The following is a 72,089-nucleotide window of genomic DNA, read 5'->3' as shown; positions in this document are numbered from 1 at the left end:
GTAAATAAATAAAAAAACTTTTTTTATTTATTTACCATATTGCCCCTCTTTTGTGAGAGGAAACATGTTAAACTGGGAGCAGATGATCTTTTTCCTATTACAATCCCCACCATGATTTAAAACGTCTCATTCTTTATATCACCTCTCTCACCAAAATGTACTTTCTAACTATACATACACAAAAATATTATTATATATTATTAAATATTGTAAATATTAACATTTTAAGTGACAAATATGTTAGGCAAGATCATGAGTTTGATTTATATTTAAATATATTATTTGTAGTTTAAATATTATTAAAGAATTAGTTAAAAATATAGTTATATATATATTATGTGTTCTTAATTAAAGATAATTAATTGATCTTTTTCAAAAAATAAAATAAAAATAAAAGATAATTAATAATGGTTAAATAAAAAATAGTTAAATTATTATTTTACAAAAATATTATTAAATAAAAAAGTTTAATAAAAGTAAATTAAAAAGAATTATTAAACTGAAAATTTAAATAATATTTAAATAAAAAGTATATTTAACTTGTTTACTTTTTCAAAGTGAGTGATGTTTATTAAGATTTATTTATTAATAAACTATTCCAAAATAGACACTATCTTATTTAAAAAAAAAATCTAATAATTGACCTTAACTTAATAAAAACAAATTTAAGTTATTGTTTTAGTTATTCTTATAACTTTAAAATATTATTAAAAAGAGAATAGTTAGGTAAGTTGAAATAACAAATACCTAAACATTTTAATAATGATTTAATTTATTTAATAACCAATTAATTAATACTTGATTACTAAATAAATTAAATAATTACTTGGTTACCAAATTATTTAAATCATCCATATATATATATATATATATATATATATATATATTGTATTTTTTCAATATAGTTGTGTGATTTATTAAATTTATCCACCATCTAAAAATATAGTAAATTAGGATGATTGGATAATAGATAGAATGATCATGTAAATTTAATTAAGTTTTAAATTTTCTAAATTTTTTTAACTATACATATATTTTTGTTTGAAATTTATTCTTATATATTTGATTTTGTTAGAAATAATTATGTTTTTTCAATTAGTACAAAATTAAGAGCTTAACTTTAACTTTAAGTATGAATAACTTTTATTCTATGGTCAGAATTTGTACACTCTTGTATCTAATTTAAAATTATTAATTATCTAAAATTTCAACTATGACAACTTTTATTTTATAATCGAAATTTGGACATTTTTGATATCTAATTTAAAACCATTCATCACCTAAAATTTCGACTAGGGTGTGTTTCTAAAATTTGGATTAGAACTTATTTTAAATAATAAATTAATTTTGACTTTAAATAAAATTATATTTATTCTTACTTTCAATCATTTTTCATTAAAGTGATAACTGTCATTTTGTTGCAAATCTTATATAGTATATGATTATGCCACAAATTTATATAAAACTCAATAGTCTCAAACAACCTGAAACGATATTTTTAAGATAAATATTTCATGTTTCTAAATTGTCCGATTATAATTAAATAAGGTCAAATAAATTCATATTCTAACACACCTCTCCCTCTCTCAATATATATAACTCTAAAAATATAAAATAATAACTTATTATATATATATATTATAAATATAAAATCCTAAAAGATATAAAGTTAGATAAAACTCTAAATGTAATTTATTAATTAGTCAAATTAATATTGATTTGTATGTATTGGAATAATCAAAAGAAGTTGGCCAACGATAGATAATAACTCCACCCGAACACAACTTACAACTTTTATTGTACGGACTCTAACTAGGGTTCGCGGTGGTGGAGGAACTGGATCGGATTTTTCAACAAGGCTTAGAAGGACTTCTCGGAACTCTAAATAGTTTTTTTAACAACAGAGTTACATTTACGTCTATCAATTATTGTTGATTTTTATTTTTCCCTCAATTAACTTGACTTTTGTAATTTTTCTCCGCTCTTTATATTGTAAAATTGTTTTCTTGCTTACAATCAAAGGGATCATGTGTTGAGTTATGAAACTTACACTTATAATAAATTCTACAGTGTTAATTAGAGTTTATTGAGTTTTCTTTTTGGTTTTGGGCTTGGGCCTGACCAAAATTATTTAGGTTTATTACCTGAATGTTTACCCTATAAATATGTAATTATTAAGGGTTTACATTGAAAAGACAGAATTCTAGAGAGATAAAGTGTGAGGCAAAAACTCTGTATTCCTTCTTCATAGTGAAATCTGGTGGTGGCTGAAGTGGATGTAGCTCAATTTGAATGAACCACTATAAATCTGTGTCTTCTTGTGTTCTTCTTTCTTGTATTTTTACAGATTGTTTTAAGCTGGTCAGATTTGAGAGATACAAATCCTAACAACTAGTATCAGAGCAGCTAGGCTAGATCTGAGCATTGGAAACAATGGCAAATGAGAACAGTATAGGACATGGGATTGGAAGATTTGATGAGACAAATTATGCCTTCTAGAGAATGCAAATTGAAGATTATCTCTATGTAAATAAGCTTCATGTTCCTTTGAGTGAGAAACCAGAGAAGATGGATGAAGCTGAATGGAAACTCCTTGATAGACATGTTTTGGGAGTTGTCCGATTGACGCTAGCCAAGACAGTTGCTCACAATGTAGCAAAGGAGAAGACCACCATGGGTCTGATGAAAGCTCTTTCTGATATGTATGAGAAACCATCTGCTAACAACAATGTACACTTAATGAAAAGACTCTTTTACTTAAGAATGGTTGATGGTACTTCTATCACTACTCATTTGAATGAATTCAATACAATTGTGAAACAATTGCTATCTATTGAGATTGATTTTGGGTATGAAGTTAGTGCCCTGATTTTGTTAGCATTTCTACCAAATAGCTGGGAACCTATGAGGGCATCAATTAGTAATTCAGTTGGAAATGCTAAACTGAAATTTGTTGAAGTTAGAGATCGTATTCTTGCTGAAGAAGTTCGTAAAATTGATTCTGGTGAAACGTTCAAAGGTTTTACTCTGAATGTGGAAACATGGGCAGAGGTAATGATAGAAATTTCAACCGAGGTAAGAGCAGATCTATGTCGAGGAGCAAGAGGAGTCAGTCCAAGTCTGGACGGACATTTGAGTGCTGAAATTGTGGTAAATAGGGTCATTTGAATAGGAACTACAAAGCACCGAAGAGAAACAATGATGATAAAAATGATGCAGCCAACGTTGTTACAGAAACTGTCACTAATGCGTTACTTCTTTCTATTGATAGCCCGATAGATTAATGGATTTTGGACTCGGGAGCGTCTTTCCACACCACTGCCCACAAAGAATTAATGGAAAATTATGTGGCTAAAAACTGTGTAAAAATTTATCTCGCAGATGGTGAGCCACTGGATATTGTTGGTACGGGAGACATCAAATTGAAGATGGCAAATGGTTATGTTTGGAAGATTAATAAGGTGAGACACATTCTAGGTTTAATGCGCAATCTGATTTCTGTTACACAACTTGATGAAGAAGGTCACAATTTCAGTTGTGGAAATGGTGCATGGAAGGTGACTAAAGGAGCAATAGTTATTGCTCGAGGTCACAAAACTGGAACATTATACACGACTTCAACTTGCAGAGAAACAGTTGCTGCTGTAGTTGATGACTCGAAGAACAGTGAGCTATGGCATTGTAGGTTGGGCCATATGAGCGAAAAAAGGATGAAAATTCTTTTGAAAAATGGACAGATTCCAGAACTGAAGTCTATTGAACATCAGTTATGTGAAAACTGCATTCTTGGAAAATAGAAACGGGTGAGTTTCTTAAAGATTGGGAAGGAGCTCAAGAAAGAAAGGCTAGAGTTGGTACACACTGATGTGTGGGAACCTGCACCTGTTTCTTCTATTGGCGGATCACAATACTACGTGACATTTATAGATGATTCGACAAGAAATGTATGAGTATATTTTATGAAGCACAAGTCTGAAGTATTTGATATTTTCAAGAAATGGAAGGCTTTGGTTGAAAATGAAAGAAATCATAAAGTTAAGTGCTTGAAATTCGACAACGGAGGTGAATATATCAATTCAGATTTCAAAGAGTATTATGATGTGAATGGAATCAGTATGGTGAAGACTATTCCCTGAACGCCTCAAGAGAATGGAGTAGCTAGACGAATGAATCGAACATTGAACGAGCGTGCTAGAAGCATGAGATTGCATGAAGGGCTGCCTAAAACCTTCTGGGTAGAAGCTATAAATACTGCTACCTACTTAATAAACAGGGGACCCTCTGTTTCTCTTGAATTTAGAATTCCTAAAGAAGCCTGGAGCAATAAAAAGGTAAACCTTTCTTATTTGAAAGTGTTTGATCGTTTATCATATGTTCATATTAATGAATATGATAGGAGCAAACTTGATCCAAAATCTAATAAATATTTTTTCATTGGTTATGGTGATATCGAGTTTTGTTATCGTTTCTGGGATAATCAAAATCGGAAGATCATTCGTAGCAGAAATGTTATTTTCAATGAACAGGTTCTCTACAAAGATTGTGTTGGGAAGACATCAGATGGTGATTCCAAGTTGGAAGAGACTAGTACAATCGATTTGAGAGAATTTTCAGCTGAATATATACCGACTATCGAAGAAGAATAATGTGTTGTTGAAGATGAAATCGTTAAGAACGTGACCCCAGAGGTAAATCAACAAACACCGGTTATATAGTTGAGAAGATCATCAAGGAATCGAAAACTAGTTGAGAGGTGGTCTCCATCTCTGAACTATATTTTGTTGACAGATAAAGGTGAACCTGAATGTTATGAGGAAGCAATACAATCTGATGAATCGATTAAGTGGGAGTCTGCTATGAAAGATGAGAGGGACTCTTTGATGTTGAATCAGACTTGGGAGCTCACTGAGCTACCAAAGGGAAAGAAAGCACTTCACAACAAATGGATCTTCAGGATTAAAGAAGAACATGATACAAGGCAACATTGGTTGTGAAAGAATTTAAACAGAAAGAAGGTATTGACTACAATGAGATCTCCTCTCTAGTAGTTAAATTGATGAAAATCAAAACTATTTTGAGTTTGATTGTGAAAGATGTCAACAAATGGATGTCAAAACTGCTTTTCTTCATGGTGATTTAGATGAAGAGATTTATATGCGACAACCAGAAGGATTTGAAATCAAAGGAAAAGATGAGCTTGTGTGTAAGCTTCAGAAGAGTCTGTATGGTTTGAAACAGTCTCCAAGGCAATGGTACAAGAAGTTCGATAACTTCATGAAAAGTAACAATTTTTTAAGGTGTGAAGCTGATCATTGCTGTTATATCAAGAGATTTGATAAATCGTACATTATTCTACTCCTCTACGTTGATGACATGTTGATTGCTGGAGAAAGCTTGTATGAGATTAACAAGCTCAAGAAAGAGTTGTCTGAAAAGTTTGCAATGAAGGATTTGGGTGCTGCAAAACAAATCCTTGGGATGAGAATTTTCAAGGATGAAGAAGTTCTCAAGCTTTCACAAGAAGAATATGTGAAGAAAGTTCTTAGCAGGTTCAACTTGTATGATGCAAAACCAGTTACTACCCCCTTAGTTAGTCACTTCAGACTATCTAAAGATCAGTCGCCTTCAACAGAGGATAAGAAAATTTACATGACAATTGTTCCGTATACCTTTGCCATTGGTTGTATTATGTATACGATGGTTTGCACAAGACCAGACATAGCACATGCAGTGGGAGTTGTTATCAGATTCATGAACGATTTGGGTAGACAACATTGGGAAGTAGTAAAGTGGATACTACGACACTTAAAAGGAAGTACGGGTCTTGCTTTGTGTTTTCGAAAGTCTAATATGGGTTTGGAAGGATATGGTGATGCTGACAATGAGGGTGATGTTGATAGTAGGAAGAGCACAACATAGTACATTTATACTCTGGGAGGTACTGGAATCAATTGGGTTTCAAAATTGTAGAAGATTGTTGCTCTTTCTAGTTGTGAGGCAGAGTATGTTACTGTGACAGAGGCTGCTAAAGAGATGATGTGGTTACAACCCTTTTTACAAGAATTGGGTCAAGACTACGAGGGAAGTGTGTGGAGATGCGACAGTCAGAGTGCCATTCATTTGACAAAGAATCCTGTTTATCATGGCAGGACGAAGCATATACAAGTTCGTTATCATTTCATCCGGTCAGCTTTAGAAGATAGAGTATTAGCTTTTGAGAAGATTCTCAGGAATGAGAATTTAGCTGATATGTTGACGAAAGCTGTGACAAATGAGAAACTGAAGTTGTGTGCAACTTCAGTTGGTCTTCTTCGTTAAGACACCAAATGGAAAGCCACTACCGATCGAGAGATGATGAAGTTAGTCTCCAAGTGGGAGATTATTGAGTTATGGAGCCTACACTTATAATAAACTCTACATTGTTAATTAGAGTTTATTGAGTTTTCTTTTTGGTTTTGGGCTAGGGCCTGACCAAAGTTATTTAGGTTTATTACCTGAATGTTTACCCTATAAATATGTGATTATTAAGAGTTTACATTGAAAAGACAGAATTTTAGAGAGATAAAGTGTGAGGCAAAAATTTTGTATTTTTTCTTTTTCTTCATAGTGAAATCTGGTGATGGCTGAAGTGGATGTAGCTCAATTTGAGTGAACCACTATAAATCTGTGTCTTCTTGTGTTCTTCTTTCTTGCATTTTCACAGATTGTTTCAAGTTGGTCGGATTTGAGAGATACAAATCCTAACATCATGTTGCACTTTTATAGGTGGGAAAAGCCCGGTGACACATGTATTTATTACTGGATTTTTTTTCTCAACCATTAATAATAAGATGGAATTTAACGTTTTAGGTTTTGTATCTCTCTTTTCAATATTAATCAGTCATGTCTTAATAATATTATAAGTTGATGCTGGAAATGATCACTAATTAACTTAAGTTTGTCCAAATTATTTAACTTTGTTTATGATCAATCCCTTAAAATGTAAACATTAATTAATTTTTAACTTCAATTAAGTTTATTTTATTTGCAATGTTCTCAAATATATGAATTAATTAACTAAATTATTCTATCATTTCAAAAATTAGGTTTATGTTCACATGGTACACAATTACTCTGTGTACAATTCTTTTATTTTGCGATATAGTTATAATAATAAGATTTGTCATTAGGAATACTTTATTTAAAAATTATAAGCTCAATGCATGTCCAATGCATGTCACTAATAATATGGTGTTCTATCATTAATAATCAATTTACTCAACATTACTATAAACAAGAAATTCTCAACCAAAATCTATTATTTGAAATACTATTTATGCAAATATTTTAATGGGGATATGTGTATGAATAATACCCTTGTCAATAAATAACTCACAAAAATACCCTTCACATTACAAAATACTCCATCTAGATTGAATTGAAATGGAACAATCTAAGTAGATAATTTTTTTGCAAATTGTGACGATATCAAAAGGAATATTCCACCTTTGGCATAGTCTCCAATTGTCTTCATTTTTTAGAAATCCTCTCCAAGTGTATATGAGTGCATTGTCATCTGCAACTATATCTTTCCAGATCTTTTCCTCCATTCTACGAATTGTGCTAATTGTGCTATAGATTCTTGCATTTCGCTCCATCAAGATATTGTAAATCAGGGCTCCAAAAAAGCATTTGAAAACATTTGCATAGAAGTTGTCGCTCTTAGCCTTTATCATTACTATGTCTATAATGTCATTCCACGTTCCTGGAAAATTAGAGATATTCATATTCTTTGCAAATTTGTACCATAGCCGAGAGACAACCAATCATTCCCCAAATATGTGGTTAATACTTTCTTCATTCACTGCACAAATTGGACAGTTAACATCTGCGATGCTTATGCATTTCATAATTATGTCTCTTATCGTCAATCTTTTCCTATATGTCAGCCAAATGATGAATTGATGTCAAAAGATAATCTTTGTAGACTAGACCACTTTGTGCCAAACAACCACTTGCTCCTTTGTTCTTATGATTTCCTCAATTTCCCAACTTTTAATGTCATTTCTTTCATTGAACTGCATATTATTGATCAGGTTCCGAATTCTTTCTCCTTATGGTAATCGCCTTAGAATTGAATCATATTTTCCTTTGTATACATCTCTGGGCATTCTCTTCTAATTTTGCTTGTTTGGAATTCATCTTTAAGAATGATGAGATTATTCTATACCCAAAGATCATGCCAAAATAATACTCCCCTTTCATTTCCGATATTGAATTTCATCATCTTATAAGCCTCATTTCTTGATCTTATAATTTTCTTCAATGACCATGCCATTTCATCCCTAGTTTTGCATGTCTAGATGTTTGATTCTCCTTTCTTAAATCTCGAGTGAATTCATTTTACCCAAATAGAGTTCACTTTCTTTTCAAGTGTCCATATATGTCGAATTGTGAGTGCTCTGTTCCAATCCGTTCATTTTTTATTCCAAGACCTCCTTCTTCTTTAGGCGTGCATACATTTTCCCATTTGAATTTTTCCCACCTCTGCCTTGGGTGTCCCATATGTAGTCTCTCGTGATTCGGTCTAATTCTTTCATAACTTTATTTGGCATAACTATTTGTTGTGCCTAATAGTCAATTATTCACATAATAACTCTTTTCACGAGTTCTTTTTTTCCTGCATATGATAGTTTTTTAGTTGTCCATCCCAGGATAGAGTTTCTAATCTTTTCAATTAGTGGTCTGAAATGTGAGAATTGGAGTTGCTTCGAAGATAGGGTGACTCCGAGATATTTCACTAGCAGAGTGCTTTCTTTGAGTCCCATGATATTGAAGATGTTTTGCTCCATTTCCTCCTTACTCCATAAAATGTTTGGCTTTTATCATCGTTGATGTATAAACCTGTAATACTGAAGAATATTGTTAGAGATTCGTTGATTGTACTAACAGATTCAACATCCGCATGAGCCACTTAAAAAGGTCATCAGCGAAACAAATATATGCGATTGTTTCTTCTTTGCAGTAAGGGTGAAATTTGAATGTGTAATTCCCGAGGAGCATTTTAAAAGTGCAATCTAGTATCTCCATAGTCATGAAAAAAAGATATGGTGAGAGGGGGTTTCCTTGCCTAACTCCCCCTTTCACCTTTAAAAAATCCGGATACCATTCACACTTACTACAAATTGAGGTGTTGATACACATTGCATAATCCACTCAATAAAAATGATAGAAAATCCAACAACATAAAAGAATTATTGGATGAATTCCTATCTAATCAAGTCAAAAGATTTTCAAATGTCAATTTTGAAAGCCACCCATAGTGATATGGATTTCTTCCCATAATCTTTTAATAAATTATGCATAAAGAAAATGTTATGGGAGATATAGTGATTAGGAATAAATGATGATTGCCATAAACTTATCATTTTAGAAATAACGATTTTGAACCTTTGAGAAAGAATTTTAGAAATGATTTTATAGATAACATTACAACATGTAATAGGACGAAAGAATTTTTTTGGGAGTGATTTTAGGGAATCAAATTCAATAGCGTCATGTTCCATTACTTAAGCATCTTACGATTTTAGAAGAATTCCAAGACCCCATCAAAAACATCCTTTCTTACAATTTCCCAATTTTATTTGAAGAAAGCTACGTTGTACCCATCCGGTCCTAGACTTTTATCACCTTTCATTGAAAACAATATCTTTTTCACTTCTTCATTGTTAACCCTTACTATCAACTCATTGCAGTTTTCTGTGCCGATTCTTCTCTAGACAATTTATTGGAGCAACCCGAGACTATCCTCTAACCCTTCATTACTCAACTTGGTTCCAATTAGCTCCTTATAATTGCTTATAACTTTATTCTGTACTGTTTCTTTCCCTTAAACCACTTTCCCATTGCTATTTTTCCGTCTAAGTACATGGTTCCTAAAATTTCTAGAAGAGCATTTCTTGTAGAAGAACGAAGTGTTCTTGTCTCTCAATGAGAGTTAGTTCTCTCTGGATTTTTGTTTCTTAAAACTCTCTTCTTTTAAGCAGATCTCCCTGAATCTTGTTAATGCCTCTTTCTCCTCTATTTTGCATTCTCAGGTTTTTTCTCTATATATTTTCCAGTTTCGATCTTGCTTCCTCCACCCTCTTGCAGATTTTGCTATAATTCTTGCAGTCGAAGCTGTTGAGTTTTTCTTTAAGGAGTCTGAGCTTTTCAATAATTTTGTACATCTTCATCCCATTAATTATGGTAATCCAGGTTTCCTACAAAATTCATTTAAATCCTTCATCTTTCATCTAAAAATTGAAGAATTTGAAATGTCTTTTCTATCTATTTTTTTCTTTTTCCCCAAAAAAAGTTCAATGGGCAATAATCAAAGATTCCCGACTGCTGTACTTGTATCTGGCTTTTTGGATAGAGTTCCGCCAATTTCTCGTTAATTAGTTCACGATCAATGCGACTTTTTCTCATATCCTCTAATCCTCTAATAGAAGGCGTGGAGAACATATTACTAGAGCTCTAATATTCACCTTTGTTTTAAATGCTCCAAAGAAGATCTATCCCCTTTATGAAATTTTGCTTAGGATACGTTTGAATGAATGGAATTGGAATTGGTATTGGAATTCCATTTTCAATTCTATGAGAATTGACAGTGAACTACAATTTAATTCCTATGTTTAGAAAACTGAAAAATTGTAATTCAATCTCAATTCCTATTTTTGTAAAAAAGAATATAATAAAAATAATTTTAATATATATTATTTATTTTATTAAAATATTAGTTTGACACCACCAATTACACTACATTGAATTCTATTAAAATTTTAATTTCAATTCAAATTCTTAATATTAATGGGTTTACTAAACTTAAGAATTGAAATTAGACTATTCAATTCCAATACCAATTACATGTTTTTTAATTAATGAACTTGATTTACCTTTTATAAAATATAATTAAAGTTTTATTATAAAATACATATATATAACTCAAAAAGAGTAAAAATATATATCAAATCAAATCTAAAACCTACTATCAAAATACCAATATCAACATGAAAAATCAAATCCAAACATCAACATGAAATCACAACCTTTAAAACACATTACCTCTTTGTCTGGGATTGGGTGCTTTGATCGAAGGAGGCTCCACGACTTTGTTCTAGACAATTTTGAAATATATATTTTAGCAAGTGAATTGAGTGAAATGAATTTTTGGTAAAAAAATAGCTAACAAAACAAACTTCATTCCTAAAAGCATTGTAGAACAGGGAAATAAATTAAGCCAGAGTCGAAACTCAAAATTTCTCGTTTACTAAACAAATGTTCTAACCGATCGAGAAAACTTTTGTCTGAAATGCATGACAATAAACTTTGATGTGAACATTGATTTTGTAATGTTTTTTTTTATTAACTATTGATCTGCAATTTTCCTGTAAGATTAAATAATGAAATTTTGTATTTTCAAAAACAATACTTATTAAAATATAAAATATCAAAATATTCACTTTCTCCCCTTTCCATTTTATCATGTGATGCATGGTCATAAGTATCCTCTTAACTCATTATTATCAACATAAAACCTAAGAAATAAACTATAAAAATCAAAAAGCTCTTAACTCATTATTATCAACATAAAACCTAAGAAATAAACTATAAAAATCAAAAAGAAAAACCCAAAAATAAATGCTCTTGTTGAGAGTCGAACTCAAGACCTCCCGCTTACTAAACGGGTGCTCTAACCAACTGAGCTACAAGAGCTTTGACTTACATTTTGTTTTTGGACATTTTTATCAATTGTTATATTATTAACTTTAGAAATTGTTTGTTATGATTAAATAACAAATCCATTACAAATTTAATAAAATATCCTATAAAATCTCATTTTTTTCCTTATAATGAATTTATCAAGATATGAATCTTTCATATATTATTTTCCAACATAAACCTTAGATAATGCAAAAGTTATTAGTAGATTAAACCTTGAGTTTGGCATGATATTAGAATGAAATGTAAAACAAACAGTTGAGAATTATATCTCAAATCAATCAAAAAATGTCGATATAACATGAAACTCAAAATCAAATATAAGGCTTAAATCTTTGTTAGTGTTTTGGAAAGAATGAGACGAAGACTTCTTTGAGTATTTTCAACACGTACAAAAATTGAGTTTGGCACAGTAAACAAATCTTTTATAACTTTTTAGAATATAAATAAACTAAAAATGTTCTTGTTTAGGTTCAGAGACAAAGACTAATGTTTAAACCAATCTAGCAATAAAAGCTATGTTTTATTATTATTTTTATGAGATCAATATTTGTTAAATTATTTCTTTAAATACCATATCCACTATAAATCTAATAAAATCCTAGGATAATCACCAATAGAGTGACTTATCAAATGAGTGACTTCTTAACATATTTTAACAACATTTATCACTAAAACAGATTATTTAAAACTAAAATCAAATATTCATGCAAAATTAAATCTACATCAAAATGGAAACTCAAATTCACGTCTCAAGCTTAAATTGAAAACCCATTAACATTTTGCTTTTGTTGGGGTGGAGTGTTCTAAAAGAATTAGGTCGAGATGAGATTAAATTGTTATGAACTTTTTCCTTGTTACTGAGATATGGTGTCGATTTTTTGGATAAATTTAAATTCGGCTCTTCTACATCGGTTCTACATATTTACATTTGATCATATATACAATGGATTTGATGTATTAGATATTGTATCAGTTTGATAATTGTTTGATATCGGATCCTACTTATAAAATATTTCAATATTCTACCTATTTAAAAAATTAAGTTGTTATTTTAGTAAATTTTCCTTCTTAATCATATAATTAATTAAATATTTCGAGTGTAGATCGGATAGGTCGGGTTGTTTCAATAAACTTTAATGAACGTTTGAATGAGTGAAATTAGAATTGGAATTGGAATTTATATTTCGAGTGTAGATCAGATAGGTCGGGTTGTTTCAATAAACTTTAAGGGACGTTTGAATGAGTGAAATTAGAATTGGAATTGGAATTTATATTTCGAGTGTAGATCGGATAGGTCGGGTTGTTTCAATAAACTTTAAGGGACGTTTGAATGAGTGAAATTAGAATTTGAATTGGAATTTCAATTCCAATTCCAATTCCAATTTCATGAGAATTGAGATTGAATTACAATATAATTTCTATGATTGAGAAAACTATATAATTGTAATTCAATCCCAATTTTTATATAAAAAATAATTTAAATATATATTATTTATTTTATTAAAATATTAGTTTGATATAACCAATTGGATTCAAAAGAATTTTTTAAATTTTGACTTTTAAAAAAAAAAATATTGCTTTGACATGTTAACTTCATATATTAAAATATAAATATCGGTTCAACATTTTAATTTTCTAAATTCAAAAACAAAATATCAGTTTAAAATTTTAACTTTTATATATATAAAGAATCGATGTTTTTTTTATTTAGTAAGTTAACATTTTGAACTATTATATATATATATATATAATAGTTCAAAATGTTAACTTATTAAATAAAAAAAAACACAGGTTCTATATTTTAATATCTTAAATTAAAAAAAAATATCGATTAAAAACTTTAATCATGTTTTTAATGATAAAATATTAGGTTATTTTGTCTGAAAAACCATATAAAGAAATTTGGAATTACAATTCCGACATACTAACAGTGGAATTGTATGTCGGAATTGAGAAGTATAAAATTACACTAGATTGAATTACATTGAAATTTTAATTTCAATTCAAATTCTTAATATTAGAGGGTCTACCAAAATTAAGAATTGAAATTAAACTCTCCAATTCCAATTCTAGGGTTACCAAACACACCTTACACAATTTTCTATTCTGCTTATTGTTTTTCACGTTTTGTTTCCGTGTTCCGCGCTTTGTTTCTGCTCTGTACTTTTTTCCAAACTTGATTTACCTTCCAATTTGGATTTCTTTTAAGAGTATAGACCCTAGGTTCGGTGCATTTTGCTAGCTCTCCATCGTGCCGACTGACCAGCTAATAATTTTATTGTATTCCTTTTCTTAAGGAGATTTCAATCCTGAAGGTAATTTTAATCCTGAAGGTAATGGAGGTTGAGTTGAACATTAAATTGTTAGAGTTTTTTCTCTGCTAAGAATCTAAGATAACATTATTTTAATTAATTGATTTCTCAACCCCTTAAAATTTTTCTTTTTCCGTTAAACTCACTTTCCATTTCCCATCAGTGTTGACCCCTGTTTTACAAATTTTCCCCAATTTTTTTTCTGTCCCGAGCCTTCTTCCATGCTGCTTCTTTCTCTATTTCAGATTTTTCTTTCTCTTTACCCTTTTCTGTTAACTTTTACAACTATGAATGTGCATCTCAGTTAATAATTACCAATCAAATAAAATCGCCCACCTTATAGCATCGGTAATTTGACATGTGTAAATTCCTTTATTTGTAAACACCATTGTCATACTAACTTTGATCACTAAAACGCATTTATCAAATTACAATAACATATAAATTTTAATAACATTAGTATTTTTAAATTAAAATTAGACCACCTAACTGATTTTGGTTGGCTTTTCAAATTAATGATTTTTTTAAGCTTGAATATTCAATTAATCAATTAATTCTTTATAGCGTATTCTATTTTTTTTTTACAAATAAATTAGGAGGCAATTTATTCTTTCCTTAAATTAAAATAGAGAATTTTGAATTAATTAAAAAATTATATTCCCGCCGTAGGAGATTATTTTTTTTTTGTGAGATTTTAGTTTGAGAAGAGAGACTTTTGAATTAATCAAAACTAAAATTAAAAAAAAATAAGAAATAAAAAACCACTGAGAATATTTTAAGTGAGTTTGATTAGGAGTGTTCATTCCAAAATCCAATTTTCATAATCAAAATTTATTACTATTTAAAAAATGGTAATATGATTTAGTTAAATTTTAAAATTAGTTAAACTTGTAAAATTATTAAATTTATTATCTTAAGATTTAAAAGTTTATAATTTTTTTTCGATTCACAATATTATACATTTTAAAATATAATAAATTAAATTTATATTTTTAAATTTTAAAAATAACCCATTTAAATAAATGATGTTTTTTAAATTAATTTTATAACTATAACTTCTATTGAATGTAATTTGTTTATTAATGATTTTAAGAGTTTAAAAATAATTAACGATTTAAATTTTTTTTTTATATGTTTGTCTGAGAACAACACTAACAATTTTCAACATATTTATAATTTTTGCAATCACCATGCTTTTTTATTTTGATCTTTGTCCCAAGGATTAAAAGTTCACATGTTTAGGAAATTTGAATATGAATCCATTTTCTACTTATTCATACTCATTCTCTTCAATCAATCATAAAACTTTGTGATTATTCAAAACATCCCTCTAAATCATTAAATATTGTAACTGGAAAAATTTTTGTCCTGAAAAAAGTTTGAAGTCAAGAAATTTTAACTTAGGTTTGTATTTTGTAGGTCAAGAATCTATTTTAGTAAAATATTTTTTTTTAAAGATTTATAAAAATATGTCCTAACATTTTAAAATTAATTAAAGTAATAATTAATGTTGATCAAATTTCAAATAAATTTTGATCAAATTTCAAATAAATTTTAAATTTTAAATATTCAAATTAAAATTTGATTAAAGAAATTGTATTTAAATAAATTAAAAATAATTAATTTAAAAGATTATTTATTTAATAATAGTCGCCAATTAATTTTTAAAATTAATAAAATTATACGTTTACAAACAGACTTTTATCAAATTATTCTTCACGAAAATATTTTTAAAATATTTTGAAATCATTTTTTATTTTTTCGGATTTGTAGAAAATGATTTTGGGTTCCAAAATTATAAAAATAATTTTGAAATTATAAAAATGAAACCAAACAGGCCCTGGAACTAGCCCTCTAGATCCTAGGTGTGATTTCCCTCGGTCTTGGTCTTGGGGCTAAAACCTTCGGCCTTGGGTCGGGATCCCTTAGTCGGGGTGCAGGAGTCCTCAATCGGGTGCACAAAATTCCTTGGTTGGGGCTCAAGGAATTCTTCGGTCCTAGGCTAGCCCCAGGCTAGATTTTCTCAATCTTGATGCGAAGAACTCACAGTCTCGGGTTAGCCTTGGGGCTAAATTTCCTCGGTCCTGGGTTAGCCTTGGATGACCTTCCTCGGTAGTCAAGAACATCAAACTGTAGGTTTAAATTTTTTTGACTAGGGCCTTGATACGTTGATTCAAGGGCTCTAGAAGCTTCATATGGTTACACTGATCATAACATCATCCCGAATCATGATGTGTCATTTGATCAGGATGATGTCCCATTTAACTCACACAATTTTGAGGTAAAAAAATGAATTTTTGTTTTTTTATGTTTTATGAAGCGTAAGGAGATTGACTCTCTCGTTTTAACCAATTTAAGAATTGTAATTTTTATTTTTGTAAAAAAATTAGTTTTTGATCAAAGATGATTAGGATGACTTGTAATTGGTTGAAATATATCCTCAACATCCTTATAAACATGTTGGAAAGCTTTTGGGGTTGTTGTTTTTTAGTAATAACTCAAGACAGAAACCCAATTTTGAAAAAAATCATAATCAAAATTGAGTATTTTTCTGATTTAGGTTAATTGATTCAGTTTTGTTTTGCTACAAAGCTTACAAATGATCCTATGATCGTTTTCCAATCAAGAAATTAAACAATCATACATTATATAAAACTAGTCAAACTGAAATGTAATAATTTCTATTAAAACTTGTAAATTGAATTATAGTATGATTAGAAATTTATTGTGAGTTGGAGAACACTCCTTAACTCTTTTATAAGCTCCGTGAATGCATGGATCAGAGCCTTCCAACCTTACACGAAATTTTCAAAATTTCAGAAAAGCTTGAAGATCATTAATGATAGATTCTTCTTCGGGCTTGATTTAGAGATTGAGGTGGATCTATTGTCTTCGGTTTTCCCAGAGAATACTATTTATATCATCCCAAGGTCGGTTCATCGACCAAGTGGATTGGATTTAGTGAAAAGACCATTAATATTCTTTTGTTTGATCTCCGGCTAGTTGCCCGTATAGGTAATGATGTTCCCTCAAATTATAGAGGAAATGATCACCGGAGTAGGGTGATCATTTCACATTTTGAACAAAGTCAAAAGGTGGAAAACGACAAAGTTATATCTTTAAAAAATCAAAGATGGAAGTCTGTCCTTATCTAGTTCATCATTGTAAAGAAGAAGAAGACAAACCAAGCAAAACGACGTCATTTCAGGCGAAAAATTGGACACGGGATGCTCCATCCGCGTTCCGTTGGCGATAGGCAATCCGCGCGCGTCTATGCTATCAATGTTTAGGCGCTCGTTTGCTGATACGTTGCCTCGCGAACACGCGTCTCTTTCTTTGTAGCGGGCGACACGACTGACTGTTGCATGTTGGATGACAATTCATCGCTCATTCGATGACCGTGAAGCTTGCTGCACATATTTATTCTGATTTCACCTACAACAAATTCCGGCCCTTTCAAGTCTTGGAGCTTGTTTGAAATTGATTTTTTTCATTATCTTTTTTCTCCATTTTTAATCTACAAAATATTCTTAATAAATATGATATTTATCCTAAATTACTTATTTTTAATTTCCTTTAATTTTCTTAAAATTAAATTAAGATATAATGAGTATAGCATTTATCTCAAATCATTTTATTTATTTTTTATTAGTCATTATCTTAATTAATTGGAATTTAATTATAATAATAATTAATTCACTTAATTAATAATATTTTGCCCTTAATTTTAATTTTAATTATTCAAACATGTCTATTATGACTGTATTCGTATCATTTAAATTACACTCATTAAATATTGATGAACATAATTTGTATAAAATCTTTAAACACGATAACAAACTAGATCATGATATCATTTTATTTTATTAAGTAAGCTGATTGAAGGGGTGTGCATGCACACAATATTCAAAACACATTTATTAATTATACTTGACTTTCCTCTATATTCATTTATTTTTATAACGAGCTAGGTTTTCTTTGCAACGAGACAACGTTTTAAGATGACCCCGCTTTGAAAGGAAGCTTGTGTGACGTTAGGATGGAAGGCGGGTTGAAAGCCAACGTAAGTGAGGAGACCTTCATGACATGTCTTTCCGAGTTGTAACACCACTTTGCAACATGTGCCATTTGTGAGGGCACCATCTTTGAAGAACATCTCTCGGAATATTATCTCACCGCATTCTTGTCGTGATTTTGTCATGCATCCTTTCAATTGAGGAGGTAAGTTAGAAAAATCTGGTATTGGCACTGCATTGGTTGCGGGAAAAGTTGTGGCAACAACTAACATCAATATTATGTTTCCGAGAAAAAGAAATAAGGTAGTGGTCATTTTCATTTGTCCCTTTGTCAATTTATAAATTCTAATAGTTTCTTTATTCGATTCTATTTGTTGTGAAATTGTTATCTTGGCGATTAAATAGATGGTGTCTTGTTTTTATAGATGTGGAAGAGACGGTTTCATATGTGTATTTATTAATGTCATTAATATAGTGAATGTTTTTTTCTCGAACAATTAATAAGATGAAGTTAATGTTTTACTATGCATTAAAGCATCACATCCTTTGCATCTCTCTTCAATATTAAGTAGCCATGACTTAATGGTTGATTTTTATTACATTATGTTGTATATGATCACTAATTAACCTTTAACTTAATTTTTTCCTAATTATTTTACTTTATGATTACATACCTTAAATATAAAATTTATAAAGTTACTTAATTTTTAACTTAAACTATATTATATACACTTAGTGCAGTACTATTAAATTGATCATGTATATTAAATCAACCATCAACTTAAACATCAATTGCAAATTCAATTTAAAAGTTCTTTTTGAAAATAAATGATAATCTCTCCCATTTGAATTGTCTTAGATATCAGTAGATTATGAATTGATGTATACATGTTTTTGGTTTATTCTCATCAAATTTTGACCACCAGTTAATTCGATTCAAGGTTAAAATATATTATATTATAAGATTATAATAAAATCTTATAATATTATAATATCAATATGACAATATATTAATTAAGAAAATGTATGATTGATTTTATTATTATATTTATGTAGGTAGTTTTCTTTATAAGAGAAAACAATTATTTTTGTTTGAATAACAAGTTGAATAATTCGACAAGAGCTTTTGATTAATTTATTCCATATATAGTTGTTATTCTTCGGTCTATAATGTTTTAGTATATTGTAGTAACAAAATGAGAGCTCCTATTCCTTAAGAAAGTCCATTTAATAAAAATAATTAAGATATTTAGTTAAATATTTTATTTATTTTTTAACATAAAGGTATATAATATCATTTTAGATCCTCTGCTACCAAATTAACCTGCTACACCTGTTGCCTCTCACAAAGAGATGGACAATATGGTAAATAAATGAAACTGAATGTCATCGATTTGTAGGCGGTATGTGTTGATAACACTTTCAGAATGAAGTTTGATCCAGAAGAATACCTCCAACATGCTCGTGAGCGTGAGTAAAATGTTCTCCATGCTTATCCGCCTTTCTCTCTCGTATTCACAAAAATAAGAAATTGATCTTGTGTATTCTTCTCTGTAGTTTTCGTGTTTCGATCATTGTATTTTTGTCATTTTGTGTAGGAAAAGGTCAAGTCTAAATCCAAATGTAAGTAAAATAGAATTCATCTTCGTAGTTAATAGTTTATTGGTATTCACAATATGTTTCTTGTATCTGAATGACATGACAGTAAAAGGTCATGTTGTGCAAAGGAAACCATTGAACATAGGAATTATGATGTTGATCTTTAATCCCGCTTGGGAAAGACTCAGATTAGTACACCATCCTGCTGCATTCACAATCGAAATAACTAGTTCTGTCATTTTGAATTTCAAGTTAGCAACTGAAATATATATTAATGTATCATATGCATCTGTTTTTTATTTTCTTTTTTCTCTTTTCCAACTTTTGGTAATATGAAAGCTACCATTAACCAATTTCTTACTTGTCAACGATCTTCATGTTCAAAATTACAAAATATGTAATAATATAGTCGACAGGTTGTTATTGTAAATGCACACACTTGGAACTCACGAGTATGTATGAAAATGGCTCAAGCAATTCACATGTACTTCCTTTCTAGCTCTATCTATGAGATTGTGATTATGACTGATTTGAAACAGTGAAAATGATCTGAAAGAAAATGGGAGAGGAAATGACGCTGCATATCTCTTTCAAATTCTCTCCCCAATCATTTCTCATAAAATTATAACTTTATGATTTATTTTTTTTATTTATTTTGAGATTTTATTAGTGATTTTTGCTTCCGCTTTTATGCTTTGTACATTTAATGGAATTGAAATCCCAAAATTCTCCATTTTTCTTTCAGAAAGATTCACAACCTACCGAACCAACCAAGACAAATAAAATATTTAGTTTACTATTAAAATATTACAAGTATTGTAAAAAAAATATTAATGATTCTGACGTATTAATTTTTTGATTCGACTAGTTTATAAATTAATTATTTTAAATTAATATTATACGATTTTATATAAACAAAGTGATTTTATATTTATAAATTCAAAAACAAATATTTTATTTAAATAAATGAACTAACATAATTAATTTTATAACTATAAATTATTTTTATTTAATTTGTTTATTTAAATTAATTTTATATTTAATTATATATTATATATATATATATATATATATATTTTAAATAAATTTTTATAATTTTATAAAAACTCTAAAAGTTTTATAAGTGAACAACAAATATTATACCCAAAATTTTAGAATATTTAAAATAAACTATAAACTCTTCAGTAAATATTATTTTACCCAAATTAATATACAAAGAAGCTCTCAGACTTTCACCTCAAACTCTATTCTAAATAAAAAAACCTAAGTTTCAATTTAATTTCGAAAACTAAGGGAGTTGGGTTGAAAAAATAGATTGAGATTGAGATTGAGATTGAGATTGAGATTGAGATTGAGATTGAGATTGAGATTGAGATTGAGAGAGGGAATGAATGATAATGGAAATGATTTATAGAAGATTGTTGTGTTGTTTTGATTAAGACGATTCTTTTGTATCCAAGTGGTCAGAACTTCATCTGGTTTGAATCCTACTAAAAGGTCCACCAGAGATAAAAAAAAAAAAAAATAACAATTGCTGAAGAAACAATAAAATCTTTCTTGTGTTCCTTCTAGACGATCGGAAAAAAAATTGTTAATATATTTAAGATAATTGCGTATTTACTAAATACCGTCTCCTTTCATAGTATTTAATGAGATCAAGATGTGAGTTCGAATATGCAGCAACGTCAAGTAATTCCGATTTCGCGTTAGTGAAGTACATTATTGGAATTGGGTTGGAAAGTTAGACGTCTTTAGATTCAGAAGATTTTACTATTGTCGAAGGAAAATCATTTATACTGATAATGACAAAATAAAACCGCATGAGTGAAGTATATTGTTGGAATTGGGTTGGAAAGTTAGACGTTTTTAGATTCAGAAGATTTTGCTATTGTAGAAGGAAAATCATTTATACCGATAATGACAAGATTGTTTTATCAAGTAATGGATAATATTAATAGTGTTTGATTTGATTAGAGGAGATATTATTGATGTATTTGATTTGCACAATATAATTAACTTTTGTATTTAATTTATATATTTATGTATTTTATTAATTATGTTTATTTATTAATTTTATTATTACTTAATTAAAAAATATATAAATTTGATGGCTACATTTGCGCCTTCAAGACTTTAAATCGGTGAATGAATATAATCTGATGTTATTTCGGATTACTTCTCAACTCAAACTATGTGGAGAAACTATTTCTGACAGAGACATGTTAGAGAAAACATTCTCCACTTTTCATGCAACGAATGTGTTCCTGCTGAAGCAATATCGTGCAAAAAGATTTGAGAAATATTATGAATTGATATCATGTCTATTATTGATCAAACAGAATAATGAGCTTTTGATGAAAAATCATAAGGCCCGTCCAACTGGATCGACCATATTCCCTAAAGTGATGTGACATTATATAATTATAAAGGACAACATTGTGGTTTTGGCCATAGTCATTTTTCAAGTCGTGCCCGCGGAAATGGTCGTGGACGTGCTGTTGGTGGTCGACACTATATCCTAAACAAAGAGAAACATAATGAAAAAAGAATCAAATCAATAAGACCGTGGAAAACATATGCTATCGTTGCGGCATGAAAGGTCATTGGTCATATACTTTTCATAAACCAAAGCATTTTATCGATCTTTATCAAGCATCGCTAAAAGGAAAAGGGACCATCGAAACCAACTCTACTTGTACTTCCGGTGATGATAAAATAGTTTTTGGTCTCGATGATTTCTCCCGGTTTGATGTAGCCGACTTTCTTGTCGAGCATGAAAATAAGAATGAGGTCATTTGATATTTGTATTTTCTTTATAATGTTTAATAAAATTTTATAATAATAAAATAAATTTTATAACCATCAAGCTTATATTTAGTTTGATGTTGCGTTTGTATTATTATTGTTTTCTCATTATTAATTCTCAATATTTAATTTTTATTAAATGAAGAAAATGAAGGTTTCTAGAAGTGAATACTCAATGAATGGAAAATGAAGTTGTCTCGTAGACAGTGCCTCAACACATACCATTTTGAAAATAAGAAATTTTTTACTTTTTTGCTGATAAAGGAGACATATATGAATACGATATCAGGATGTTCAAAAAATATTGAAGGCTCCCGAAGAGAAAATATTATATTACCAAGAGGAACAGACATTTGTATTGATAATGTGTTGTATTCGTCCAAGTCTCAAAGAAATATGTTGAGTTTTAAAGATATCTGCATAAATAGATATCATATTGAGACTTCAAATAAAAACAATAAAGAATATTTATCTATCATAAGTATCATCTCGAGTAATAAAAAATGTTTCATAGAAAAATTACATGCAGTTTCCTCTAGATTATATCTCACAAACATAAGTGTTGCCGAAGTACATGTCGTTACAAACCAGAAGTTTGTCGATCAAAATAATTTTATTATACAACATGATAGATTGGGACATCCTGGAGAAGGTCGTCACCATCTAAAATTAGGGTTGAACACTAGAAATTTCTTAAAAGAATATAATGTTGGAGAAGGTCACATGTGTGTTTATTATCAACCCGTAATCAAGCGTTTGCAAGATTGTTTGCTCAAATTATCAAATTACAAACTCACTTTCCGGACTATTTAATTAAATTTATTCGTCTTGATAATGCTGAAGAATTTACCTTCCAAGCTTTTAATAATTATTGTATGTTAATTGGGATAAGTGTTGAACATCCAATAGTACATGTTCACACACAAAATAGTATTGTAGAGTCATTGATAAAACGTCTTCAACTAATTGCAAGAACATTGCTTATGAAAAGGAAACTTTTGTTACAAACTTGGGGACATAATACTTTACATGCGGCATCATTAATTTGTATCAGACCTACACATTATAATGAGGTCTCCCCCTTTGAAATAGTTTATGGTCGGGAACCATATCTTTCCCATCTAAGAATTTTCGGATGTAAGGTATATCTGCGAATTGCTCCACCACAATCTCCACCACAATGCACAAAGATGGGAGGATGAATGTTGGATACGAATCATCGTCTATAATTAAATATCTTGAGTCATTGACTGGTGACTAATTCACAACACGATTTGCCGATAGACATTGAAATGATATTTTCAACATTGAAAAGGTAAAATAAGCAATTGGAAAATGAAATAATTTGGTGTGAGTTATCATTAGCTCATTATGATCCTCATACAAAGCAATCTGAACGTAAAGTTCAAAAAATCATTCACTTGCAAAATTTAGCAAATCTATTGTCATATGCTTTTACTAACCTTAAAAAAATTACGAAGTCTTATATTTCATTTGCAAATGCTCCAATTATGATTGAGGTCACTGAAGGACAATCCATTACTGTTAACGACCCTAAAATACAAGTGAAGCGTGGTAGACCAGTCAATTCCAAAGATAAAAGTCCTCGAAAAAAGAAAACAAGTACATGCTCAAACTGAGGAGACTATTACTCCATAAGAGTATATAGTCATTGAAAAAATGATTCCAGGGGAATCACAAGTACCTAAAAATGAAGAGATCTCTATAACCTATTTTTTGACTGAAAAAATATGGTATCGAGATGAAATCGACGTCGATGAAAATTTTGTATATGTTATATCAAGCGATAGTGTTAATGAAGACGAGAATCTTGAACCAAAATATGTAGAATAATGCACATGGAAAAATGATTGGTCAAACTGAAAAGATGCGATTAAAGCTGAATTAAAATCAATAGTAAAGCATAAAGTTTTTGGACCAATCGTCTGTACCCTTAAGATTATTAAACCGATCGGTTATAAATGGTATTTATAAGAAAATGAAATGAGAAAAATGAAATTGCAATATATAAGGCACGACTTGTTGCCCAGGAGTTCTCGTAGAGACCAAATATTGATTATGATGAGACATATTCTCATGTGGTGGATGCAATAACATTTAGATATCTGAGTTTATCAATACATGAGAAATTGCATATGAGATTAATATATATATATATATATATATATATATATGACTCTCTTGATAACATCATATACATGAAACTCTATAAAGGGTTCAAAATGCAAGAAGCATGTAATTCAGACCGTCGAGACCTTTACTCAGTTATATTATGCCGATCTTTATATGGATTGAAACAATCTGGACGTATGTGGTATAAATGTCTCAGTGAATATTTGTTAAAAAAAGAATTTCAAAATGACCCAATATGTTCATGTGTGTTTATTAAGAGAATTGAATCATAATTTTTAATAATTGTAATTTATGTGTACGATCTGAATATTATTAAAACTATAGATGAACTATCTGAAACGATTAATTATCTTAAGGATTTTGAGATGAAAGATCTCGGGAAAACAAAGTTAAGTCTTGACTTTCTAGTTGAGCATTTAGAGAGTGGTAGGTCTCAAATGATGTTCATATAATGGACATGAGATTATATTATCCATATGTATGTGAAGCTGAATTGATTGGGTACACAAATGCATGATATTTATATGATCCTCATAATGGTAGGTCTCAAACGGGTTACTTATTCACATATGGTGGTACAGATATATCTTGGAGATCTATGAAACAATCATTTACCGACACATATTCAAATCATTCTGAGATCATCGCTATGCATGAGGCAAGTTGAGAATGTGTATGGTTGAGACCAATTATTCATCATATTCGAGAGTTATGTGGTTTATCTGTAAATAAGAATTCTCCAACAATTTTATATGATGATAATGTTATTGCACAATTAAAGGGAGAATATATTAAAGACGATAAAATGTAACACATATCACCAAAAAAATCACTCATGATCCCCAAAAAAAATGTGATATTGATGTTCATTAAATTCGTTCATCATATAATCTAGCAGCGGGGACTCAAAAGTTTAAAGTGAAGTAAGAATTTTTTCTAGTAAGGTTTTTAATGAGACAATATACAAATGACATCCAAGTATTATAAAAAAAATGTAATAATAAATGAATGTCATTATGTATGAGTTTTGATCTTTTATATTCTATCATCAATAATACCTTTAATTGATATTTCAAATCCTATAAATAAGAAATATAAAACATTATAAGTTAGATATGAATAAACAATAAGAATTTCTTTTCCATTAACTCTTTTATTCTTTGTTTTGTTTGTTTATAACAAAATGTTTTTTATTCTTCAAATGTGGGGGACTGGATTCAGTTTATTCATTAATTAAATACATCAATCAAACATGTATATTCAATCACTTCCCTACTTGTACAAAAACCCGTATCAAGTCCTAAATGATTGTTTGATATTTAAAATGATTTTAAATCTCTAATAATATGTTAGTATTCATTTAACAAATTTATATGATTAATTGCAGGATTTGATTTGACTATGTGTGCATTTTGAGTTAAATCATGATTACTTGAAATTGATTAATTGTACTACTTCTTTGTTTGTGCTATTTAATGATTGATGGCCCCTCAAATTACGTTTAAAATAGCATAACCATACACAAGTTTGGAGCTAACAAATTTTACGATTACACATAAAATTGAAGTATTGTTTAGAGCTTATAAAAAATATATTGATTACTTACACTATTCCGCGAAAGCATTTATTTTTAATGAAAACACCTTAGAATGTTTGTGTTCTTAATAGTTTAAATTACTCATTGTTGAACATAGTTGGTTTAAAAGCTTAAAAAGAACTCTACACAAAGATAAAATTAGATCATAATATCAATTTATCTTATTAGTAAAATTGAAGGGTGTATACATGCATACATTATTCAAAACACATTTATTATGCATTAATAATTATATAGTTGAATTTTCTCACTCTTTACTCATTTATTTTTATATTTTGAGATTTGTTTTAGGCATCTAAACAACGTTTTAAGATTACTCCGCTTTGAAATGAAGCTTGTGTGGCGTTAGAATGGAAAGCGGGGAGAAATCCAACGTAAGTTACGAGACCATCGTGACATGTCTTTCCGAGTTGTAACACTACTTTGCAACACGTGGAATTTGTGTAGGCACCATCTTTAAAAAACATCTCACGAAATATTATCTCTCCGCATTCTTGTCGCGATTTTGTCATGCATCCCTTTAATTGAATAGGTAGCTTGGTGAAATCTGGTGTTGGAACTGCCTTAGTTGTGGGGAAGGATGTTGTGGCGAAAACTAACATCAATATTGTGTTTCCGAGGAAAAGAAATAAAGAAGTGGTCATTTTCATTTGTCTTTTCATTAAGTTATCAATTATAATCGTTCTTGTCTTGCATGACAATTAGATGGACGGTGTCTTGTTTTTATAGGTGGGGAAGGGTCAGTTTCATATTTGTATTTATTAGTATCATTAATATAATGGATGTTTTTTCTCAACAATTAATAAAGCGAAATTAACGTTTTTTTTATCAATATAATTAACTTTAAACATGATCACATCCCTTAAACATAAAACTTGAAGGTTACTTAATTTTTAGTTTGAACTAAATTATATACACGTTTTCACTATTAAATTAATTAACATATGTATAAATCTCCTTTGTACAATGAATGTAATTGAAATCCCCTTCTTTTATAAATGACGACTCACTACTCAAAGACAGCTCACCATGAAAATGAATTTGGGTAGGACTTGAAAAAATTGAAATGGCTATATAAAAAAAAAAATTATAAATAAAACGAATAAATCAAAGTATTTATTTATTTTTTCAAGAAAAAAAATTAATAAATAGTTAATTAAATTTTGAAAAATTAGAAAAATAGGGATAATTACAATTTTATGGGTCAATTTGAGTCCACCACAGCCTAATGATGAGCCGTCTTTGCTGACAGATCTGAAGAAACCAAGTGAAATATTGAGTTTATTTTTAAAATATTTCGATGTCAACGATTCACTGTATACAATTTTACGAGTTTAAAAATTATTTCAATTTAATATTATACGATTTTATATAAATAAAAAAATTTACAAATATTACATTTAGATAAATGAACTAATATATAATTAAGTTTATAATTATACAGTTAAACATCTTTAAAGTAATATCCGATAAAGTAATAACCTTGCTTAAGTAATAAATTTCGTCGGTGGCCAAACCTACTTTGAGGCAAGAGAGGCAATTTTCTCAGGGACCCGCCTACCGAGGGGCCCAAATCTTTTAATATTATTATTATATATATATATTATATTTAATATGTTGCAAAAGGCTCGCCACGATTTCTACATGCGTAACTTGCCAGTTGACGCCCTCAATACCCATCTGACTATCTCATGGCCCTAAATGTATCAAACAATTCCAATTCTTTTCAATATGATCATTTACTTCAAATCTTGTTTGATTCTTTAATTTGTTGATCTTACAAACTGAATAAAGAAGTATTTTCTCTTATAGATTTATGTGATTTTGATAAAATGTCTGAAATAGGTGGAGCTTTAGTGTATTACTTGCATTAATATATTTTTTCTTTATTATATTATCAATGAATATTTGGAATTTGCAGACGAGAACTCAAAATCAAAATCATAACAATTAATTATAATAGATGTTCTAATATATTGAAATGATGAAATCCTAGTTCTATACTTCTATTGCTCCATGATATGAATGAATGTGTTTTTGAGTTAGGTTGTGTTGATTAAATTAATTTTGTTTGAAAAGAGCTAGATGAATTCAATTTTTTTGAATAAATTAAAAATTGTGACAATTTCAGAATCTATCAACTGCAAGAAATTGGTTGTAGCTACTGGAATGGATCTTGTGTAAAACGCCTCATAAACATTTGTCTAGAGCTTAAAAGAGAAAATTAAAATAAAAGAAGGAGACATTAATTCAATGTCAAGTCGGTGATACTAATAAATATTTTAGTATAAATAACATAACAAAAAGAGAGGAATTAGAAGATAGTTTGGTGATTAAAGAACAAAAGTCACTATGAAAATGAAAAAGTGGTTGAAGTTGTCAATTTGGGTGAATCGAGTGAGAACTTGGAGAATGACTCTCAATATAAAAAATTAAATTCGACTGAGAATTTGGAGGATCCTATAAATTGAAATAGTATTAGTCAAAAATTGAGAGATTACTTGGTACATATAGGTCCAAAAAGAGTGGATGATTTTTTTTCCTAAGGATAATAACAATAGGGATTTTGATTCATCGCATTATACATGGATAATAGCAAATGGACAAATATTTGATAAATTGTGGCTTGTATATTCTATTTCATTAGATAAAATATTTTGCTTATGTTGTAAGTTGTTCAAGACTGAATAAATGATGAGTAGAATGAGGAAATTTAGTAATGACGGATACAAAGACTAGCATAATATACATAGAAATCTTAAACATCATGAAGTTAGTAGGGATAATATGAATTGTATGTTTGCTTGGGTAGAATTAAAAAGAGGTTGAAAATATCAAACAATTGACGACAATATGCAACTTCAAATCAACAAAGAAAGACAACATTGGAGGCAAATTTTAACAAGAATAATCTCAATTTAAAAACACTTGCAAAAAATACTAGGGCCTTCCGAGGAAATGATGAGAAACTTTATGTCGAGAACAATAGACTATTTTTGCAAATGATAGAAATGGTTGTTGAGTTTGATCTAGTGATGGAGGAGCATGTTCACATTATGAAGCAAGGGAATCACAGTATACATATTTAAGTCCCAAAATTCAGAATGTGTTGATAGAGACTTTGGAAAACAAAGTGAAAAGGACAATCATTGCAAAAGTTAAACATGTAAAATATTTTTCAATAATACTTGATTGTACTCCCAATGTGAGTCATCAAGAAAAAATGTCACTGATGCTACGATGCGTGGATGATTCGACAGACACACTAAAAGTAGAAGAATATTGAGTTCAATTTTTAAAAATGGATGACACATCAGGTGTTGTCTTATCAAGTGAACTTCTAAATGTGTTAACTAGAGTTGGGCTTAACATTGATGACGCAAGAGTACGACAATGGGTCTAACATGAGTGGAAGACACAAAGGTGTACAAAAAATATTGCTTAAAATAAATTCTAGAGCTTTTTACACACCATCATGTGATTGTCATAGTCTTAATTTGACATTAGTTGATATGGTAGAATGTTGTCCTAAAACCAAGTCCTTCTTTGGAGTGGTGCAATGCATCTATACATTGTTCTCTTCCTCTGTAAAGAGATGGAAAATTTTTAAATATAAGATGCCTAGTTTGACTGTTAAGCCATTGTCACATTCCCACTAAGAAAGTCATGTTGAGAGTGTAAAAGTTATAAAAGAGAAAATTGTACATATAACAAATGTTTTACTTGACTTGGCGGAAGTTGCTGAAAATTCTAAAACAAAAAGCGATGTAGAGACCTTAGCATTATATGATCTTGAGAGTTTTGAGTTCTTGCTTGGAATGGTAATATGGTATAACTTGTTACACGCAATAAATGATGTGAGTAAGTTTATCCAATCTGAAGATTTGGATATGATATTGCAATCAACCTCTTACAAGGACTTGATCAATTTCTTGATGATTTTAGAAAAGAGGGATTTGCTAGTGCCATGAATGAAGTTATAAAAATGGTGAGTGAAATAAGGATTGAACCTAAATTTCGAGAAAAATGCATCATTCGAAGGAAAAACAATTTGATGAAAGTGGCAATGATAATGTGACACAATCTGGTGAACAATCATTTAGAGTTGAATATTTTCTGTTTATAAATTGATCAAGCTCGATCTTCGCTTCAAGTTAGGTTTGAACAATTTAAACAATATCAAGAAATATTTAGGTTTTTATTGAATTTGGAGAAGTTAAAACGTGAGCCTTTAACTAGATTGATGAAGTTTTGTATGGAGCTTCAACAACTTTTGAGTCACGATGGACGTTTAGACATTAATGGTGATGTTGTATTCAGAGTTGTTAGTCGTGAGATGTTATTTAACAAATGAAAACAAGAGAAATTGAAATTCTACAATGTCTGACAAAATTGAATGGTTTATTCTCAAATACTTACATTACCTATAAGATTTTGTTAACCATAACAAATAACAGTTGCATCGACAAAAATAAGTTTCTCAAAGTTGAAGTTAATCAAGAATTATTTTCGATCAATAATATAACATGACAGACTAAATGGGCTAGCAATATTGTCGATTGAGAAATAAATAGTCTATCAATTAGATTATACAGATTTGATCAATATTTTTTGCTTCTAAAACAGCTAGACGAGTGATGTTTATTTAGTTATTTCGAATATTGTTAACTTCTGTCTTTTTATTGATGTGACATATTATTTCTGGTTTATATATATATTGCATACTGAACTTTAAGGCAACAAAATTGCCCATTTTTTTTACCTCAAGCCTTATTGAACACAGGTACGACTCTGAAGTTGGGTCATGTTGTAAAGTAATATTCTCTCTAAAAGCATAAGATAATAAAAAATTAGAAAGTGTCATTATGTAAAGTAATAATTCTATAATTATATATGTATATTGTATATGAGTTACAAAATTCAATTCTTTTTAAAATATGAATCTATATATAGTTAATCACAAAGTATTATCATTTAATTTTATGCTGTATGTTCATGAATTTATATTTTAGAATTAAAATAAACTTTAAATGATTGAGTTTTTATACGATGTACACAACACATGTTATATATGTATTGTATATTGTATCTCATGTAATTTTTTATATGCATAAATCTAGTATGTAGATATAATTAATCATAACAAATGTAATTTTAGATCAGATACATTGATGTGATTCTTTCTTGTTTTTAAACCTACTGTACTTATAAGCATGAAAATTTGACATACCTTAATTTATAATTTTGAAATAAATATTTTATATTTTATATTCAAAATACTTTTAAAGGAGGGATGTAAGACCTAAATTAGGATTAATTATTGTAATAATTAAATCCTATAGAAAAAATAAATAAAAATCTAAAATTAGTTTGAGGATAAAATATTGTAATTATTTTGCCCAAATTAAACTCAAGAAGGGGTTGAAATTATTTAATTATGATTTTAAATATAAATTATATTTAATTTATAACTTAAAATAATTAAATAAATACCCCCAAAATACCCAAAAATAAAAATAATGAACATAATTTTTATTATGTTTTTAAAAAAAAATTGTGGAATTTCTGGTGAAGAAAAAAAGGCAAGAAAAGGATTAAAATTCGATTTCAAATAACTCTTTTATTAAAAATAAAACTGATAATCATGTGTAGCCAAAACTATGTTTAACTATTGCAGCATGATTCTGGACCATTGGATCATCGCTAGATTTTCATTCAGCGCCCAGGAGGACGCCACGCATCCGGATGTAAAGGAACACATGCGCGCCCGGGGCCACACGGGATCAACTAACGGGACGTCAAGCCTGTTAGCCGAAAAGCATAAACGTGGACGGATCTCCAACAGAACACAACGACGCGTTTATTTTTAAACAAAACGATGTCGTTTCACCCTTGTTCTTCGCCGCTGCAGAGGATCGCAGGAAACGCGATCGATTGCTAGTGATTCTTCCAGGGTTATCTCCATCGTCAGCCATCCTTATCCTCCCATTTTTCGCCCACATGCTCGCCTTATCATCGTCGTCATTAGTCATATACCTAAAATCTCCACCTTAGCCTAGAACTATGGTGTCAAAGATATGAACAGACTTAGGAATAAGATCTTCAGTCAACGAATTGAATTTGAATTCGTCCAAGTTAGCTGACCTAACCTGGTATAAATACCCTCTAGGGGATCCTCCTCCAATCTATCAAATAATTAACACATATTACAATCTAAATCAAAGAATTCAAATTTCGACAAGAAATGATTTTTCTAAGAATCTTCTTCAGTGATCCAAGCTTCGGGAAAACTTCTAACACTTCATTGGAGTGTTCTCCAACTGTTGGTAAGCTTCCAAAACCATTGTATTTCAATTTGTGATTGAAAATTTGAATTTTCCAAGTTTGATCGGTTTGATCTGTTCTAGAGTTCAATTGTGTGATTTCTTTGTTTAGAATTATTCCCTATGTGATATATATGAACATTCTGTTGAAAGAGATTTGATCAAATCAACCTTAAATGAAAAAAATAAAAAAATGGATTGAAATTTTGGATTTTTTAAAATTCATGTTCTTAGGCTTTTAAGCTTGAATTTGGATTCAAATAGTTTCTTAACATGTTTATAAACATGTTAGGATGATTTCTAAATCATTAAAACAACATCCCGATCATGTTTGATCCATCTGCAATTTTGAAAGAAAATGAATTTAAATTTCATTTTTAAAAGTTGTTACGGAGCTTGAATGATGTTCTTGTTTTGGTTGTGTTCAACTATATTCATTATTTCAAAGCTAATGGAACAAGAATTGGGCCTTGAGATGGCATAATTCAAAACATCCCAATTTTTTTACCTAAAACAGTTTTGAAAAATTGATCTTTGTAGAGATCGATTGATCGTGATTAGGGTTAAGACTTTTAATCCCTACAATCATATAAGTTCATTGCAACTTACAGATCATGATTTCATGATCTGTATCAAAGTTATAGCACCTGTAATTCTTGACCAACTGAAGAACACTCGTTCCTTGACAACCGAGTAATGTAGGACCGGGAGCGAGAAATAGGACCAAAAATCCTCGGACTTGACCAAAACCTATGACCGAGAAAATCGACCTAGGACCGAGTCCTAGGACTGGTGTTCTTGAGTAGAGGCCGAGGAATCCGACTAAAGTTTCTAACCTCGGGCCGAGAGGTCTGACCTTGGACTAAGCCTCCCAGGTCCAACGACCGAGAAAGCTAGATCTGGGACCAAGCCTCCCGAACTCAGGACCGAGCCCTTCGGACCCATGGACCTATGCTCTCGGGGTGGTCTAGATCGAGCCTTCCCGAGCCTAGATCGACAAAAATTGACCCATAACCTAGGACTCCGGTCCTAAGGCCTGTTTGGTTTCACTTTTTAAAAATCCAAAATTATTTTATAATTTTGGAACCCCAAATCCATTTTCAAATAATCTTGAAAGGTTAGAAAATGACATTTCAATATTTTCGGGATATTTCCTAAACCAATATTTTGGCTAAGGTCCCGTTAGGAATTTATTTTTAAATTTTAACACTTTTTTTTGATATTTTCAGGGTTTTATTCAGTTTTATATCAAAACAATCGCAGGTACGCCCTTTTAAATAATTTTGTACAATTATTTACGCAATCTAAACATATCTTTATTTAGGATCCCTGAAATACTAATTAAAGGAAATAAATGTTATAAATAAATTTTGTAATAACCAAATTTATTTAAAAATTAAAACCGTCCTTAGGCGGGCGCGGAGGACATAGCTTGAAAGTCATTTCCCTAGTGTAACCAAAAAAACAAACCCTTGTAGAAACACTTGTATAAAGTACGTTTATATACATACTTTTTACTGATTTTTTGAAAATCATTTGGCGACTCTGTTCTAAAATAATTAATCTTTTAAATTAGTTATGTTTAATTAATTTAAACCGGGTTTTAATCAAATTATTCTTTGATCCCCAGATTATTTAAATTTGAATAAAAGTTAATTATTTTTATAATTAATTTCTAAAGCTCCTAGATATTTTTTAAAATCTCTTTCAAAATGATGTTTAAAATGCAAATCAAAATTGAAACGCATCGAACTTTGAGCTATTTACGATTCCACTCGTATTGTCATGTGCCATCCAAACATGTGTTAAGCTGCGAGGGGACCATTCTCGGGGGTTGCCAGTACTGTATTGTAATATTGTACATAAATATAGTATAAAACTTCGATAAAGTTATAAAATGTTACTTTATTAATAAAGTAATAATAATATTATTATATCGATAAAGTAATAAATTTGATAAAATAATATATTTTTTTTAGTTCTTAAAGTATTATTTTAAAAAGTTTCACTGTATATCCTTTTCATTGTAATTTTTTTTTATTGTTTCTTAATTAATTTTATATTTAATTATATATATACAAATAATATATAATAATATTTTTTTAAATAAATTTTTACAATTTTAAAAAAAAATCTAAAAGCTTTATAAGTGACCAACAAATATTAAACCCCAAATTTTAGACCTATTTAAAATAAACTTTAAACTCTTCAACAAATATTATATTATGCAAAAAAAAAAAAAAAAAAAAACTACGAGAATCTCTTAGGCTTTCAAATCTAATTAACTTTGTATTCAAATTATATTCTACCGTGACTTTAAACCTAAGTTCAGTTTGATTTAGAAATCTTAATGGTTGCTTTATATTTAAAATGATTTTAAATCTTTAATAACATGTTATGTGTTCATTTAACAAATTTATATTATTAAATGCAGGATGTTGTCAATGTGTGCATGTTTTATGTTATATCATTATTACTAAAAACATGGCAATCTAGGTTAGGTTTGAGTGAGCTGAAGTTAATCCCAAAATTTTTATCTTTTTACTGTAAAAATTTGAAATAACCCACAAATTTTTAATTTTTTTCTATTTAATTAACTATTTGCTTAACATTATTTTATACACTCATTTATTTCTATTTTGTCTGTTACTTTTTAAGCCCCGAATATTTTTCAAACCCATTCCAACTCGAATTTCTTGATCCGTGCATGACTAAAAATTAATTTATGTTTATGTTCTTTAATGATCAATGGACGCTCAAATACCATTTAAGATATCCATACCCACAGGGGCTTGGAGCTAACACACTTGACGTTAAAGATATCGGTAACATGTTTTACCAATAAATTGATATCGGTCAAATGTTTGTGGTTTTTTTACTGCTTTTTTTATGCAAATATGAGTAGGATGCTTGTGTTCTTAATCGTTTAAATTAAACTCACTATATATTGAATATATTGATGGAAATAGTTGGTTTACAAGCTTACACAAACTTTCCACAAAGATAGCATTAGATCATGATATCAAATTATCTTATTAGTAAGATTGAAGGGTGTATGATTCCATACATTATTCAAACAGATTTATTGTGCATTATATTATTAATTATATAGTTCGATTTCTCACTCTTTACTCATTTTTTTATATTTGGAGATTTTTTTTGGCATCTAGACAACGTTTTAAGATGACCCCACTTTGAGAAGAAGCGTGTGTGATGTTAGGATAGAAGGCAGGTAAAAATCCAATGTAAGTGAGGAGACTTTCGTGGCATGTCTTTCCGAGTTGTAGCACCACTTTGCAACATGTACCATTTGTGTGGGCACCATCTTTGAAAAACATCTCTCGAAATATTATTTGTCCGCATTCTTGTCGCGCTTTTGTCATGCATCCCTTTAGTTGAGTAGGTAGCTTAGTGAAATCTGGTATTGGAATCGCACTAGTTGTGGGAAAGGTTGTGGCGACAACTAACATCAATACTACGTTTCCGAGGAAAAGAAATAAGGTAGTGGTCATTTTCATTTGTCCCTCCATTATTTCCTTCCTCGATTCTTTTTTGTTGCAAAATTGTTATCTTGATTTAGTTAAATGGACGGTGTCTTATTTATATAGGTGCAGAAGAGCCGGATTCATATAAGTATTTATTAATGTCATTAATGTAAATTAATGGATGTTTTCTCCCCCAACAATTAATAAGATCTAAGTTAATTAACTTACTAATCCAATGTCTTCACAATTAATTAACTAGCTATGCCTTAATGGTTTTATTTTAATGGCATTATATTGGATATGATAACAAATTAATTATTTGATTTTATGATCAAATCCCTTATAATGTAAAACTTGAACTGATACTTAATATGAACCAAGTTATATTCATTAAAATTAACATGTAATAATACCAAGTGTCAATAGGGATATCTATCTATCTAGCATTACAATAGCATATAAATTTTATTAATATTTATATACATGAATTTATAAATTAAAATTAAATCACATGAATTTATTTTGATAATATTTTATTATTAAAAAATGACTACTATTTTATTGATATATGGTACTCTCAAAGTTTTTTTTTTAGTTTTTTTTTTTTTGAAAAAAAACGACTTAGCGTCATTTCATTAAAAATTCCCAAAAATAAGAAAAAAACCACGAGTTTAAGAGATTATTCTAGACAGGCCTAAAATGATTTTGAAGTCGTCACATTCTAAATAAAAGCTAAAAAGTTAAAAACGTAAATAAATTATCTGTTTACAATGCTTTCAATTCTAGTGAGTTTAAAAAACGGTAAACTCCAGTTCCGGCAGATATTCTAGTTCTGCTCCGTGCTTGGAATTCCTCTTCACATTCTCGCGAGGGCGCTGCAATCCGATACAATATCTTTCCATAACTCGTCAACGCTCCTGCGGGTTTTGCCATATACCCTTGCATTCCGTTCTTGCCAAATGTTATACACCACTGCTCCAAAACCGCACTTGAACATGTTTGTTGCAAATCTATTTCCCTTGGCTTTGAGTAGTGTTTCTTCTTTGATTTCATTCCATTTGCTCGAAAAACTAATCAGCTCCAGACTTTTATAGAATTTGTCCCAAAGCTCCGAAGCAATACAGCAGCTCCTGAATAGGTGATTTATGGTTTCTTCATTTCCTATGCATAGAAGACAGCTCGCGTCTGGGATGCTCATATACTTGCTGATACGATCACGAGTGCTGAGTCTTTCCTAGAAGGCGAGCCATAGGATGAACTGGTGTCGAGGGATAATCTTCGTTGACCATACAAGAGGAGCCCATTCTACTTTCTGCGCTTTTTCCCGGATTATCTCCCATATTTTCTTCAATACCAGCTTCCCATTGTCCTCAGCTTTCCATTCATGAATATCCGGTCTGTCGTGTAGTTGTATGTTACTTATATGATCAAGTATCATCTTTCTTTTTGGAATTCTTCTCAAGAGCAAGTTCCAATTCCCGTCTTTTATGTCTCTAATTTTCGCTTTTGCGTGGTCCCTTCTAATACGGGTATTTTGAAACTCCTCATTGTCGATGATAGGCTGGTTTTCAAACCAGGGGTCGTGCCAGAATAGAGTGTATTTCCCGTCCCCTAGTCGGATGTCATAAAGATCTGCAATATCGCTTCTTAGTTTAAGAATCTTTTTCAAAGACCAGCTCATACCTTCGTGAATTTTGCAAGTCCAAATGCTGGTTTCGTATTTCATAAACCTCGTATGCACCCATTTGATCCATAGTGACTCCTGATTGCGCTCCAAAACCCACAGATGCTTGAAGGTTAGAGCTTTGTTCCACTCGATACAGTTCTTCAAGTCGATGCCTCCCTCGTCCTTCGGCTTGCAGAGAGCGGTCCATTTGACTTTCTTTCCTCCTCTTCCACTATTACCATAGATAAAGTTTCTCATTAGCATGTCGAGTTCCTTCATTAAATGAGCTTTTGCAAGACATAAAACCAATTGAGATCTTCTGCTCCCAATATATGTTTATTCCCTCTCACGGAGGGAGGGGATAAATGTAATCTTAAAAAGAAAGATTACATTTATGCCAAGGGAGCAACATATATTGGAAGCAGAGGACCTAATCTCGCATAAAACTAATATATATATATCAAGTTAACATTAATATTAATATTGTATTTCAAGAGAAATATTAGAAACAAGGTACTCATCATTTTCATTTATCTTCTTTTAACTTATTTTTATAATTGTTAATATAATGAATTTATTTTCCACAGGAATTAATAAGAAGTTACAGTATTACTATCCAAGCTTTTTAATTCTCTTACTCTTTAATATTAAAGAGGCAATCTTTAATGGTATGATTTTTAATCTGATTATGAAATTAGGGGAAAATGACATGTCACAATACTTACTGATAAAGGATTGCGGCCATATAATTCATTCTCCTAACTTTCCTCTCTCAAATATATGTATATATATAAATATATATAACTTGTATTCAATGTAATTTGTTTATTATTGATTCTTATATTAATTTTCTACTTTTATTTTTTTATATATATATATATATATATATATATATATATATTAATATTATATAATTATTGCTCTTTTTTAAATAAAACTTTACTATGGTAGGTAATCTATCAATTTTACGAATTACAAATAACAATTTTTTTTTAAATAAACTATCTATTTTTAAATGTTTTCTCCCTGGTCTCTCTGGCTCTAAACAATCCTAACACCTTCCCTAACAATTTTCTACGCATTCAGAATTTTTTGAATTTCGATTTTAATCTTTATCCCGGAACTTGAAAGTTCCCATGCATGTTTAAGAAGTTTGAATATAGTTCTATATATTCACTTTCTATCAATCATAAACGTTATAATAATTCAAAACTTCACTCTATATCATTACTTAGTCACTTTCAATTGAAAACAAATTTTATAGATGAAAGTTTCAAAATTCTAAAATTTCATATAGCAAACTTTTTAATATCATTAAATAAATATTCGGATACGTTCTTTTTCTATTGATTGTGAACATATTTTTAGTTAAGTATTTCGTGAATATCAAAGCCTCGAAGATCTACCAAACATATCTATGATTTGTTGCTCAATCTTGTCCAAATCCAATTGGTAGCTTTGATGCAAACATGTGTATATATGATGCTTGTGTTCTTAGTAGTTTAAATTACACTTTATATATTGATGAACAAAATTGATATAAAAACATAGAAAAACGTTAAACAAGGATAAAACTAGATCATGATACCAATTTATCTTATTAGTAATATTGAATGGGTGTATGTATGCTCACATTATTCAAAATACATTTATTAATTATGCATGATATTATTAATTAATTATAGTTGAATTATCCCTTTCCTCATTTATCTTTATGACGAGGTATTCTTGGCAATCAAACAACGTTTTAAGATGACACCGCTTTGAAAGGAAGCTTGTGTAACGTTAGGATGGAAGGCAGGTAGGAAGCCAACGTAAGTGAGGAGACCTTCATGACATGTCTTTCCTAGTTGTAATACTACTTTGCAACACGTGGCATTTGTGAGGGCACCATCTTTGAAGAACATCTCTCGAAATATTATCTCTCCACATTCTTTTCGCGCTTGTGTCATGCATCCCTTGAGTTGAGTAGGTAGCTTAGTGAAATCTGGTATTGGAACCGCACTAGTTGTGGGAAAGGTTGTGGCGACAACTAACATCAATATTGCGTTGCCGAGGAAAAGAAATAAGGTAGTGGTCATGTTCACTTGTCCCTTCATTCTCTATTCTTTTTGTTGAAAATTATTAGTTTGATTTACAATTAAATTAATGGTGAATTGTTTTTATAGATAGAGAGGAGTCGGTTTCATAAGAGTATTTATTAATGTCATTAATATAAATGGATGTTTTTTTCTTTTTCTCAACAGTTAATAAGGTCTAAGTTAACGTTTTTATGGCATTTCATCGTACATGACATCTAATTAAATTTTAACTTTTTTTAAAATTATTTTATTTATGATCAAATCCCATGTAATATAAAACTTGAAAAGTAACTTAATATGAGCCAAGTTATATTCATTAAAATCAACATGTAATAATTACAATTGTCAATAGGGATATCTGAAATTACAATAGCATATAAATTTTATTAATACTAATATTTATATACATGAATTCATGAATTAAAATTAAATCACATGCATTTATTTTGATAAGATTTTATTTATTTTTAAATGACTATGTTTTATTGATATATGATACTGTGAAAGTTACCATAATCAGGAGTTACAAAATCAAATATCTAATTATAAGCTAAGTTAAGCAAAATATTGATAGAAGTTATACCCAATATATATCATTCATCCAAAATCAAATAAAAGATCAATTAAGCATTAAGTTTAAAAGAAGTTGAATACATATATCGCTTAGTGAATGGATCTCTTGCCAATCCATATCGGAAAAAAATGAATGACTAGCTTTTGTGGTCAAGATTCTCGAAAAAATAAATACATTCACATAATCTTAAGAGATTTTTTATAATGTTTTTGAGTTATAACACCACTTTATGAGACTCCATCTTTGAAAAATAACTCTCTAAATAATATCTTCTCGCGTGATTTTTGTGTTTTTGTTGTAAAATTTAATTCTGAATTGAATAGTATTTATAGTGAGAAAATTAGATAACCCGGTTAACATCAATAATAAAATAAATAAGATAGTATTCATTTCATTTGTACCTCCATTAATTAACTTACTCTTTATAATTGTTAATATAATGAATTTTTTCCACAAACAACTTATAAGATAGAAGTTAATGTTTTACTATCAAAAGTTTTATAATTATCGCTTTAATGGTAGGTGTTTTACTAAATAACTTTAATTTTTTTTTATGATCATGTCGTTTACAATAAATATATGCATATATATATATATATATATATATATATATATATATATATATATATATTTAATTTAAAATATTAACACAATTATATCTTATTTTATTTAAATTAAGTTACATTTATGTGGTGCATTATTAAATTTAACATGTTTCTTTGTTTGTAAACACCATTAATTGTAATAATAATTACAATAACATAAATCTTTTAATAAAATAAATATTTTTAAGCATAAATTTATGTATAAATTAAAATTAGATCACCTAACTTGTTTCATTGATAAAAAAAAGGTTTCAAAATTTTTATAAAAAAATATTCAATAAAGGATACAAATGATTAGAAATCAAACAAATGATCAAATAACCACATGAAGAAAATCAACATAAATAATATACACTCATTTTTAAAACTCACTTATACTAATTATAAACTTTAACAAAAATAAAATATATACATAAATAAAATATATAATTATTATAATATCTATTAAGTCAAAAAAAATATTAATATATATATCAAAAATATTAATATAACTGAAAAAATACTAACTAATTCATATTATATATTTATTAATTAAATAAATAATTAATAATATTATGTAAAGAAAATAATTTTGCATAGATTGAATCATTGTTCATCTCCTCCGCCTTTTGTGTACTTTCAACTTTTATTCCCAAAACGTATTTTAATAAAATTTTGTTATTTTTTTCTTTTAAATTTTTTAAAGCATTGATTATCTTTTAATTTAAAAATTTTCAAAATGAATTTTTAATTTTATTTTTAAATATAAGTTTCTAAATTATTTATGCTAACGGTATAAAAAACATAAAAATCGTAAGAAAAAATTAAAAAAAATCAATAAACAAAATTTTCAAAATATCAAAAAATAATAAAATGATAGAACATACAAAAAAAAAATATATATATATATATATATATATGTTCACAATCGATATCAGACGTGCAGGCTGATCCGACTCACTTGAGCATGTCACGCCTCGTGCGATCCTAGTCGCTCGCATTTCAGGTCGATTCAATTCGCAATAATTTGCTACATCTCTCCATCACAGTCGTCTGTGCTAGAAATTGATCTAATGGTGCATACCATCAATCCATGATATTTAATTTGAATAATTGAGAGGGTTATTTGAATGAACTTTTCATATTAAAAAATAAAAATTAAATTGACAGGTGACCGTTTCAATAATTTGAGACCACCTACCATAACGGTCCTAATCGCCGCTTCAGTCACCGACTGCAGGAAGTTTTGTCGAAAATAAGACTTAAGGTTTTTTCTTCATTTCAATTGATTTATTTTACAATATTATTTATTATCATTTATAGAATTGTTCCAACATAAACATTTTTTTTTTATCAAAAATGCATTTAAATTTTAAAAATTATCAAGTTTTAAAAATAATTCTACAAATTCGTTTTAGAAAATAATTTAGAAAACTTTAATGGTTGATTTTTATGAAGATGAAAACTGTTTTCAGTCATTCAAGTGACTAAATTATGAATTTTTATTTTTTTTATTTATAAAAGGAGAGATAGGGGAGAGATAGAATGTTATTGGCTGAAAAAATTAAAAATAAAATATAAGAAAATAGTAGAAAAATATTATTATTATTTCAACCAAAAAATACATAAACATCAATCCCTCACTCATTTCATTTTCCAAATTTCCTCTATGAATCATTTCTCTTTTTATAATTTATGAATAATTATCACCATTAGTTTTTAGGTTATTATGATTTTTAATAATAAATAAAGTTTTTACTATGATTTGGATGATAAAATTGGTTAAAGAATCTCATTTTTAAAATATCTAGACAGTACTGTACATATACTTTCTATCAAGGTGATTATAATATTACAATAAACAAGTTATTTTAATCTCTCTTTTAAGAGAATATTCTTCATTTTCTTAGATTATATTAATAAAAAGACTATAATTAAAAAATGGAAAATCCAGACTTTGAGGAATATACCTTGGAAGTTAGTGAGAAACAATAGAGTATAAAGCTGCACAAAATTAATAATGGCTTGCTTCAAAATTAGTAATGACTTGCTTCACAATGATTTTTTATTTGATTTTAAAATAATTATTTATATTTAATTAGTTAAATTATTTTATTAATTTATATAAATTTTGATAAATTAAAGTAAAAATAATTTAATTAATTAAATTATTAAAAATATATTAAATATATTAATCAAGTTTTTACATGGTATCAAAAATAAAAGTTGGATGGACAATTTTTATGAATTATAAAATTAGTAATATACAAAAAAAAAAAAAACAAAAAAAAAAACACATCAAAGTTTGTAATATCATTAAAAAGAGTTGTTACAAAATTTTAAATATTTAAAATTATAATCTATTAAAAAATCAAATTTTAATAATAGTAAAAAAAAAATGTACACTAGAAAACAAATATAACTTTTTTTTCTTGTTAAAAGGTAAAATCATTTCATTAATCTTTTTTTTCTTTTAAGTAAAACACAAAAATATTTTGAAAATCTCAACAAAACAAATTGATATAAATTATAACATAAATGGTTATGTTTTACATTAAAAAAATAATAATAATAAAAAAAAAAACTCAAAATTATGTAAACCAAAATCCCCAAAATTTTTGGGATTTCAGTTTTTTATTTAACAGAAAATAGAGCTGAATTTTGAGAGACTGATAATATATTTCATTAGTCTTACATATATGGTGAAAATTATTACAAATTATGATATGAAATTATTCAAGTTTCGAAAATAAGGAAACAAAAATCTACCCAAATTTGAGATTAAGATTTTGATTTATAAAGTTTGTACGATCCTTCGTAATCATGGTCCCTCAAGTGGGAATCGAATCTGTGACCATTTGGTTTCTTAGATATAACTCATCGAGAATAAGGAAAAATGTTTAATTGCCCAAATGAAATTGAGAATAAAGAAAAACTTCATCATATTAGGCATAAGGTCCTAAATACATTATTCATCAATCATTTCTCAACCCTAAATCTAATCATCTAAGAAGGCTCTAAACAATAATTACCATTACCCATTTTGTGAAATCAATAATTATCATTATACCTTATGCAATAATCACTATTGTGGGGCAGTAGTGTTCAATATCCTTTCTGCAAGTAATAGATCATCAGGTGTAGTGACCTGCAGTTATATTAGGTTTACACTATATCAAGATGGGGTAGGTAGTGAACACAAATTTGAAATGTTTTTTAAGGGTTTGAATCTAACCTTGATGTTAGTGTAAGATCCTTCAGTGATATACACGGGATGTTTAAGGTGCTCCACAATGGAAACATCATCTGTTACTTCAAGACCTTCTCTGTTATTATTTACATGAAAAAAGATCATGAATAGAATGGCATTTTTATTGTCAAAAAAAAAGTTTTATGTACATGAAAAGCATGATTAGATGTCAATTGCTTGGCAGAAAACAGATGATAACCCTTTGTATTATATTTTATAAGTCAAGTTTACCTATTTACGAGCTCAAAACCCTTCTTAAGCAACTCGGGTTTGATCACCTGAAAATCATGAAAATTCAATCAACCACCACGATAAGAAGAAGAAAAGTGTGGATGCATTACTAGAATTATAATTGTCTAGAGATAATTATCCTTAAATATCCTTTTGACTTGAGTAGCTTGATTCTGGATATAACTAAAAGATCCTATGATTTTCGGTATAGTGTAAGTTGTATTACAATCACAATAAGTTCTAACAATATTTCTTTGCCTACGAAGAACATGGATGGACTTGGGGAGAATTCACCAAATTTAGCTTCTGAAGTGTGTACACCTTTACACTTCTCGATCCACTATGACTTCATTCCAAAATTCTACCTCCAATTACAAACTTAATGGAAGAAACTGCCTACATGGTCCAGTCAATGCTTATGAGTACTGAGAGATACAAGAGGATATTTCTTACTATATGGAATTGCTAAAGAAATATAGGATGTTGTCAAAGAGGTCCATTACAAATCGGATAACACAGCAAAAGTGTATCGGGCCCATGACTTCAAGTATGGAGGAGATATGACTAACATACGATAAGGGTTTACAACTAGCGGTTAATTCTGCTATTAGGCAGTGTCTATAAGTTAGGCAAAGGTATTAGTGAATTGCTTAGTGAAAATCTGATCTTTGATTTCAAGGTTTTAAACCTAATTAATACAAGCTACATCAGACTGTCACTCGATTTGAATTCTGGCAGCAGTTTTACATGATCAAGATCTTTGTATGGAAGCATGGAGATGATGCAGCGATATACAAGAAAGAAGTTGAACAAAGAAGGATTTTTAAATTATTCCTAGGGCTCAACAAAAAATATGACATGGTAAAAGGAAGGACAATGGTTACCAAGCCTCTTCCTAGTCTTCCAAAAAGTAGTGCTTGAAAGGGTATTATCCTCACAATAAAGTTAACACATTTTTAACTCATAATTTCCGCAAAAAGAAACATAAAATGAAAGAGAAAAGGCGGCACCTGTGGTGTCTGCATTTCCCAAAGAGTCTTCCTATCCAGAGTTTTCACAACATAAGACTTGTTGTCAGCCTGTAAGACATCTTGTTGCTTCATTTACTGTGTGAACTACTAAAAATGCATATATTATATACATGCAAAACGCCAGTATTAGAAGTACCTCTTTGATTGTAGCTTTGACAGGAACTCCCAGGACAGCTGCTCCATTTAACCAACCATCCTGAAGAACCTGGCAAATGATAGAAAGAAGTTGAAGGAAAACCTCTTCTTGCAGAACATTCATAAGGGAAAATGGTATTTGGTACAGAGGACTCATTCTGGAATTGTTAGGCATGAAATCATAAACAAAGAGTTGTTCGTTTTGGAGTGGATTATGTACTTATTTACCTATTAAGTGATTTGTAATGAAACTTATTTATAAAATATTGAGTAAAACAGGAAGAAAGTGTCCGCATATATTTTTGGACAGACACGTACTTTCATAAATAAATCAAATTAAATATCAAAACATTCTATTGTAAATGTGATTAAGTTAAAAAAATTACAAAATCACATCATCCCTTCCAATATAAACATGGTTTTAAACATGTTTTATTTTTTTTAATGTAAGAAACTAGCATGACTTTCAGTCCCGATCTCCACTTCAACTTAAGGCATTCATAGTGGGAATCGAACTGAGATTTTGGTTGATAGAGAGTTCTTTTGGTTTTCTGTTTTTGATGTGACAATGTGGATGAGGAGTAGCTCTATTTACATGGTCACATCTTTTGCATGATTTAGTTTTTGGCTCTTTCACTTTTTTGTTCTCTTGGTTCTATTAATAAAAGATTTAAATTCTTTTCTCAAAAAAAAAAGAATCAAACATACAACTGTAACCATGATAAAATGTACCAAGTACACTTTCAACAACAAAAAAAGCATGTGCTTTTCCCTACAACAAAGCTTTTAGAATGGCAATGAGAAAATTTTACAAAAGTTTGTTTCTTTCTAATCGCATGGCATGGATGTCCAAAGCAACCAATTAACAATAACCTTTGCAATCCAACATTTAAGAACAATTTTAGATCAAGTAGCAAGTAAATGCAGACCTTTTTAACATCTTTGGATAGTAGCAAAGGTCTTGCTGAATCATGAACACACACTAGTTCTGATTTCAAATCCGCCTCCTGTAAACAAACCATGGAGAACCAGTTGCAATAACATGACAGTCATTCAACAAAATTAAAAATTAAAAAATGTATTCCTCGTGCTCACCTTGTCAGTAAAAACATCATGTGGATCCGTTAAAAAATTAAGCAGAATATAATCTCTCTTTTTTTCTTCTCTTTTTATGTTTGGTCCTAGAATTCAGTCTCTTAGTATAGAGACCAATGGATAGTTTCATCTCCTAATGAAGCCAACAGATTTGATTGAAATTTTCTTCGGCTAAAATTGAAATATTACCAAGACTTCATTACAAGATTGATTTCTGAATTAATTCAATCAAAATACTTGCATTCGGTATCACCTCTCAAATCTACATATCAAAGACATATTTTTTTCCATGTAGCAACATTGTGAACTCATGTAAAGCATACAATCAAAAAAAAAAACACCGCTCAGAAGAAGTGACAACTAATCCGACAAACTCTGGTTATAGTAAATATGGGATAACTATAATTGATTCAAATATTAACTAGATACATATTCATCACCAGAAGAAGTAGCAAATACCTGAAGTCCACTGTAAACAGAATCCTGTCTCTCCTTTCCAGGTAATGCGAATTTCAGGTCTACATCGACATTTCCTTTGGCATCTATTAGCAATATCCACAAATTGATTAAACCACCTTTCACAGCCAAAAAAAGTGTTTGTTTTCAAGAATCCATTTTTAACAAACCCCCAATAGATAACTTTCCATACCTTCAAAGATGTCTCTGTAAGATGGATCACATACCACAATTATCTCCTTCACTTCTTCCGTGTTGGAGAATGTATGGAAACTGAAAATAACCTAAAGCTTCAGATCCACATTGATAAAAAAATCAATCTACTCTGTATAAAGTTCATACAATACACCACATAGTCACAAATTACAGTTTATAGATATTACTACCCCTGTTTCCATTAGACAAGCTCAAAACCAAACACTTGAACATAGGATATTTTAAGTAAACTATACATGTTTTACCTGTACAAAGCTATTGGTTGACCTAGTAATGGAAGATACTGCTTTGGCATGTTTGCCTATTCGCATAAACAAAAGAAAACAATCATTCTACTTGAAAATGTTGCAGCATTTCAAATAAAAGAAACTTACGCCCATCCTTTTGCCTTTTCCACCAGCAAGGAGTATGACGGAAACACTCTTATGCTTCACAATCTCTGAACTCTATATCGATGAGAAACATAGATTTAAAAACTGGAATAGCTATGACGAACGAAACGCAGGCTTGCAGTTAATGTCTCTATCTCAATTACCTCATCATCTGCTTCTCCAGATTTCACAGAGCAACTAATAATTGACTTCGTCTTGCTACTGAAACCAATCCGATCGTCAAATCCGGTAGCAAACTTGAGCAATTTTGTGTCGAAGGCATTCGAGTTCGAGTAATTGGAAATTGATACATTGTAGTTCGTAGAAGTTGGACGATAAGTGGTTGACAAAGCAGGAATATACGGACGAAGAGGATTGAATGTGAGATTTGCTTGAAGTATCGCCATTTTCTCGAGCTCCCGAATTTCTTGGCCTTGGATTTAGAGAGAGAGAGAGGAAAGAAGAAGAAGACAAGAAGAAATGATGCCTTTTATGTCATTTTTATGAGAAAATCAAAAAAATAATAATTAGTCAATATATATTTTTTTAATAAATAAAACTACTTTTTTACTTTTTTTATTTTCTTTGAATACTCTCTTATATTATTTATTTTTTATTCTTTATTCTTTATTTAATTTATTTATCATAAAAGAATAAATTTTAATTTTTTATTATGTTTTAGTATTAAATTAAAAAACATATAATATTATAATAAGATTGCAAAATCTAGAATACATTTTTAATCATTTTGTAATATCTAATTTGTTTTTCCATTGATTACATGAACTTCAAGATTTAGGCTTTCTAAAAAAAAAATACCTTCGGAATATTATATAGTTATTCGGTACATGTTTTGGTCTTTGAGTTAATCTTAATAAGTCGAACATTTTTTTTTCAAAATTTGTTTTGAATAGAAGAATTGTGAGGTTGGAAAATGTGTTAGTTCATAATTGGCGGTCTTTCGTCAACATATCTTGATATGACATTGTGTGTTAAATTACGATTAAAGGTCTCTTGGGGCCCGATTATCACTAAAATGGAATATAATTATTTAGATGGAAGTAAAATAATCTCGAAATGGTCGGTTAATTCTCATTAAGAGTGTGTTATTATCTATGTTCACATATATGATGTTTTTATTCAATCTTCTCATGAGTGTGACTAGGGATGGCAACGGGTACCCTATCCGCCGGATAGTGAAGTACCCATCCCTGAACCCGATTTTTATTTTATTATCCATCCCCGACCCCGAACCTGACGAATATATCTATTTGTATCTCCATCCCTGATTCGTCGGGTACCCCATTACCCGATTAAAATATGAATTTTTATTTATTATTTTTTAAATATACTAAATATTAAAAATACATATGAAAATATTACTTACTTGTATAGTTATATTGTAGAAATTGAACAATATACATACATGAACTTCAACAAAAATTAGAGAGAAGTTCAACAAAAATTAGAGAAAATGTTGAAACAAAAGAGAGATAATAGATGTTAATCTTGAAAATAAGAAATGAATAAATAAGGAAAAATTTTGTTATTAAAGAAATGAAGATTAAGAGTCATAAGGAATATAAATTAAATTAATTATGGCATGGGAAGTGAGTGGTTGAGTGTTGGTATAACTAATTAATTAATATATTTAATGTAAATTTATAATGATGGTATTGATTTAATTAAAATTTGAAAAGTCAATTTAATTTTAATATATATATATATTTAATATTAATATTTTGGGTATCGGGTTTGGGTTTTGCACACTCCCCATCCTTTGACCCGATCGGATAATCATTTTCAATCCCCATCCCCGATTTAAAATACCCAAACCCGAACCCGACCATCGGGTACCCACGGATATCGGGTATACGGGTACCCATTGTCATCCCTAAGTATGACGGTAAAAATAGAGAGAATAATGTGTAATTTTTTATGAGCAACTTCTAATTCATCGTTTTGTCATCTAGTTAATTATGATAAAGTAAAAAATATTTTAAAGATCAAGATATTCACAATCTTATTTCCTTTAATAAGGCTCTTCTATAAATATGGTGTACTATATTTGCAACGAACCTGAATAGTCTTTGGGCATCGATGATTAAATATAAGTATGGTCATGATTGATATAGTTGATTCACCAAAATTTCTAATTATCCAGCGAAGTGTAGCATTTTGAGGGAATTTATTCTATGTAGAAAAGTTTCGTGAGCATTTTAGATTCATTGTGGGGATGGTTCTTCGATCAGTTTTTTGGACGACATTTGATGTAATGTCAAAAGCCTAGTTACAACATATCATAAGATTGTTTCCATTATTATATGTAGAAATGTCATAGTTAATGACATGTTTGATCTTCGGTCTAGTGGTTTCGTTAGCCGGATTAGATATAAAAGGAGATTAAATTACTTTTGATAGAACGCAAGCAAGTGTCCTTGTTCACGTTATTCGCTAAGAATATTTCATATAATTTTTGTTTGAAGAAATTTTAAGAGTTAAAAATCTCATTCTTTAGAGATGGAGCGTTACTATTAATTTATTTAATAAGGAATCCGTGGGACATTGAGTGAGACAATGAAAATGGGACATCAAATACATACTTTAATATATAATTTTGTATTTGTGTGTAAAAATTAAAAATAAGATATATATATTAAATTTATGTTATATAAAAAATTAAAAATAGAAATTATAAAAGTAATAATAAAAGAATAGAAAGTATAAAAAAATGAATAAAAATATTAAAAAATAATTAAAAAAAACTCGAAATTATAAACTTAAATGTTAAAAAGGGAGACAAAGAACAATTAATTGTTTTTAAATTTTGATTATATTTTGTTTCATGACTTATTAACAAATTGTTTTTAAATTTTGATTATATTTTGTTCCATGACTTATTAAGCAAAATTATTGTATTAAATTCTCATAATTGAATGAAACATACTCTTGATAATGGGTTATATGTTTTTTTAAATAAAAAATAATATTGAATGTAAAATTAAGTTATTTAGTTTTTAATTAGTTGAATTATAATAATGATTTTTTTATAAAATTAAATAAAAATATTTTTAAATTTTAATTAATAAATTAAGTAATTAAATAATTAAAAATAAGTAAAATGTAATTTTTAGTAAAAAGAAATAAAAAATTCAACATCAAATAGCCCTAATAGAAATTTTAGGATGATCTGATTTCCTGTAAAACCTTTTTTTAACATATATTCATTTCATTCAATTAGGCTGATTTGTTTTTAAGAGAATAAAAATAAACAAACCTTTTAGAAAATGATATTTTGTCAAACTTTATTATCAAAATCATAATTGCTTATTAAAATTAACAAAATAAACCTATACACTAATATTTTTTTAAATAGAATTATTTTATATTGATTAAAATAATTTGGTTTAGAGTGTAGTGGACCTTACTGATGTAAGTTGGGCTTTGGTTGGGAAAGTCTCGGGCTGTCTATTATGATACTTGCATCAATTTTCTTTGAACCGATAAATAGAAGTTTAACAAGATTATTTTAATAACTTTTTAACTAGTCAAACTTTTACGGTTTTAAATTTACTATAATAAACTATAACTCGTTGTCTTTAGATTATGAATAAAAGTTTTGTGTTTCCTTCTTTAAACAAAGTTGAGCTAACCAAAATAGTTTGTTCATATAGGATGACATTCCTTGAGCTTAAGCTTTAGCTTGAGGTCATGTTGTCTCGGTCTAGGCGGTGCCCAAGATGGCAACCGAAGCCCTTTTACGTACGTTTGATATTTTTATCGTCGAAACTTGATAAGTCATAATTTTTTATTAGAAAGGGCAATAGTGACATAAATTAGTAATAAATTTTCTTTATTGTTGCTATTTAACCAAGAAAAAAATAAATTCAATAAATATTTATCTAATCGTTCACATTGAGCCTCCCAACTCTCAGAACAGACCTGTATATGGATCAAATTAGGTCGTCCATTAATTTTTTTTCTTTCTAATTTATCTATAATCAAATATCAAATCTCATTTAAAATACTAAAATATTTTTTATTTAAAAAAATTATATTTATAAAACAGATAATAAAAGTCTTTGGGATTGAAGGCTGGAAACTTAATCATAGCGTCAGGGAACATGTAATCATTTTCCAGCCGTTTACTGCAAACAGGGAGCCTCCTAATTATATAACAATATTTTATTTTTATAAAATTTTAAATATAAAAAATATATTATATAACTCAAATTATTTCACTTTTTAAAAATAATTTATTTTTTAAACCCAATAAAAATCTTAAATAACCCAACATTGTACAAGGAAAACCTCATTTGAGATTGGTTTTCTAGATTATTTTGAAATTTTATCCAATTTTTTATAAATTTTATTTGTCACTTAACTATCATTCTATTTATTTCTAACCATCTCATTAATAATTTAATAAACTAAAATATTAAAGTACTTTTACTTTATTTATTTATTTTTATATAAAAAAAAAAGTTTTTTGGACAAAACCTTTTTTTTTCAAATAACCGAATATGGAACAAACCCTTGATGTTACTTTTTATGGTTTTATTTTATTATAAAAATCAAGATAACATATTAAAATATCTTATTTATTTGTAACCAACCAATTAATTAATCATTTAATTTATGACTTGAATACTAAAATACTCTTAACTTATTATCAATTTTAACTACAAATAAACACTATAATAATACAACCCATTAAAACTCAATAATCTATTTCATCAAATCTCAATAAAAAAACTCAGCATCAAAGAAGCTAAAAAGGTTTGTGGGGGTGGGAGTAAAAGTAAAAAAGAAATTAGAGGATGAGATATTATTATTTGATCTTTATTTTCATCAAAGGCCAAAAAGTTTGACTGAAAATTAAAGTTACTTATAAAATAAAGATGTAGAGAGAAAAGAACAGTACACAGTTTCTTTCTTTTGAAGGTTACTAGAAGATTAAGGAGAAAACTATATGAAAAGCTAGTATGGGTAGAACTTAATATAATAAGTTCTTGTCACCTGATCAGACTGTTTTTTTTAAATAAAGAAAGAGAGAAAAGATTCCTTGAAGAAGAGGAACTTCTGGTTGTGCTTGATTAGGGCTAGTTTGATTGATTATTTATCTACTCAACTTATTCGCTAATCATCGGGGTTTGATAGTGTAAAGTTTATTCACATTGTTATTCATGAAACAAAATAGTGAATTCTAATGAAGATCATAAAACTCATGTGTACAATGTCATCTTATCAAATGTGTGAATAGTTAGGAGTGTTTGGGACTTTAAAGTTAGAATCAAAAGAGGACTTAAAGCTGATTTGATCTTGGTTTTTTTAGTTTTGTAAAATGTTTATTTGAATTTTTTAAAACTCTGCCTATCACAATCAAAAGCATGATAAAATTTAAATTTTAAATAACTATTTTTTTAATAATTTATCTTAAACAAATTTCAAATAACCCATTTTTTATCAGATCTTCTTAGACAAACCCTATAAAATTTCTAAAGAAACTCAATATCAAACAAGTCCTTAAAGCCCTCTCAAAGATTTGTTTGAGTTTTTCCTTACCAAAACTCACAATATCACATTTTATATATTTTCAAACTATTAAATCACTAAATTGATCAATCAAAATATTAAAACATACAACTTTATTTTTAAAATATTTAAATTTTAAATACAATTTTTTTATAATAATTTAATTAATTAAAACCCTAAACAAACTATTTTTACATCGAAACAAAATTTAGAAAAAATAAATAAACATAACCCAAGAGCTCGTTTGATATGGGTCTTTCGGGATATTACCTATTTATTTATTTTTAAATATTGATCTCTTTATTAAAATACTATCGCTTTAACCATTAAATAACTAATTTTATTAATTAAAATACTATAAATTACATATAATTTATTTTTATTTTAAATAAAATAAGACATTTTAATAACTAAACCAATTAAAACCTAAATAAGATGAACTAGCTCCAACATAAACCACATCTTAGTTATTTAATAATTTATATTCACTTTCTACTCTCCATGCTCTCCTTGGGATTTTCAACCCATCTTTTAAGTAGAGAAAATAAACACTAAATTATACACACCACTTCTCTCTCTCTTTCACTCTTTTTTTTTTTCATTATGGAATCTCCAAATCTCCACTACCACCAGCAACATCATCATCATCAACTCCAAGATAGTAATAATAATCCACTTCTACCATCTTCATCTTCTCTCCAAACATCATCCCCTTCTTGCTTTGGACCGACTGTAACCGCCACTCTTCCTCTCACTTCTTCGAGCATCAATCTCTTGTAAGTAATCTAACATTACATGTTTTTAAGGATCCATGAACTGTGTTTCATATATAGATCCATGAGTTATAACAAGTTAAGAAGAGTGTCATGGATAGGTTTTTTAATTTTCGGTGGAGTTTTGAGAACATAAACTCGTGTCGGTCATAGATTCGAGTCTTCAAACTAGGGTTATGTAACTAGGGTTTCTGACATCATATTTGATATTTTGGTTTGATGTTTGATATTTGATAGTTTTAGGAAACTAGGGTTTCTGACATCATATATATATGGTCACTATTTTCAGGAACCATGGTAACTACATGAATAAAAATAATGGAACTATTGATGTAGATTCAAGGGTGCAAAATGATATTTCAGTCCATCCTATGATAAGTAACTCAATGACCCAAGATTTCAATTATTGGGGATGTTCTAATAATCTTCAATCTACACATGATTATGGATCTTCATCATCAGATTCATACCCAAAATTCACAGACTTATTGTTACAGAATTCATCATCATCTGGTCAAGATCTTAATATGATGAAGAATCATGATTTATATTCTAGTAATAATATTAATCATGTGTATCCGACCATAAATGTGTTGTCGGCGGTGGAGATGAATCTTGAAGGGTCGGATCTGTTTCCTAATTGTGGGAGATTTTCTGGGCATGATGATTATGGTAATAATAATCTTAATTATGAGTTCACACAAATGCAACAACAATTATCAATTCAAGGATGCAAGCCCTTCAACAACTCTAGTCAAGTTAGTACTTTCTCTCTCACTATATTTTTAGGTTGAAATTCTTATATATTACAAATCAAGTTAGAACATAGTTAAAACGTCTTAAGTTACTATAAAATCATATAAACAAACGTGTTGTTGAGATCGTGTTAATTTCTTAAACTAAAATAATAATCCCATTTTAATTTAGGATAACAAAATTATTACATCTTTAAAAATAATTAGAAAAAACAAACTATTTATAAAATTAACCATGTTAAATAACACAAATTTTCCTTTTCTAAAAAAGTAACACAAATTATTTTTACTACTGAATAAAATGAAAAAAAAACATATGAGAAACATCTGCATAAAATATTTTTTTTATTATTTTGGAAAGTTAGTATGACTCATTCACATTTTCGTCTATTTAAAACGTTTTTAGTATGAACAGATAATATTAGAATTTTGATTTATATTTGAATATTCAAACAATCATCTTAAAAAAAACAAAAAAAAAAAAAACACTTGCCACTCATCATTAGTAATGATAGGTGTTTATACTAACTATTTTTACTTCAAAATTAATCATTTTATTTCATTCAAAAAACAAAATATATTAATCATTTTATACCTTAATATTGACAATGTAATATAGTAAAGCTATTAAAAAAAAGGTTGTGGGTTGACTATTTGTGTGACTTAAGAATGCTAAACTCTAGATTAAATTGAACATATATAACAAATCAAAGAGCACCCCTTTGATTTACTTTTTTTTTTCTTCAAAAGTGTTTCTTTTTAAATTTCCTTTTCCTATTCTTGTTTGATTCAAAGAAAAGCCAAAGCACTTTTAATTTTCTCTTTAACCCTTCATTGCTTTTGCCCCTTGGAAGAAAGAGAGGAAAAGCAAACCCTTTCTTTATTTGCCATGCCAAGGAGTGTACATCCCACCAGCTTTATACATTGCAAGAAATTTCTACTTTATCTACGGAAAAACAAAGTCGAAACGGGAGTTATGATTATAGGGCTCGTAAAAGGATAACTTGAATTGAAAGAATTTTAACTTATAAGAGTTAGATTTAAACGGGAGTTGAGTTGTAGGTTGGTGTTAACTTTTCTTTTTTTCCTTATAAATTAAACTAGGGTATGAAATAAAGTTAAATTATTATATTATTATTCATGATTCAATTAATTGTATGATTAATATTCTTTTTTTGTAGTTATTAATGGAACCCTTTAGCAAGAATGGAGGAGAGCCTCTACAAAAGAAGTCTCGTTCTGATTCGCGTGCTTCCTGTCCACCAATTAAGGTAACTATATATATATAACAAATTTATGCATTATTTTTTATTCATTTTTAAATAAAACATGTTACTATGTATGTAAAAAGTATACAAAAGCTTACATATATAACTAAATAGGTAAACTAAAAGAATGTAGATAGGAGAATCAAGTTGAAAAGGGAAAAAATGAACTCTTTCCTCACTTATAAAATACAATTTTGATAATATAAACTAACACAATAGTCAATTCAACAATGAAAAAAGGTCAAAAGAATTAGTTTAAACATGTATTCACATTAGTTAATCTAATACAGTCAATATGGTCTAAATTCGAAGTTGAATGAGTTTCAATACATAATAAACACGAAAGTTAATTCAACAATGAGTTACTTAAAAAAAATAGTTTAATACATGTAATGACATTAATTAATCTAATATAAAGTCAAGGTCTAAATTCCGAGTTGGATATGGGTTTAAACAATTTTATTTTTTTTTATAAATTCAAGATTTGTTTTTTTAATTTTCATTCTAATATTGATTTAAATAAATTTTTATAAAGTATACCTTAATTATATATTAATTTTTCAGTTCAAACTTAGCTTCACTCTTACACTATTTTCAAACAAAATCACCTTTTTTAAGCTCAAAATTCTCTTATGAACTCATAGTAAATACGTCTAAATTTGAATGATTCTCTTTTCATACATTGATAGTTGATATATTAAAGTCTCGTATTCTCATACCATCTTTTCATTTTCATTGCTCTAATCATGCACAAAATTTTGTTTTATTAATTTTAAGACGATGGTTGTATCAATTTGACTCCGAAAATTTTCAAACAAAGTTTCCAACTAAACGATCTTTCTCTTCATTATGCATATGATCTCCCATTCATTACGGCTAACTATGAAAAGTAATTTTTTTGTCATTAAAGCTCTTTAATGACTGAATTTTTAACAATATAATGATTAGTGTCAATTCTTAGGATTTATATATCTCATATTTGGTATAGTCTCACTTAACTATTTAATTTTTAATACTTAGATTATATTCACCAACTAAAATTGGTAAAATGCTTCATTGATATGTTTCTTAAACAATTTATATGTTAAATATTTCCAGGTTAAAAAAGAGAAGCTAGGAGATAGAATTGCAGCACTTCAACATTTAGTGGCACCTTTTGGCAAGGTAATTTTATGTGTAGTCTCATATTTTTTCAATCTAAAATATATATCACTTTTTAATTTCAATAATTTATTTGATTTAAATAACTTATTTAGTTTCAATAAAATATTTGCAGACAGATACAGCATCAGTGTTAATGGAGGCTATTGGATACATCAAATTCCTTCAAAACCAAGTGGAGGTGTGTAATTCTTAGTTAATCATCATGTTTTGTATAAACACTACTTACAATCTTTCGATTCATTTTTAAATTTTAATAACATTTCGGGCATACAGACTCTAAGTGTACCATATATGAAAGCGTCACACGTCAAACAAGTCGAGAGAACTATGTCTCAAGTGGTAAGAATTAAAATAAACGAATCTATATGAAATCGTTACATTTTATAAATATGATATCTTATAATTGACTAATTATTACATATATCGTACTACTAATGACCATTTCAGAGTCCGAGTGATCAACAGTTGAACAAGAAAGAAAAGCCAAAGAGTGATTTGAGAAGTCGAGGACTATGTCTGGTGCCATTTTCGTGTTTGTCATATGTTACAGATGGAGGTGGAGGTATTTGGTATCAAGATTTCAATGGAGCTTAAAAACATAAGAAGCTTATAAAGTGCATGCAATGTTATATGAACTAGTTGATTATTGCATGCATAGGGTTTCAACAATGGAGCAAATTTGGTCATTCTTGAAAGTTTTGATGGACCAAGTTTGATCCATTCAATGTGGTGAAGAAAATCATGTAAGAGATAATAATCTTAGATTTATTTTAATTTCTTGTTAGATATTTTACCCATCTTCTTGGATGTTCTTTCTAGTATTTTACAACTTATTATAATCGTGTTATTTCCTTTAATTTACTTTAATATTAATTAGTAAACAATCTTTATAAGAATTTAAATGGGGCAAAGTTATTATTTTTTAATTAGATGCTTATATATAATAAAAATAAGTGTCACAATAAGACATTTATTTTATGAATATATTCCCCCACTAAATTTGTAAGTATTTCAAATCTAGCTAAATATTTTTACTTTTAGAATTCAAACATAGTAATATATTATCTAGCTGATATTGAATTGAATATAGTTTTGATACAATAAAAATCAATATGATTTATTCAAATAACCAAAATCAATTATTTCATCCAGATTCAAAATATGTTCATTAAAGTTAGGGAGTAATAAGAAATTTTACCAATACTAACTTTAATTTTTAGTCTTTATTTAATAATAAAATTTATTTGAAAGTGTTATTATCTTTGATATTTTTGCAGTAAATTTTATTTAATTAATTACAATGTACAAACTTTGAATATCATTTAATGAATGTACATGGCTAGATATCATTAAAAAATAATTATTAAACTTACTTAAATGTCTAAAATATTCAATTCACCAAATATAAGGTTGAATATAAGATCTTGATCAAATATAATCAATCATAATATGACTGAATTTAAATTTATTCAAGAAACCAATCAAATTTAATTTGCGATTACCTATTTAGTTATAAAAAAACAATTTCAAGAGGTTCTCTGCGTTTTTTTTATTAATGAACTTGATTTACCTTTAACAAAATATAATTAAAGCTTTATAATTATATATATATATATATAATTCAAGAAGACAGTAAAAACTATATCAAATCAATCTTTTAACCTACTATCAAAATACTAATATCAACATGAAAAATCAAATCCCAGCATTAAACATGAAATCTCAACTTAAATTTGAAAACACATTACCTTAGGTCCTCAACCCATTGTCCGAAATTGGGTGCTTTGATCGAAGGAGGCTCCGTGACTTTGTTCTAACTAACAATTTTCAAATATATATTTTAACAAGCGAATTTAGTCAAATGAACTTTTTAAGATTTAAAAACACAATAGAAGAGGGAAACAAATTAAGCAAGATTCGAAACTCAAGATTTCTCGAATTACTTAACAAATGTTCTAACAGATTGTAAACATAAAACCTAAGAAATAAACTATTAAAATCGAAAAGAAAAACAAAAAAATGCTCTTGTTGAGAGTCAAACTCAAGACCTCCCGCTTACTAAACGGGTGCTCTAACCAACTGAGCTACAAGAGCTTTTGTTTTAATTTTTGTTGTTTTACCATTTTATTAATAGTTATGTTATCAACTTTTGAAATTGTTTGTTATGATTAAATATCAAGCCCATTATAAATTTATTAAAATATCCTATAAAATCTCTTTTTTTCTTATCATGAATTTGTCAAGATATGAATCTTCCATTATTAATTGTAAACATAAACCCTATATAATGTAAAAGTTATTAGTAGATTAAATGTTGAGTTTGGTATGATATTTGAATGTAAAACAAATAACGGAGAATTATATCTTGAATCAATCAAAAAAATATTGACGTTGACATGAAAATTCAAAATTAAATATAAGGCTTAAATCAAAACACGTTACCATTTTTTTTAAAATTTGGTGTTTTAGTTCAAAGATGTCGTGGCTTTGTCGGGGTTTGGGGAAGAATAAGACTAGGACTTCTTTTGAGTATTTCAACACAAAAATTGAGTCTGACATAACTAATCAAATTTTGTATAATTTTTTAGAATATAAATAAACTAAAAATGTCATTGTTTAGATTCAAAGATAAAGTCTAATGTTTTAACCAATCCAACAATAATGTTTTAATATATTTTGATGATAAGAATCCTAGGATAATCACAAGTGACTTATCAAATGAGGGTGTCTTCTTTCTCTATAAAACATTCTCTAATTCATTTTTCTCCATCAGTTAACATATTTTATCACCAATTATCACTATATCAGAATATTTAAAATCAAAATCAAATATTCAGACCACAAACAAAAACCTTAACAATAACATGAAAAATCAAATTTTTACGTCAAAATGAAACTCAAATTCAAGCTTAAATTGATAATAGATTAATATTTTGTTTTTGTTGGGATTGAGTGTTCTAAAAAGAAGTAGGTCTCTATTTATAGAGTCGCAGTTCGAGATGAGATTGATATATTGTTTTGAATAAACTTTATTTATCTTTTAGATAAATTTAAATTTAGCTTTATTACGTCGGTTATACTCAATCAAGACCCTACATATCTGATTCTACGTATAAAATAATTCATGTTCCACATATTTTAAACTCGTTTATTTGTATAAATTATATATTCAATTCTAATATATCAATTTTTTTTATAATAAAACCTATGAATATTTTTACTTTATTTCCTTGTTCAAATACTATGAAATTTATGTGTTTTAGAACAAACGGATAATTGAAGCAAATGATCGGGAATAACCAAAAGTGCGGGCTCATAATTTAAATAGCGCTGGTGACCCTCTTTTTTTTAATGACAATTATACCCTTGTGTAACGCAACTCCAGTTGCGTGACGCAACCAAATTTTTTTTTTCAATTTTTTTTTGGCTCGCGATTGCGTAACGCAACTGGGGTTGCGTGACACAACTGGGGCATGCGTGACGCAATAAGAATATTTTCATCAGAAAAAAAATGGGTCATCAACGCTATTTAATTTATTCACTCTCACCAACAGCAATTCACCTTTTTTTTATAGGTCATTTTCTCAAATTTCCCAAACAAACCCTCCCCTGTTTCTTGTCACAATGGTAGAAGGTTGCAGAGAGAGGATTCTACGTCAGAAGAGAAGAAAAGAATAAGGTACCCTCTTCGACAAAGATCGATTGATCATCTTTCATTCATTTGCTTTACATCTTTCTCAAAACTTCAACTTGTTGCGGCTGATTTTGGTTCTTAATCCGATGAGAACTACAGCTTTTCACATTTTAAATCCACATGAATTAGGTCTTTACTGTTCGGAGTGGAAATTTTCAATTGCATTTCGAATTTCTCACCAAATCTACAGTCTTTTCAGCCACGATGATTAGGAATCACATAAACAGATTTGGGTCGCTATATCACAACTTCCCCATTGTCAAGAGGACTTATCAGGTTGTGGTGGCTGCAACTAAAGAAATGGGTATTGGAAAAAATGGTAAACTTCCATGGAATTTGCCTTCAGACCTTCGATTTTTCAAGGAAATTACTGTAACTGCGTCTTCTGAGAAGATGAACGCAGTTGTGATGGGAAGGAAAACTTGGGAGAGTATTCCTACTAAGTACAGACCTCTACCTGGTCGCTTGAATGTTGTTCTAACCACCCGGGGTGGATCGTATGATATTGTCACTTCTGAGGATGTTGTTAAGTGTGGAAGCTTGCCTACTGCTTTGAACTTTTTGGCTGAAAGTTCTATCTCTTCGAAGATAGAGCGAGTGTTTGTTATTGGAGGTGGCGAGGTACTGAGGTAAACATACATATAAACTGTGTGCTTCTTGTATATTAGATGGAATTCCTAATCTTGCATTGAGTTTTAGATGTGTTATGTGTTTTTTTTCTTATTAACTGATGATCCCATGTTGTTATGACCTGTACTTGTTATTTTGTTAGAATGATTCACTAGGGTTCTTGACTTCTGTGTTATCTGTGAATTAAGGAATATAGTTTTTACAAGTCAATGAAACAAGAAGCGAAACGAGCTTTTGATGAAAGTTGAGGAAGCAAAATGAACTTATTTCAAAAACAATTGTTGTTATTCTTCTATACAGGGAAGCATTGAATGCGCCAGAATGTGAAGCTATTCATATGACGAAAATTGAATCCAATATCGAGTGTGACACTTTTATTCCTCCTGTGGATTTATCTGCATTTCAGCCATGGTATTCATCTTCAACCTTGGTGGAGAACGACATTTCTTTCAGGTTCGTGACTTATGTTCGTATGAATAGGTCTATTATTGGAAATTCAGATGAAGAGGATCTTACCTTCTTGCCCCAGATGATTCTCGAGAGAAAAATAATGAGTATGGGCATCTGAAAGTTGGTTATGGCTCCCCAAAAGTATGATTCTGAGCTCCATTTTCATTACCCTGACTGAGGAGCAGACAAATATTTGAGAACAAGACTCGTCGAGAAGAATGATATTGAACTCCATCTTCATCACCTGACTGAAGTGCGATCAGGTAACCATGTGTCTTTAGTTGCATGTATCATTGAAAAATTTAGAGCTGAATTGAGAATTGTGTGACGTTTGGATGTTGTGGCTTCTTAAATATCCACGCCACTTGTTTTTGTTTTATATTATCGAGAAGAAAAAAATCTCACTAGCTTACTTATGCCCTGATGAAGTGGTTTATTGGAGGAACCTATGGATCTATTGATCAAACTGAGATTATCCACTAGCCTGGCAAATCTATGTATTCTCAAACATGGGCAGTTCAGAACAAACATCTAAACCAAGATTTCATACTATTTCCAATGTAAGACAAAGCCTTCAATCCTATGAAACATTAATCTTAATATGAGGTTCCTTTCTTTGAGAAGACATTTATATTGGGCATCATGTATGCATGAAATAACACAACTTAGTAGTTGTTCAAGTAGACTAACTTAAGTTACCTAACCCAGAACTCTAAATCCCTAAAACTAAAGGGCTTAAGATACCCCACTTAAAAGTCAATTTCAGCCTTTGAGAATCCCCAAATATCGTCCCCATTCAAACACTATGTTTCTGGATCCGGATTCATTTCGTTTATGCCCCACCCTTAGAAGATGATCCGGGAAGGAATCTCATATGGAAAAGCTCCCTTCTCTTGTTAAGACCATCGTAAAAGGCTCTATGCGTATCTTTCTAGTCCCATTGTGGAGCTCAATTAGATGACTCTTGCAATATTGAATTTTAATTATTTTTCATTTTGTATCCATAACCATCCATGGCTAGCTAGGATTTTTCTCTACCGAAAGAAACTCTTCATCATCTTGCTTGTGCATTTGTTCTTCCTCCATTCCAAGTATAGAATCTTGCAGTCTCTTCAATCTCCCTTCCCTCAAATCCCTCCTCCATAGTTCTTTTTTTGGATCCTTACTATGATTACTATTTTTATAAATCTAAATGAAACATGTTTCCTTTCTTAGTCCTCATAAATCTAATTTGTTTCAACTCTTGTCTCTTTTGAATCAGCAAGTTGAATTGTGTTTGTTTGTTTGTTTTTGAAAGGATATGATTCATTTAATCGTGAAGATCACAACCAAATGGTGGAAAACTCATTAAAAACAATAAACATAGTTTATCATAAATGATCAAGGCACAACTCAAGATACCAACACTTGTGATCGCCAAAAGAGATAAAACAACTTGCAACCAAACAATTCTCTCTAACCGCGCAAGAGTTTAGAAAACCGGTAAGCCAAGAGAGTTGATAAGTTGTCTGTCAGGCTTTGTCTGAGCGAAGTCTATACACCTCCATTAAACTCTTTATTTCATCTATGGATATTTTGATTTGTGTCTCAATAAATGCTGTTTTTAAACATGATCTCATATGAATTCACATTCATCTCAATGATATGGTTTTGTGGTGGGATGTCTATTTTTGGTATAATGAGGAAAGGGTCCTCTTTAAATTGGTCATTTTCTCTCCATTATTGCTCATTTAATTTACAACCCACTTTGAAAGTAACAAATATACACATTTCATATATGATTCATTTCAATATAATTTTTTTCGCCATTTTCTTCTACGATCCATTACAGAATGTAGCAGTGATTACGAGAATCAGGATGAATCGCGATCGGGATTGGATAATACCAAACATCACACTTATGACATGTCTTAGGAACATGAAATTCTTTCTTCTCATCTTTCTTCTCTTCCTTGACAGGACCTATGCTTATAAGTTGAGCTGTTTTCCTAAATTTCCTCACATTCTTGATTATACAAACCGGGTCAGCTTCGCCAATGACTGTCGCCGTGTTCTTCGATGGGTCGAGGCTGATAGAGCTAATCCCTTCGATGGTTGAGATTAATTTCATAACTTTCAATCTACATCTTGAACAAAGAAGCTCTACTGACACAACTGTTTTCTGTATGAATGATTCAAAAATATGTAACAAATAAATATGAATCCATGAGTAATAAATTAAAGGATATGAGATTTATAGAAATGAGATAACCTTGGACATTTTAATGATAGCTTCTGTAGACACAATGCTTAACCAGATGATAGCAAAGAAAGTTGTTCGAGTATATCTATATTATATATATGCTTAGTTTGGTATTGGGTTATTTGAAATAATTCACTTTTTTTTTTTGTTAAATGGTTCATTAATGTTAAAAAAAAATAATAATAAAATTGTTTAAGAGAGAAAATAAAAAAATAAAACTCACAAAATATTTAATATGAAATGAATACAAACATGTTGCTGGGTATGAAAGAGATATTTTTAATAAGTCCCAATTATGAGAATATAAGTTATTACAATAGAGACAAATGTAAGAAATTGAATGGCCTATTGGTTGAATTATTTTATTATAAAAATATTATTATAATTAAATATTAATTCATTCATTATTTTATTAGTTACATTTTTTTAATTTATTAATTAAAATATTATATATATGTAATAAAAACATTAATTATTCTCCTATATTAATAATGTTCTAGTGACAAAAAAAAAAAAAAAAAATTTATAGGAGAACCAAAAGTTACAAGATTAATTCACACATATTTTTTGTTTTGTTTTCCTACAAAAAGACTTACTTTTTCAAAATTACACCAATTAATTTATTTAAATAATTTAAAGTTTATTCTAAACATAAATAATTTTTTCGTTTTGGGTTATTTTGAATAACCAAAACTCATCGCATCACTCTTTTCTTATGTATCATATCACTTGATTCATTAACCAAAATACCTTATATTTTAAATTATTATTTATTATTATATATTAATACAATTTAAGTCTTTGTATAAAAAAAAATATATCACCCTCTCAAAACTATCACCCATCATTATTTTTTTTCCAAATAAACATGTTATTTAAATAATGAGTTAGGAAAAATATTTGGTAAAAACTAATTAAAGAACAAATCTAATAATATTTTTCTCTTTTTCATTATAAGATAATCTTTTACTTCATGTTAATCAAAATCACTAACAAATTAAATAAATTATAAATAAATAAAGTGAATATGTATAATTATAATTTTTTTACCGTCTGTCAGTGGACTTCTTGCACACAATTTACCTCAATTGTTGAGCTCTTATTATATATATATTAAGAATAAGAGAATTAAGTGATAGACTTTGTCATTTCTAACTATCTGTGGGGCATTAAGAAACTATTTTAATAACTATCTTCAATTTACTTACCATAACAAAAATGAAAAATAAGAAGAATCAACAATATTTTGAAAAGGTTTTCTAACTAATTAAAGCGGATTTTCATGTCTAAAATTGTAATAATATGATGAAATATTATCAAAATATCAAAATAATAAATAAATTAGCCGCTTCAAACAAGACTTTAGAATCTGATCATACAAATATTTAAATATGGTTATTTTTACTTTAAGAGTGGGTCTATGTATTACTTACCATAAAAATTGAAAAACAAAATTCAACAATATTTTAAAAAAGACTTTCCAACTCCAATTAAAGTGGTTTGAAATATATAGAAATATGATATCTCAATCTATATATATATATAATAGGATGCTTAATTTTGAAAGTGTCCGGATTACCGAGTCGAGAGTTGTGGTTAATTTGGATATATATGTGAGAGTAATAGATACTTGGGTCGGATTCTGAGTTGACCCGTTCATAAACTTAAAACGGTTAAAAACAAAATTAAAAATGCTATAGGTATGTTTCGAACTCGCAACCTAACAAAAATAAGTACAACTCTTTAATCAACTAGGCTAATAAAACTTTATATTTTAAATTCAACCAAATTTGATAACACAAGGCGTTATAACAATATATTTTTATCCGTGTGCACTGCACGAACGAGGATCTTCCTAGTTAGCTTAATCTCATTTGACATATTTTATTAAAATGGAACTTACACAAATCTGAAAAAAGTTTGAAATGATAATTTCTTTAGAAATAATTGATAAATAAGTTTCCTCAAGATAAAATTGCTTATATCCTTTCCTATTTGTATAGTCTTTGATAACACACATTTCTTATTTCTCAATCATATTTCATGAAGACAATTGGATTGATTCAATTACTATTTGATGCTCAAATTTGTGTACTTTATTAAATTGAGTACAAACTTTTTAATTGAGTCCTATGAAATTCGAACTATCATAATTTTATTAATTTGAGACTTTTCCTAAATGGACAAACACTGTGTACAATATACCAATTTAAACGTATTTATATTTTAAATTTAGTAATTTTTCAAGATATACACGTTCTAAATTGTCGAATGCAGTTTGAATGTCTTACAAAAAATATATAATGTGTGAAAATAGTTACAAAATATTCGAAAAGATAGAAAATTATTATTTCTCTTTTATAAATATGATAAATTAATTAAGAAAAAAAACACTACGATAAAGTAAGAAGCCCATTTGGGATAATTTTTTAAATAACTAAAATGATGATGGTTCGAGTCTCATGTAATTATAACACAATTCATAGTTAAAATTCTATTTAATAAAACTTCTGATATTATTTGACTAATGTGAGCAATTGTGGTATGTAATCACAAATGAAAATTCATTCAAAAACAGAAAATGATTATGCAATTCAATAATAACAATCAATGAGTTTTAGAACATTGCTAACACAATCAACATTATTAGATTTATGGGCTCTACAAAATGTCTTTTTATTTTAAAAAAAGTTTATATAGAATTGTGATAATATTATAATAATCACAATAAAATGAATACCAATACTACAAATTACATGACCACAATCTACTCCCTTATTAATTTTTTTATTACATAATATTTGGAGAACTAAAAATTAGGATCTGTAGCTATAATAGTGGTAAACTAATTCTCTGATATACATTAATTTACTAGTAGAGGTTTATATTTTCTTAAACTAATCAAAATCACAAATGAATTGCTGCTGCATAATGGCCAATGTGAATCCACTACATTTCAATGCCGGCAGCTTTTTGGGAGAAACGAAAGCTCGTCGGAGCTTCAACGCCACCAAGGTTCTTGGTGGCGTTCGCCTGTCTAAACAGCTGAGGATTGATAATAAAAATGCGAGATTTCGACGTGGTTTTGTTGTTTTTTCTCACCTCGAAGAAGAAAAAGACATGGTTTGTTCATGATATTGTGTTTAAATTACATTAAACCTTACAAAAAAAAACAATTTTGACCATGTTATTGAATTTGTAGATGTTTGATCGTCCGATGGTAGATCCGAAGAATATTGCTTCGATCATTTTAGGTGGAGGTGCTGGTACACGACTCTTTCCTCTTACCGGAAGAAGGGCAAAACCAGCTGTAAGAACTTTTAATATTTCCATTTTTATTAATATAATCCATATTCTTATTAATATATTTTTTTAAAATTTACATTTATATAATATGGGTTATGATCCAGCAAGAACTTCAATGATTTAGAACATAAATATAAATTATATATCTTGATCCGAATGAGAGAAGAAACAGCCAACATGCAATGAATTTATGAATTTGTAACCTAATTCAGGATTGGAATTTTAATTTTATTTTCCAATAGCTTGTTTGATGTTGGAATTTTATGGATTTATCTGGGTTTTTGGGTTAAATTTGTATTTGACTTAGTTTAAAAAAAAAGTTTTTTAAAGTTTAATTTTTATTTTATCATTTAAATAAATAAGAGAAGATATTAAATAAATTATTTTGTTATTTTAGTAGACAAATGAGTGGTTGATATATCAAGTGAAAGTAGAGAAAATATTAAATTTTGGATAAAAATTTCAATATAACTCAATATTTGTAGATTATTTTGTTTGTTGAAATTTTTAAGGATTTTATTTATTTTTATTTTATAGAAATTATCTCATTGTAATTTTAAGTAAATCAATCCTTTCAATTAATTAAAAAATTAAGGTCATATTCTGTTATTAGTATTTAAATTAAAATAATATGTGGATTACATACAAATTCTGTGATTTTTTTTTAGAAAGTAAGTTTTTTTTAAGAAATAAAAATTTAAAAGTTATTAATATATAATGATAAACTAAAATAAAAAATAAATAAATAAATAAAGTTTTAATAATTTAATTAATAAATATAGTGATTTGATATAAGAGAGGGGAAATGATTTTTGATCAGTTTTAAATTATTTAAAAATTTCCAACTATGAACTAAAATATTATTATTTTTATTAAATTTAATAATTTTAATAATCAAATGATATGAATAAAATATTTTTTTATAACAAAACAATCTCTCTATAATTTGGATCAGGTATTATTCAATTTTAAGTTTTAAACATTTTTGAATAGAATTATGATTTTTTAAAAGTGACAACAATACCAATTTCTATTTAATTTTTTGCAGGTTCCAATTGGGGGATGTTATAGACTAATTGATGTACCCATGAGTAATTGCATCAATAGTGGGATTAAAAAGATTTTCATCTTGACTCAATTCAATTCCTTTTCCCTTAACCGTCACATTGCTCGAACTTACAACTTCGGAAATGGTTTGAATTTTGGCGACGGTTTTGTCGAGGTAAAATGCGAAAGAAAGCAGGATTTACGCGTTTTTCAAATAATCTTAGGATTTTTTTTTGTAAAATTGTTTGCAGGTTCTTGCAGCTACTCAAACTCCAGGAGAAGCAGGAAAGAAGTGGTTTCAAGGAACAGCAGATGCTGTTAGACAATTTGTTTGGGTATTTGAGGTATATAAAAACAAATTTATTATTATTTTTTAAATTCAACTGTTGCGGTTAGTTGTAGATTTACATGAATAAAATGACAGGACGCGAAGAACAAAAATGTCGAACACATTGTGATTTTGTCGGGTGATCATCTATATAGGATGAATTATTTGGAATTTGTGCAGGTTTGGTTGAGTTTGATAATTTATTTACTTTTCTAATCGAATTTAACTTTTTTTTTATTTATTTATGTGATTATATATGTTATTGCAGAAGCATGTTGATACTAATGCTGATATTACAGTTTCTTGTGTTCCTATGGATGATAGGTGATTTTATTTCTCTCGATTAATTTTAAATGTTCTTTTAAGAATCGTTTAATTATGATGTTTACGAAAAACTTGTTTTTGTAGTCGAGCATCGGATTACGGGTTGATGAAAATCGACGAAACAGGTCGGATAATTCAATTTGCTGAAAAGCCAAAGGGTCCTGCACTTAAAGATATGGTAAATGAGGATCAATTTATTCATTTAAATTGTTGTTTCAATATTCTACCAAATTAGCCTAAAGTTGTGTTTTTTTGCTTGCTCTTAAATAATTTATAAAAAATCATGTTAGTTAGTTAATTTTCTTTTTTATAAGTTACACTTGTGATGACTCTATGCAAATGTATATGTTGCATTCTCTAAGGTTGACCATAATTAGAAGGTATATATTTTCGAGAAACTCAATATAATGTTTTTTTTTCTCGATGTTTCAGAAAGTGGACACTTCTATTCTCGGGTTATCGGAAGAAGATGCGGATCGATATCCCTACATTGCATCAATGGGTGTTTATGTATTCAAAACTGAAGTCTTGTTAAAGCTTTTAAGGTGGAGTTATCCTTCATCTAATGACTTTGGATCTGAAATTATTCCTTCTGCTGTGGAACATCATAATGTTCAAGTAAGAAATAATGCCTTTAAAACCAAGCATGTCTTGTTTTTTTTAATGTTTGTTATGATCTGAATTGTGTTATGGCATTAACAGGCTTATTTGTTCAATGACTATTGGGAGGATATTGGGACGATAAAATCCTTCTTCGATGCCAACTTGGCCTTAACAGAACATGTTAGTTTTGCAATATTGATTATCAAAATTACTTTTTTCGCAAAAGTGAGAATTGAACTTGAACGATCTTTTTAACATGTTGCAGCCGCCAAAATTTGACTTTAGCGATCCAAAGACGCCTTTTTTCACTTCTCCAAGGTACTTGCCACCTACCAAAATGGAAAAATGCAAGGTAGGAGCAACACAAACAAAAATGTTGTGAAGAAATAATTTTGTTTTTTATGTAACTCGTGATTCTAGTTGTTAATGCAAAGAAATAATAATTTAATTGTTACAAAATAATTTTGTTTTTTGTTTCAGATTGTTGATGCGATAATTTCACACGGGTGTTTTTTGCACGAATGTTATATCGAACACTCGGTTATAGGTGTTCGCTCAAGGTTAGACAGTGGTGTTGAGCTCAAGGTGATCCTACTAACCAAATCTTAAGGGGCTTCTTTTTGTCAATATGATTTCTTTTGATTATGTGATTTTAAGTTTATATAACTTGATCTTAAACATGTTGGGTCGAAAAATTAGCACATTCGTTGATGGAATTTAAATTTGCAGGATACGATGATGTTGGGTGCTGATTACTACCAAACCGAACCGGAAATTGCATCATTATTAGCAGATGGAAAGGTTGCCATTGGTGTCGGCCGAAATACAAAAATAAGGTGCTTTTAGCTCTATATTTCGAAACACTTTTTGAACATGGATAAAAAAAAATCAGCAAAAGTTTTATAAATATATGTCCAATTTAGTTATATTTCAAAACATTATTTTATCTAAATTAACATTTGAATTAATACTAAGACAATAAAAAAAGTGTTTAAAAAAAAACATATTGACATTCCAATAACAATGTTTTCAAATGTCCCATATATGTATATTCAATGTCATCATTTTGAAAACACGGGTTTGGATTGAAATGAGATATATCTTAACTTAGTCCGGTTGATATGTTTATACACATAAAAGATCTAGTGGTGATCTAGTCCAATTGGACTCGGCGATGGCTAAAAAAGTATATTTACATACATTTTTTTATAATCAAATGGTTGCGTTTTGAAGGTTACTCGAGAAAGTATTTTCAAATGAAGTATTTGAGTAAATTATGATTTTTTTTTTTGTGTGTGTAGAAATTGCATCATTGACAAGAATGCCAAGATTGGAAAAAATGTGATAATTGCAAATAATGATGTAAGTTTTATCTATTGATTATATCATTTTTTTAAATTGATGTTAAAAACAAATATAAAAATGCTTCAAAAATAATGATTCTAGGGTGTTGAAGAAGCTGCTAGGCCAGAAGAAGGATTCTACATTAGGTCTGGGCTCACTGTCATCTTGAAGAATGCTACAATAAAGGATGGGACCATCATATAATAAGTACACCATTATTATTAATTAGTGTTCTTTTGTAAACAAAGGTTGTCCAATTTTGCATCATTAAAAAAAATTATTATTGAAAAATAAGTAGAATTTTTATAGTAAATTAGGGGCAATTAGTTCTATAACTAGTACCATTTTTTTAGATGCAATGAACTGTTACATTCTTTTTTTTTCATATTTAGCTTAATTGTTGAATTTTCTTGTAGGAAAGTCCAACTTTGACTTGGAAAATACATCTCGGTTAGATTTTTTTTCTCTTTGATCTTATGAGTGGATTTGAATGGATTGTGTTTGAAAATATGGTGCATCTTAACTTAATTTTATTTAATTAGTTATTTTAATATATATATTTTTATAAATGGTTCAGGTGGGATGAGAATACATGAATTCTTGCACTCTCAATATGAATATTAAATATATATATATATATATATATAAAAAGTTGATATCTAAACAATTATACAAATTTAATAAGTGGGAGCATCAAATTTAGAGTTTTGATAGAGTATAATTAATGGACTATATTCAAATTAATATTTATACAAAAGATTGACGCATTTTGACTTTTGATTAGATTAGTGAGTGTTATTTTATAACAATTTAATTCCACTACTTTAATACTAACCAAAATAACAAAAATTTAAAGAAAGATATTCAATCGATAGGATCGGATAATCTAGAACCCTAAAA

At 28.7% G+C, this 72,089-nt stretch overlaps 5 protein-coding genes and 2 non-coding genes across 8 annotated transcripts; 3 read left to right on the top strand and 4 right to left on the bottom strand.

Annotated features, from left to right (window-relative positions):
- Positions 1-11,662: 11,662 nt before the first annotated feature.
- On the bottom strand, positions 11,663-11,736 carry TRNAT-AGU. Its single transcript has one exon. It is a non-coding gene; the product is annotated as a tRNA-Thr (tRNA).
- A 32,130-nt stretch (positions 11,737-43,866) lies between these two features.
- LOC124930867 (2-C-methyl-D-erythritol 4-phosphate cytidylyltransferase, chloroplastic) lies at positions 43,867-48,189 on the bottom strand. Its single transcript, XM_047471235.1, has 11 exons — positions 47,891-48,189; positions 47,730-47,801; positions 47,601-47,656; positions 47,333-47,412; positions 47,143-47,225; positions 46,518-46,595; positions 45,590-45,658; positions 45,433-45,501; positions 44,423-44,469; positions 44,177-44,267; positions 43,867-44,089 (listed from the first exon to the last, which is right to left on the bottom strand). The coding sequence occupies exons 1-11, from the start codon at positions 48,131-48,133 to the stop codon at positions 44,027-44,029; spliced, it is 951 nt and encodes a 316-aa protein (XP_047327191.1). The 5' UTR covers positions 48,134-48,189; the 3' UTR covers positions 43,867-44,026.
- A 5,644-nt stretch (positions 48,190-53,833) lies between these two features.
- Positions 53,834-58,056, top strand: LOC124933006 (transcription factor bHLH110-like). The gene is made up of 7 exons (XM_047473730.1): positions 53,834-54,037; positions 54,324-54,792; positions 55,971-56,060; positions 57,156-57,221; positions 57,334-57,399; positions 57,495-57,560; positions 57,669-58,056. The coding sequence occupies exons 1-7, from the start codon at positions 53,865-53,867 to the stop codon at positions 57,813-57,815; spliced, it is 1,077 nt and encodes a 358-aa protein (XP_047329686.1). The 5' UTR covers positions 53,834-53,864; the 3' UTR covers positions 57,816-58,056.
- A 1,185-nt stretch (positions 58,057-59,241) lies between these two features.
- Positions 59,242-59,315, bottom strand: TRNAT-AGU. The gene has a single exon. It is a non-coding gene; the product is annotated as a tRNA-Thr (tRNA).
- Positions 59,316-60,817: 1,502 nt separating this feature from the next.
- LOC124931341 (bifunctional dihydrofolate reductase-thymidylate synthase-like) lies at positions 60,818-62,611 on the top strand. Of its 2 annotated transcripts, none has more exons than XM_047471785.1 (3): positions 60,818-60,900; positions 61,106-61,544; positions 61,846-62,611. In XM_047471785.1, the coding sequence occupies exons 2-3, from the start codon at positions 61,120-61,122 to the stop codon at positions 62,111-62,113; spliced, it is 693 nt and encodes a 230-aa protein (XP_047327741.1). In that variant the 5' UTR covers positions 60,818-60,900; positions 61,106-61,119; the 3' UTR covers positions 62,114-62,611. The 2 variants fall into 2 exon arrangements, with proteins under 2 accessions (XP_047327741.1, XP_047327742.1); XM_047471786.1 differs by having other exon boundaries at positions 60,885-60,900; positions 61,115-61,544.
- Positions 62,612-63,696: 1,085 nt separating this feature from the next.
- On the bottom strand, positions 63,697-64,305 carry LOC124931342 (heavy metal-associated isoprenylated plant protein 2-like). The gene is made up of 2 exons (XM_047471787.1): positions 64,247-64,305; positions 63,697-64,156 (listed from the first exon to the last, which is right to left on the bottom strand). The coding sequence occupies exons 1-2, from the start codon at positions 64,253-64,255 to the stop codon at positions 63,821-63,823; spliced, it is 345 nt and encodes a 114-aa protein (XP_047327743.1). The 5' UTR covers positions 64,256-64,305; the 3' UTR covers positions 63,697-63,820.
- Positions 64,306-67,439: 3,134 nt separating this feature from the next.
- Positions 67,440-71,443, top strand: LOC124931891 (glucose-1-phosphate adenylyltransferase large subunit, chloroplastic/amyloplastic-like). Its single transcript, XM_047472469.1, has 13 exons — positions 67,440-67,547; positions 68,592-68,765; positions 68,842-68,934; positions 69,015-69,098; positions 69,187-69,242; positions 69,327-69,420; positions 69,675-69,860; positions 69,945-70,025; positions 70,111-70,197; positions 70,326-70,430; positions 70,575-70,681; positions 71,147-71,207; positions 71,292-71,443. Exons 1-13 carry the CDS (start codon positions 67,440-67,442, stop codon positions 71,391-71,393), a joined length of 1,338 nt encoding a protein of 445 aa, XP_047328425.1. The 3' UTR covers positions 71,394-71,443.
- Positions 71,444-72,089: the final 646 nt, after the last annotated feature.

The sequence above is a fragment of the Impatiens glandulifera genome, chromosome 3, assembly GCF_907164915.1.
Source record: "Impatiens glandulifera chromosome 3, dImpGla2.1, whole genome shotgun sequence".
NCBI classification, from domain to species: domain Eukaryota; kingdom Viridiplantae; phylum Streptophyta; class Magnoliopsida; order Ericales; family Balsaminaceae; genus Impatiens; species Impatiens glandulifera.
This window is presented reverse-complemented; position numbering and strand designations above follow the sequence as displayed.

Excerpts from the sequence above, each read along its gene's own strand:
- LOC124930867 (XM_047471235.1), bottom strand. The coding sequence starts at position 48,133 with ATGGCGATACTTCAAGCAAATCTCACATTCAATCCTCTTCGTCCGTAT. Across the intron at positions 47,657-47,729 it reads GAAAAGGCAAAAGGATGGGC|GCAAACATGCCAAAGCAGTA; the intron begins GTAAGTTTCTTT and ends TTATGCGAATAG. Across the intron at positions 44,090-44,176 it reads GATCTTACACTAACATCAAG|GTCACTACACCTGATGATCT; the intron begins GTTAGATTCAAA and ends ATATAACTGCAG.
- LOC124933006 (XM_047473730.1), top strand. The coding sequence starts at position 53,865 with ATGGAATCTCCAAATCTCCACTACCACCAGCAACATCATCATCATCAA. Across the intron at positions 54,038-54,323 it reads TCTTCGAGCATCAATCTCTT|GAACCATGGTAACTACATGA; the intron begins GTAAGTAATCTA and ends CACTATTTTCAG. Across the intron at positions 54,793-55,970 it reads CCTTCAACAACTCTAGTCAA|TTATTAATGGAACCCTTTAG; the intron begins GTTAGTACTTTC and ends CTTTTTTTGTAG.
- LOC124931341 (XM_047471785.1), top strand. The coding sequence starts at position 61,120 with ATGATTAGGAATCACATAAACAGATTTGGGTCGCTATATCACAACTTC. Across the intron at positions 61,545-61,845 it reads GGAGGTGGCGAGGTACTGAG|GGAAGCATTGAATGCGCCAG; the intron begins GTAAACATACAT and ends TCTTCTATACAG.
- LOC124931891 (XM_047472469.1), top strand. The coding sequence starts at position 67,440 with ATGTTTGATCGTCCGATGGTAGATCCGAAGAATATTGCTTCGATCATT. Across the intron at positions 69,421-69,674 it reads GTCCTGCACTTAAAGATATG|AAAGTGGACACTTCTATTCT; the intron begins GTAAATGAGGAT and ends TCGATGTTTCAG. Across the intron at positions 70,431-70,574 it reads ACAGTGGTGTTGAGCTCAAG|GATACGATGATGTTGGGTGC; the intron begins GTGATCCTACTA and ends TTAAATTTGCAG.